General features: G+C 44.9%; 1 protein-coding gene across 3 annotated transcripts; it reads left to right on the forward strand.

The window, feature by feature from the left end:
* The first annotated feature begins 1,905 nt into the window (after positions 1 to 1,905).
* Positions 1,906 to 44,390, forward strand: SFXN1 (sideroflexin 1). 3 transcript variants are annotated; one of them, XM_084838716.1, is made up of 12 exons: positions 1,906 to 2,052; positions 14,527 to 14,705; positions 15,721 to 15,891; positions 20,502 to 20,600; positions 23,178 to 23,253; positions 24,344 to 24,429; positions 28,245 to 28,372; positions 29,393 to 29,442; positions 36,026 to 36,075; positions 37,879 to 37,926; positions 40,023 to 40,093; positions 44,087 to 44,390. In XM_084838716.1, exons 2-12 carry the CDS (start codon positions 14,542 to 14,544, stop codon positions 44,089 to 44,091), a joined length of 948 nt encoding a protein of 315 aa, XP_084694842.1. In that variant the 5' UTR covers positions 1,906 to 2,052; positions 14,527 to 14,541; the 3' UTR covers positions 44,092 to 44,390. The 3 variants fall into 3 exon arrangements, with proteins under 3 accessions (XP_084694842.1, XP_084694841.1, XP_084694839.1); XM_084838715.1 differs by lacking the exon at positions 44,087 to 44,390 and having other exon boundaries at positions 40,023 to 41,497; XM_084838713.1 differs by lacking the exons at positions 40,023 to 40,093; positions 44,087 to 44,390 and having other exon boundaries at positions 37,879 to 38,144.
* The last annotated feature ends 27,699 nt before the right edge of the window (positions 44,391 to 72,089 follow it).

The following is a 72,089-nucleotide window of genomic DNA, read 5'->3' on the forward strand; positions in this document are numbered from 1 at the left end:
GCATCATGGAGAAAGCAAGAGAAGTCCAGAAAAATGTCTATTTCTGCTTCATTGACTACGCTAAAGCCTTTGATTGTGTGGATCACAACGAACTGTGGCAAATCCTTAAAGTGGTAAGGTACCAGACCACCTTATCTGTCTCCTGAGAAACCTGTACAAGGGTCAAGAAGCAACAGTAAGAACCAGACATGGAACAACCGAGTGGTTCAAAATTGGGAAAGGAGTACGACAAGGCTGCATATTGTCACCCTGTTTATTTAACTTATATGCAGAGTACATCATGAGAAATGCCGGGTTGGATGTATCACAGGTCGGAATTAAGATTGCTGGGAGAATTATCAACAACCTCCGATATGCAGACGATACCACCCTAATGGCAGAAAGTGAAGAGGATCTCAAGAGCCTCTTGTTGAGGGTGAAAGAGGAGAGTGCAAAAGCTGGTTTGAAACTCAACATTAAAAAAACGAAGATCATGGCATCTGGCCCTATCACTTCCTGGCATATAGAAGGGGAAGAAATGGAAGCAGTGACAGATTTTACATTCTTGGGCTCCAAGATCACCACAGACGGTGACTGTAGCCATGAAATTAAAAGACGCTTGCTCCTTGGGAGGAAAGCTATGGCAAACCTAGACAGCATAGTAAGAAGCAGAGACATCACCTTGCCAACAAAGGTCCGTCTAATCAAAGCTATGGTTTTCCCAGTAGTAACGTATGGCTGTGAGAGCTGGACTATAAGGAAGGCTGAGCACCGAAGAATTGATGCCTTCGAACTGTGGTGCTGGAGAAGACTCTTACGAGTCCCCTGGACTGCAAGGAGGTCAAATCAGTCAATCCTAAAGGAAATCAACCCTGAGTGCTCATTGGAAGGACAGATAATGAAGCTGAAGCTCCAATATTTTGGCCACCTAATGCGAAGAGAAAACTCACTGGAAAAGACCCTGATGCTGGGAAAGACTGAAGGCAAAAGGAGAAGGGGACGGCAGAGGATAAGATGGCTAGATAGCATCACGGATGCAATGAATATGAACTTGAGCACGCTCCGGGAAAGAGCGCAGGACAGGAAGGCCTGGCGTGCTATGGTCCATGGGGTCACGAAGAGTCGGACACGACTGAACGACTGAACAACAACAACAACTTTTGTAAACCATTGAGAGCGCTTTAGCTATTGGGTGGTGTACAGATGTAAAATAAATAAATCCTACTGGCGGTGATAAGAGAAGCTTCAAAAAGGAACATGAGTGTAAAGCGAGGCAACAGACTTACTGCGCCCATAAGAGCAATAATTCTAGGGTTTATCAACCTATCTTCGGTGTCAGGGCTCAATGCTGAAATAGGTGAAGAGTGACCTTAAGCATGAGCAGAGTATCCTTCCGCCACCCGCCCGCTCAACTAGCTTGCACAGATCAGGAGAGGTTTTCAGGCAGGCTTCAGCTCCCCCCCCCCCCATTATGGTTTCGTGCTTGCGCGCAACCAGCTTGCACGAGCGCGCGATCAGGTTGTTGTCTACTTGTCCCGCTAAGGCTCCTGCGATGAAAGCGCCGAAGGAGACACGAGGCTCTCTCCCCACAAGGCCAGGGAGGGCGCAGAGGGGCCCTGGCTTCCTTCGCTTTAGCGCTGCCCTATCCTCCTCACTGGGTTCTTTAACAAAAGCCGGCGGGGTGGCTCGTGATTCAGCTAACACTGGGGCTAGCCGGGGGCTTTGGGCTTCGTGAAGCCCCCCCCCCCATAATTCCAATACTGCAGCGGTGGGGGAAACTTCACCTGCGGGTGCCATTCGCGCCGCTGCTCAAGGCGCCAGAAGCGCGCTGCAGCCCGCCGCCGCCTTCCGTGCCCTCCTCTTCCTTTCGCTTCCCCTCGGGCGGGGCGATCCAGACGCTTCTGCCCCTCCTCCCGCGTTGCCGCCGCTCGCTGGCTGCTGAATTTCTTCCGGCGGGTGTCTCTCTCTCTCTCTCTCTCTTTTTTTGGCGGGGGCTCCGCGTGATTCGACGAGAGGGTCCGCCAGGGAGCCGGCGCCGTCGTGCGGGAGGCAGACCGTGGAGCGGGGCGCCGCGTGAGTACCCTGCAACCCCAAGCGCCTGGCCTCGCCTCCCGGTTCCCGCTGTGTAGACAGGCTCTGCTTCTACAGGGCGTAAACCGGGCAGCTGTTGAAAGGGCTGGTGGCGTTCCCTCCGCCGCCCCCCGGTCACCCTAAGGGGGTACATTGAAAATGGGGGGGGGGGCTCCAGCAGCAGCTTCTCCTCCGCGCATGATTGAGACTCGCAAAGTCTTCTTTCCCTTCCGTTTATTATATACCCGAGGTAGATGGGGAAGAACGAGGTTGTCTGTAGGGGCATTCGATGCATCCTCTACCCCGAGGCTGCTCAGCAGTTTTCTCTCCCGGAAAAATCCCCAGGTTTGGGGGTGGCAGGAACACAAGTCTCTTGTAGTGCAACACTAAAAGGGTGCAGGTATCTGCAGCGATAGCATGCGATTTGCCCTATTCCGTTGTCCCTCTATATACTGCGCGTGCATTCTTCCGTGGATAGCCCAAACGATACCTTTTTAGTGTCTGTGTGCCCAATAGGCCAATCGACTTCAAGGGGAATGCATGGGGTGCATGGGGAAATCAGGGGAGTTAAAAACCGACCTCTGAAGATGTGGGGTACAGAGGAGGGTGGTCGTTTGGGGACCATTCGTTCTCTTTTCCACCTCTCTGATTTTGTGTTAAATGAAATGTATGAAGATGAAATACTTGGATGAGGATATTCATAGAAGTATGCAGAGTTAAGGCATGTGAGTTAACAAACCCCACAATGGCGACATTATTGGGAAGAAAGAGGGCACAGTCATCCTCCCAGGTTTCCTAATAATTGCGTTAGGAAATGCAATACAGAGCCGTAAAGTGTCTTGCTAGAGAAAATCTCAGGCAGCTGATAAGAGAATGTGGTATTGCAGAGAACAGGTATCCAACTGAAAAGGCTTGAAGCTGCTATGCTGGCAGTATCAGCTGTAAACCTGGAAGTGTCATCTGGAAGTGACTTCAGCATGGAATGATGAAATCTCCCTCCAAGTTACACACCAAAGATGGCTGCTCTGATGAGGAGGCTGCCTCAGCAATAGGCATTATCCACAAGCTGTAGTTTTTGTTGCTAGGTTACATCAGGACTTATTTTCCCCCTACATAAACGCGTCTTGCAATGTTGATGTTTCAGACCCCAGCTATAGGTCTTCCATTGCTGCATATGCTTCTCCTGGTGCATTGTGGGAAAGTCTGTATTGCAGACAACCCTGCTGATGCAGATAAATGCCCGTACAAGCAGGTTTTGCTGAAAATAGAATTAGCGACAATTTCCCCTCTTGTTTGATTGATGTGCTAGCCAATCCTAGCTCCCAACCATCAGCTGTTCTGCTGACTCTCAGACTGGGGCTGCAGGCAGGGACTACACACAGGACAGTTTTGATAAGGAACACAAATTAAGTGTGAAATCCACATCTTCTATGTTCAGAATAGTACCATCTCCAAAACAGTCATACGTTTTCATGAGGGAACTTGCATAGGGAAAAAAAGCGGCGGGGGGGGGGGGGGAGACTTGCATAGAAAAAGGTGGGTTTTGCTACATCTCCCGTGGAAGCTGTTACATGATCTTCATTATTCTTGTGGCAATTCCATGTAACCTTTCCGGTGTCACTTAATCTTTTAGCTATGGCATGGTGGCCAGAACAGACTACAGTAGTAAGTTAATGAGTGCAGTTCATATGTGGCTGAAGTGCATTGCACTGATACTTTTACAGTGGTTATCAAAAATAACTTCCAAGATTTTCACCTTCATTAGCTTACTTGGAACTAGAGATGTTCAGATTTTGTTAAATCCATTCCTTCTGTGTTTTGTGGATTGTCAGGCGTCTTTTGTCCCATTGTCCGCTCATTGATGGAATTGGATTTGGGGGTTTACCAGAATTTCATTTTACTTGTGCTAATTCGCATTAGACCAAATCCCCTACCCCCCATGAAAAACCAATCCGCCAGTCCACAGAATCTGCATGACTCAAAAAAGCCAGTCTGCTGTTGAATCTGCAGGTTGGATTCATTGAAATCTGAACCCATTTTAATCTGTTGAGAATTTCTCTGACATCCCTACTTGGAACAGTTTTATTTATAAGAAATAATAAGCCATCCAATTAGATTTGTTAGAGGGCCATTCTTCCGTGTGGGACAATAGGGTATTGCTGACTGGACAGTGTACCTGGTTAATCTAAAATATATTCAACAGTCTCCATATGTTAACTTTAGTAACAGAATCCCTAATGCTGGCTGTCATATTAGTAATTAAAAAGTTGCATTTTTGGTGCTTTCTATAGAAAATGGCTACTTTACAAAGGCAACGTTGAAGATGGATGGGTTGGCATGTGGATTAAATATACTCATGTGTAAGAATCTATTGATTGTGGTAGACATGATTTACCACAGTCTTGTGGCAGCTATACATGTGAATAGAGGGGAACAGAAAGGAACCGAATAGCCATAAAATCGAAAACTATGATAATTCTATGTAAAGCTTCAGTTACAGTGAATTTATTCTACTGCTAATCAGTTGTGTGATTAGCATAGCACATACTTTTCACATAGTAGAGCAGCCTTTCCCAGCCTAATGGCCCCAGATGTTTTAGACTACAATTCCCAGCATTCCTAACCTCTATCCATACTGGCTGGGGCTGATGGGAATCTGGAAGGCACCAGGTTGATGAAGGCAGTGGTAGAGTGTCCTGAGCTCATTCATAAACCAAAGTTGTGTTTAAATGAGAGTGTTTTAGAAAATAATACCATCTTTCAAGATATACCATGGGCGTTAGTTTTGCTGTTAGTGTCCAAAACGCAATCACACATGGGATTTATTCTCCAGTGGAATTCAGGATTATAAGTACTGCATGGCCTCGATACAGCTTTCTTCAGCAAGAAGAGCTGTCTGGATAGGACCTGCATGAATCTCCCCATGCCAGTTACGCAGGTGTGCCTTTGGCTTGAAACTGAAGCTCGCAAGCCAGGTCATTTCAGTCCATGGCCTCTCCAGTAAAATGGCCTAAAGGGAAGCCAGTGCTGAAGTCTGGGGACAAGACAAAAGAAAATTACTGCTGGTTAGTCATTGTAGCTGAAACTTAATTTCTTACACAGGTGTTATTTTTATTTTAATATTGAGCAATACATCATAGATAATTTTAGCCAGAGCAAGCCCTTTAGCTTTGCTGTTGGAATTGTGAACTATGGAAAATGGCTTTCAAATACATGGACAGGCACTCTTCAGTTTCTAAAGATGGACTTACACAATGTCTTGCTATGGACTTGCTATAGGAGGGGCCGTAGCTCAGTGGTAGAGCACATGCTTGGAATACAGAAGGTCTCTGATTCAGTCCCTGGCTAGAAAAGTCCTGCCTGAAACCCTAGAGAGCCACTGCTGCCAGTCAGTGTTGACAGTACTGGGCTAGATGGACCCAGGGTCTGACTCTGTCTAAGGCAGCTTCCCATCTTCCTGTGCTCCATTCTTGCAGTGCAATATACGCACAAGGTGTCCTCTAGGTTTTAAAATCTCAAGACTTCAAAATATAGGAAGAAGCTTGAATGCTGTTTAATGCACGCGCGCGCGCACACACACACACACACGCGTATGTACTAACCTATGAATCTCATTGCAGCTGAATGCTTCTCGGGACAATATGCTTTTAATGTGTGTCCTCTGCAGACTTGCGTATGATCTTACTCACGTTCGCAGTACATAGGTTAGGGTGGCATTTTGAGCTTGAGGTGCAGAGAGTCACAACTGATTCCTTGGCCCAGCCAACGCACACACTTGCGTACAAGGTTCCAAAATAGTAATATTTATCTGAACAGTAAGTAAAAATAAATACATCACAGGGAGTAGCACCATAGGCAGTCACTCAATCGCAAGCACAAATCGGTAAAAACAAGTGTAAAGGATATTGCCTAGCCTAGGCAATAATAAGGAAAGCAAGGGAGAAAAAGAATGGGGTCAGGTCAGGGGTAGAGGTAGGCAAATGGAGAGTCCAAGGGCTGTAGGGAGTGGGGTACAGAGGAACTAGGGAGAGAATCTAGTAACAGAGGGGCCACTGATATAAGCAGGGATTGGAGCAACACAGTCATAGAACAGTAGGGCTGGGAGAGGCCTACAACACCATCGAGTCCAACCCCCTGGTCAGTGCAGAAATCTCAGTCACAGCATCCCTGACAGATGGCTGTCCAGCTTCATCTTGAATGCCTCCAGTGTGGGAGAGCCCACCACCTCCCTAGGTAATTGGTTCCATTGTCGTATTGCTCTAACAGGAAGTTTTTCCTGATGTTCAGCCAGAATCTGGCTTCCTGTAACTTGAGCCCATTATTCCGTGTCCTGCACTCTGGGATGATCGAGAAGAGATCCTGGCCTTTCTCTCTGTGTGTCAAGGGCTCCTTGGAGGCCTCTCTCAGTCTAATCCAGTAGCCAAGTCCAGACACAAACAGATTCTTTTCAAAGCTTTATTCCTCTTTTACAACTTAACAACTCTACCGTTAGCAACTAGATATGAGCAGCAGAGTACCTATGCCCTAAGTTGGAACAGTTGGTCCCCGTTTGGAAGGGAATTACTGGCAGACCCCTGAACTTAAGGACTAGGGAGAGTCCCTCCCCTTTTCCCTTGGATCCTCTGGGCGCAGCCATTGTTTGCACGCCAACCGGGCACTACGCCTCCTTTCTGCGCCCTCCATTTGGCGCCACTCTCTGCGTCGGCGTCGCACGTCCATCAAGTCTGCTTCCCGCGCTCTGTCACTCCCTGGACTGCTATCTAAGCTAGGAATGCTGGTGGGAGGAATCTCCGTCAGCTGTTGGCCCTGGGAAAGAGGAGCACGCTCCTCTCACAGGAGTGACTGCTCTTCCTCAGAATCAGAACTACTCTGGGATTCTATGGGCTTAGTGTCCATCCTGACACTGTAACAGCCTTTCAAGTACTTGAAGAGTGCTATATCTCCCCTCAGTCTTCCCAAGGCTAAACATGCCCAGTTCTTTCAGTCTCTCTTCATAGGGCTTTGTTTCCAGTCCCCTGATCATCTTTGTTGCCCTCCTCTGAACCCTCTCCAGTTTGTCTGCATCCTTCTTAAAGTGTGGTGCCCAGAACTGGACACAGTACTCCAGATGAGGCCTGATCAGTGCTGAGTAGAGGGGAACTAGTACTTCATGGGATTTGGAAGCAATGCTTCTATTAATGCAGCTCCAAATAGCATTTGCCTTTTTTGCGGCCACATCACATTGTTCATATTCAGCTTGTGATCTACAACAATTCCAAGATCCTTCTCACTTGTAGTATTGTTGAGCCAAGTATGCCCCATCTTGTAACTGTGCTTTTGGTTTCTTTTTCCTAGGTGCAGAATTTGTCCTATTAAATTTCATACTATTGTTTTCTTCCCAGCACTCCAGTCTATCAAGATCACTTTGAATTTTGTTCTGTCTTCCAAGGTATTAGCTATCCCACCCAATTTTGTGTCATCTGCAAATTTGGTAAGCATTCCCTGCACCTCCACATCCAAGTCATTAATAAAAACATTGAAGAGCACTGCTCTCAGGACTGAGCCCTGCAGTACCCCACTCGTTACCTCTCCCCAGTTTGAGAAGATCCCATTGATAAGCACTCTTTGCATCCAGTTCTGTAGCCAACTGTGGATCCACCTGAAAGTTGCTTCATCTAGCCCACTTTGAGCTAGTTTGCTCATCAGGATATCATGGGACACTTTGTCGAAAGCTTTGCTGAAGTCAAGGTATCCACAACGTTCCCACAGTCCACAAGGGAGGTTACCTGATCAAAAAATGAGATCAGATTCATCTGGCAGGATTTGTTCTTGACAAATCCACGTTGGCTTCAAGTAATCACTGCATTGTTTTCAAGGAAATTACAGACTGATGGCTTTATAATCTGTGCCAGAATTTTCCCAGGGATTGATGTCAGACTGACTGGTCTGTAGTTCCCAGGTTCCTCCTTTTTTCCCTTTTTGAAGATAGGGACAACAATAGCCCTCCTCCAGTCATCTGGCACTTCACCTGTCCTCCATGATTTCTCAAAGATAATAGACAGTGATTCTGAGAGTTCTTCTGCCAGTTCCTTTATTACTCTAGGATGCAGTTCATCTGGCCCTGGAGATCTGAACTCATTCAAAGTAATTAGGTGTTCCTTGACCATATGCCTATTGATCTCAAGCTGCAATCCTGCCCCTTCAGCCTGTGGTTCGCCTTTGCCAGGGGGGTCATAGACCCTCTTTTGGGAGAAGACTGAGCTGAATTAGGAATTGAGCAGTTCTGCCTTTTCTTTGTCATCTGTTATCATTTTTCCATCATTATTTAATAGCTGAACAACCATTTCTTTCCTCTGCCTTTTACTATGCACATATCTGAAGAAAGCCTTTTTGTTGCTTTTAGCATCCCTCACTAACCTCAGCTCGTTCTCAGCTTTAGCCTTCCTGACGCCATCCCTGAAATTCTGTGCTACCTGCCTGTACTCTTCCTTTGTAGTTTGGCCTTCTTTCCACTTCCTATATGTGTCCTTTTTTGTTTTCGGATCACCTCTAAGCTTTTTGTGAAGCCACGTTGGCTTCTTCTGTTGTCTTCCGCCTTTTTTTTTTTTTTTTTTCTTGTTGGAATTGTTTGTAATTGTACCTTTAGGATTTCCTTTTTTTAAAACTCCCACCCAATCTTGGACTCCTTTTCTCATTAGAGTCGCTTGCCATGGGACCTTACTTATCATTTTCTGAGTTTATTAAAATTGACTTTCCTAAAATCCAGGGTATGCATTTGCCTACACTCAGCTTTTGCTTTCCTTAAAACCAAGAACTCAAGTATAACATGGTCGCTGTCCCCCAGAGTTCCTGTAACTGCTACTTTATCCACTAAGTCATCTCTGTTGGTTAGGATCAAGTCAAGGATAGCTGGTCCTCTAGTTCCTTCTTCCACTTTCTGTAGAAGGAAGTTATCAGCAACACAATTCAGTCAGGAATTTCTTGGAGGGGCCATGTTTTGCAGAATTTGTCTCCCAACAAATATTGGGGAAATTGAAGTCTCCCCTTACTGCTACATCATTCTTCCTTGAAACCCAGCAATTTGCTTTTCAAAAGTTTCATCCTCGTCTTCTCCTTGGTTGGGTGGCCAGTAGTAGACTCTGACCACCAGGCTTCTTTTATTCTTTGCTCCATTTATTTTAACCCAGATGCTCTTGATGGGACTACCAAGCTCCTCCTCCTGTATTTCTGTGCAGAGATATGTATTTTTAACATATCGTGCAACTCCACCTCCCTTTCTGTTCCTCTTGTTCTTTTTGAACAAGTTATATCCTTCAATTGCTGTAATCCGGTCATAGGAGTCATCCCACCAAGTTTCAGTTACACCTATCACGTCATAATTTCCCTCCCATATTAAGAGTTCCAAATTTGTTCTGTTTGTTTTCCATACTCTGGGCATCGAAGTATACAGACATTGAAGACCATGTGCTTTATAGTCTGGCTTTCTTCCTGCATATTTTTGAAGACTATTATTGGGCACTATTAGAGCTGTTCTCTCCATTGTGGTGCGTGACTTCCTGATGAAGTTCTTCATGCTGTGGCCAAACACATTCTTCCCAGCCTTTGTGAGGTGCAACCCATCCCTTGCCAACAGTCCATCTTCCAGGAAGTATAGCCCATGTTCCCAGAATCCAAATCTCTTGCATCGGCAGCACCTTCATAGCCAGTCATTCGCGCGGAGTATTTTTTTCTTTCCCTTTCTGTCCCTCTTCTAACTACTGGAAGGATGGGTGAGAAAACTATCTGGGCCCCAAAGTTCTTGAGTTCCTTCCCAAAGCTTCAAAATCTGACTTCATAGTGAAATCTCACTTCATCATATGTGATTTCTTCATAGCTCCGCTTGGTGGTATCATTTGTTCCCACATGGATGAGAAGAAAGGGATACCTGTCAGTGGGCTTTATAAGTGTAGGCAACCCTTCAGTCACATCTCTAATCCATCTTCCTGGGAGACAGCAGACCTGGCGAGTCCATGGGTCTTTGCGACATACTTGGGGTTTGATCCCACACAGCAAGGAGTCTCACACAACTACTACCCTTCTTGTTGTAAGCCTTGGTTTCATTGCCTCTGCTTGACTGACCGTCAGCCTCTTGCTCGCTCTTATGCGGGGTCCCCTGTAATTCTTCCTCTGCAGGCTGGCCTCCAGTCTCATCTTCAAGTTCCTGAAAATGGTTCCATAGTTCCACTGCTTCCACTGGTGCAGAGTGGCTTCTAGTTTTCTGCTCCTAACCGTCACCCTTTTCCAAGGTGTATCCTCTACTTCATTTTTCCTTGCCGCAGCATTTTCCTCTTCTGCCTCAGCTTGCTGTTGCTCTTCTAGCTTCTGTTCTTCACTTTGCTATTGTAGTTCCACCATCCTGTCTAAGAACTCTTCATCTTCTCTTATTCCCTGCGGGGTCGACACTCACCCCTCCAGTCCTCTTACTTTTTCTTCCAGCAGCATGATCAACTTGCACTTGTTGCATGTGTAGGCCATGTTGATCTGTGTCCTATTCCCAGAGATGGGAAAATGGTCCCAGTTTGGAGAGTTGACCATTTTTAGCTGGATTTGTGCCTCTGCAGTGGACTTGTTAGGGGTCCTTAAGCAAACCACTAAATCTCAGCCTCAGGCTCACACCATATCTGTAATATGGGATAATACTAGCTTAGTATTATCTCAGTAATCCTGGCAATCCTATAAGGTTTGTGAAGCACTTTGATAGCTATATCAGTGCTAATGTTTATTACTACTAGGTACCAGGCTTTGTGGACCATTTGGCCTGCCCAAGTATGGCAGCAGTTCTTGTGTCCTTAAGAAACGGAAAGACATCCATAAGCAATACTAATTTCAGGCTATCAATGGCATATATATCCTAAACACACTAATTTGATTTTCTTCTAGGATGACACTACAGTCTGAAATTAGCCATTTAAGCTAGCAGGATTTAAATGTTTTCAACCCTAATCATGTAGCGTATTATTGTGGATTTCTTGCTACCAGCTGCATCTTGCAGGTGGCATTTGTAAGCATATGGAAGTTAGCAAACTGCCCAACAGACACACTGTCTCTCTCACAGTCTTTTACTATAAAGATGCAACGATTCAAATTCATTCATGAATAGTCCCTTTGTCCATCATGGAGCTTACCTGTTCCATCTGGGCTGTGAGAGTGTGATTCCCAGGTGATTTGCAGACTTCCAACCTATACATGCAATATGCAGCTGGAAGTGCATAATTTTCTACTTTGAGTGCACTTAGATGCTACACTTTAATCTTATCCTGCATGCAGTTTGTGTGTGTGTGTAAATCCCATTGACATTAATGCATTGTATGCATGTGTAACTGCATACAGGTTTTCATCCTTGTGAGCTGATCCACAATCCCCTATGTACATGGGGGCTCCTATATGTACACAAAGGATTTCTATTGATCACAAGGGCTTCTTCTTTCAATAGATGCAATGTTTCTTCTGCGGTTGCTAGCTAAGAGATATATATGCATGGGACAGCCAGTCCTTTGAAATGAATGGTAATTGTTAATTGGTTTTTGTGAGTAATTCAGCATGTACATATGTTCTACTAAATTATCGTGCAGGAACTACAGTGTGTAGAAGATATACAGAAAATGACAGTTGTTTAACCACAGTGTACAGTACAAACATTTTATTTTAAAAAGAGAAAAGTGTTGCAATCTAAGACTAATTCTTGATTGCTACTGGACTTTCATTGCTGGTACAGCATTAACCTTCAAACAAGGTTTAAAGTCTTCTTTCTTGCCGTTAAGAACTACTGTACTCTTTGTACTAAAAAAAAAAAAAAAAAAAGTTGAACTTTTCTCGAGACTTGAATTTCATTTTCAAAACAGGATTAGATGGTGTGGGTTTTTTACTATATATTGGAGGTAGTAATCCTATGTCACCTAGATAGCAGTGCGGGGGGGGGGGGCATAGGATTGTTCAGTTTACTTGTTCCGAGGTCTGAGATGGGGCTTCAACCTCGGAGCCAGTAACCTGCGCTCCCCACCCCCTCTCCTTCCCTCTTGTAGACAGCACAGAGAGAACCACACCAGCTACTTCTCCGCGTTTGGAAACCTGAGCATGGAGATGGGGAAAGAGGGTGGTCCCAGGGGCAGGGAGGGGAGGAGACTGGGGAAGCTGCCATACACATCTGCCTGTGCTCACCCCAGCTGCCTTCTCTCCTCCTCCGAAGCTCAACCGTGTTTCGGCTGCCCTGCACTAGGATACTCAGCAGCCTCTGAGAGGCTGCTGACTATTAACATAGGATTGCATCCTAAACTTGTGTTAATGTTCTCTTTGTAAGACACTTAACCTTTAAAACAAATATGTAGACTTTCCACCAGCTAAAGGGAGAAAGCAAAGTATGCCGAAGACTTCTATCAAACCTTTTTTAGCATATTAGCAGAGAAACAACGTATTTAATGCATTTTAATTTGATGCCTGCCCATTCCTAAAGGCAAGGGAGAGGTTAGCTATAGCCACTGAGGCTTCTTCACAGCTGCTGCAGTAGCTTAACCATGGCTACAGTGAGATGCATACATTGCAGTGCTTCCCAATAGTGGTCCTCAGAACAGCCACTAAAGGCCTATATGCCCCTTCCTTTTCCAAATGCAGCAGAGTGAGTCTGTGGCTGGGATCCAGAGAACTAGAAAGTTGCTTCCAGAAGTACACCAGGACGACTTAGACTTTCCTCAGCAGCCTGCCAGAAAGCCAAGGATTTGGGCAGTGCTAGCTCCAGGTTTTTTCTCAGGGCCTTGGACAAGGCACCTCAATGGCCCCCTCCCTCAGTGAGTCTGCCTTCTTGCCACCATTGTCACCAGCTGTAATTGCTCCTCATCCTCTTCATTGCTCCCGCTTGCTTGGCAGGCAGAGAACCAGAGAGCAAATAAGCAGTGGCATCTACGGATCATTTTTCTCACCACCTCTGTTGTCTGGGCCAGAGCGTGAGGCAGGTGAACAAGCAGGTTGCAATGGTGCAGAGGAGAAGCCATTCTGGCAGGCTGTTGTCAGTGGGCGCCTGGTGGGGTGTGGTCCTCTGGCCAGTGCCCAAGCATACCTACCCAAGATGCCAGCCCTGCACTGGTGATGGGTGCATTTATTTGTATCCTGCTTTTCCCTCCTAAAAGCAAGCTCAAACTGGCTTACAGCATCATATAAAAACAAATAACATAAAGAATGACAAATGAAATTGCAGTCATTCATGACATGGCTGATTCTGAATCTAGCGTAGTGCTTTTCTGTTTCTTTTTAAAAGAAACTGCATGCGTAAGCATTCTGATTTGTGAAGGTGAAAGTGGCCCAGTTAACATCCAGAAATGTGGGGGGTTTTTTGGTTGTTCCCAATTAATGAGTTGTTAAGGAATGGTTACAGTAAACTAGAGTTGTGTAACTGGTTGGATTACCTTTAGTTTTCCACACGTTTTGGAGCAGTACATAATATGGTAACATTTATTCAAGCGGTTTACAGAATATATTCAGTATATCTGAATGCTTATTAAATCTAGATTATTAAAACAGATCCTAAGCTTTCTTCCCTGTTAATAAATTGCGTTTTATTTCTGATGTTTTGAAGAGCATTGGTCATTCTGACAAGTACTACTCTACATTATTGCTCCAAATGTCCAAGTTTCATTTACAAATTTGAGGACTATTGGACTCAAAACCAATGAGTAGTTCCAGAAAAGTGAAATATTCTTCTATTAACAATTTCCTAAGTTGCCAAGTATACTGAGTTAATCAGGATTTGTTTCATTTAAACTTCAAAGGTCATGGCTACTGGCACAGAGAGAGCAAGAGAGCTTATGTGTGCATTCCAGTATTTCTTTACAATGTCTCTAAAGTTCATTTGCCAACTGCAGTCCTGTCAAGTGGAGTAATGACATCTAGTCCAAGGGCCAAGTAGGCAGAGGGCACGTATGTAGTAATAGGCTCATGAAATTTGTGATTAGAATTTGAATACAGTTGTTAGTGGGAGTCCGTTTCCTTAGCTTCTTGTCTTCCATTTTTCGTTTGCTATCAGCAGTGGAGGCTCCAGATTTTGGAAGACCCTAGGGCAAGACGCTGTCGGTGCTTCCCTCTCTCTCAGTGAGTCTACCTTCTCGTCTACCTTCTCATCAGCATTGGTGCCTGCTGCTGCTGCTCCTTTTCAGCCTGCTCCCCCCCACCTTTGCATAAATATCTCTGCAGATGGATTTCTATAGATACTGCACTTGCATTAATTCCTTGGCAATTCGCCCTTGTTGACAGAAAACCCCATGGAATTCAATGGAGACTGAAGCATGAGTGTCATTTCAGCACTGCACCGTTACGGGGCACCATAGGTGTTACGTTTTCTCTACTTCTGAGTTCTAACAGGAGTTCAGAGATCTGTGACAAGGGTACCAGCAGTTTTAAAGGGATACGAGGAAACTGGGGAGGCCAAGAACTGTGAAACTGAAATCCACTTCTGTCTTGTTTTGTATGCAGGGTTCTTGGGAAAAAATGGCAGGAGATATCCCGTTAAACATCAACATCAAAGAGCCTCGTTGGGATCAAAGCACTTTTATTGGACGAGCAAGCCATTTCTTCACTGTAACTGATCCTAGGAATGTTTTATTATCCAATGAACAATTAGAAAAAGCAAGAAAAATTGTGCATGATTACAGGTATGATTTTGATTTTTAATCCTACTTTTTCCCAAGGGCTCAAGATGGGTGATAACATTCAAAGAATAATGTAAAAAAATAATGTAGTCACAAGAATATAAAATTTTACCAAGGCTGCTCCTCCCCATCCCAGCCCCGCACCCCAAAGGAAGTCTTGTGTTTTGTCAAAAAAAGTGAATTTGGGGGAGCTTGGATTTGGGGGAGTCTGAAGGGGAGAGAATTGCACAGTTGTGCAGCCAGCTAGCCAAAACAAAAAGCTCCTTACATGCCTTCTTGCAGACATGGTGTGGTCAAAGGCTGTTCTTTGTTGATCTCAGAGATGGATATGAACTCAGTGGAAGAAGAAGCCTCTGTACGGAGGTTATAAACCTATAGATAGGTTGACAGACTATTCCAGCATCATGACTGGTGACAACAGATCAGAGCTGTCATATACTGCTCCAATTGTTGCTCGGTTGTTACAGTGCAATCAGAGCCAAAGTTGCCATACACCATGTACTCCTAAGCATGGATGCTTAAGGGGGAAAATCCCTTCCATGGTCAGTGTACATTTAGGATTGAGGAGTTAGGTTTCATTGTCAGCAGTGAAGAAGACAGGAAATTGGGAGGAGAGGAGAGAGATGATGGGGACCCATGAATGCTAATCTTCCTCACTGGAGTACTTTGGAGTAGAAAATGAAGGGCCAGCTATGCAAGCAAGCAGAACATATTTTCTTCAGATGATCATGTGCTTGGGTCCACAACCACATGGAGAAAATTCAGTGTGAACAAACCAATTTTATGGGTGCCCTGCAGCACTTCTGTGCTCATGGTGGCTTGAAAAAGGGCAGCCCCAAGTACTGAAATGGCAGCAGGGTTTCTCATGCAAGCAGGTGGTTTGTCCTAAACTTTCTCCACAACGGTATTGTGCAAATCTGTGCCAGTCTGGTTTGTGAACCGTCCCTTAATTTTGGACCTAAAATACCCCCCAATGTCATATTTATAATTCACTGTATATGTTTCCATTTATCCCAAGACAAGGTGTTGTGGCCTCTGGATTGACAGAAGATGAACTGTGGAGGGCAAAATATATCTATGATTCTGCCTTCCATCCAGATACTGGTGAAAAGATGGTTTTGATTGGCCGCATGTCTGCTCAGGTGCCTATGAACATGACTATTACTGGCTGCATGATGACCTTTTATAGGTAAGCAATGATACATTACCAATAAATAACACTCGAGTGCAATAAATCTGCAGTCATGGAAAACAGTTATAAGTCCGTAGTCTCGCTAAAATCAGTGGGACCAACAAAGGGCTCCTAATGCTACCAATAAGAAGGCTTTGCAGTTATTCCATCTTTTTCTCCCTAATGGATATTTTGTGGTAAGAAAAAAGATAGAAGTAGTGGGAAAACATGGGGAGATTATGAGTGGAAGATAAGGATGTCAGCACTCTGCCATAAAATTCTGGGTATGAAGCAATGTAATGGCATGATCACCGTCACATGTGGAAGCACCTGGAGGGAGCAATCCTATGGCCTCTGGACAGCAGCTAGACGACCATAGGATATCTGGTTTTCCGGGAACTGATTGTCAGGATGCGCCCTAGCTGCCTCTTTAAATCCCTTAGCCAACTCACGACACAGACGAAAGGGATTCTTTCCAAGGCTTTATTCCTTTACAACTTAATGACTCTTTCAGATGTTAATCACCAGCAACTAAGCAAGGAAATGCACTGGGGTAGTAGCCTAAGCTCTGGGTAAGGCAGTTGGTCCCCGTTTGAAGGGGAAGAGCGGGAAAACTCTGAACTTATGGGCGATGGAGAGGTCCTCCCTCTTACCCGGGGATCCACGGGACATGACCATTGTTTTAGTGCCAAGCGGGCAGAGCGCCGCCTCTCGGCGCCCTCCATCAGGCACCGCTCCCTCCATCTCTGCTGAGCATCCAGCAAGATCCCATCCCCCGCTCTCTCACTGCTAGGGTCACTATCTCAGGAATGCAGGCAAGAGGAATCTCTTCCTGCCGCTGTGCCTGTGAGAGATGAGCGAGCTCCTGTCCCACGGGTGGTTCTCAGAATCAGAACTACTCCGGGGTTCTATGGACTCAGTATCCACCCTGACACCGACCTCCCCCCAAGAGGAGCGTGGAGCGGCCGAAAAGGGGCATTCCGGGGCAGGGAGGGTAGAAATGCCTGTGTATTGTACATCAGTCTCCCCTCCCACTCAGCCCTCCCATGGCTAGACGGCTGAAAGCGGCTGTCTAGCCGAAAATGCAGGGCAGGAGAAGCACAGAGGGAATGATCCCTTCCGTGCTTCTCCTGCCCTGCATTGGATCAGCGGTTGCCTCCGAGTTCGGAGGCGGCCGCCTATCTGAATAGGATTGTACCCTTAGTGTACTGTAGAAAGTTTTGGCACTGCAACCCAAGTGAGTGATATTAACTAGTATACTTTTTGAATGTTTATAAAATAATTTAAACAAATATTTTTCCTTTGTTCTTTTCCCTTAGATTTTTCTCACTTGCATTTATTATAAATTTACCCTAGAATTAGCTATGAGGCCTTAGCCCCTTCTTACCATCTTCATCATAACACTGAGGAATGAAATTTCCAAAATTCCATCTTTATAGAAAAAACTATTTATAGAACAAGGCAGAGGAATGCAAACAAAGAACTCCTAATTTTGGAAATCTAGCACGTGGGATGCTGATGGCAAAGTATTGGATCTTCCTCTTAGCCTGTCAGTTGTCTCCTCTGCATTATGCTGTATCATGGTTTTTTCCCTTGAATTATAGACATTGTTTTTTTTTCTCTAAGACTTGGGAAAATCAAAGCCATCTGATACTAAAATCACACTTTAGTAATCTCTGAGCATCTGAAAATCAGAGCTGGAAAAGTGTGTCAAACAACCTAGCCTCCTCCCAGGTGGTGCTAGACAAATCAGAGAAGTAGTTGGAGGTTTCCATTTTTGTAACTGAAAAGCTAAATGTAAAATTATCTTCACTTACTCAGAACAATCCTGTGGCCCCTGGGAGGGTGTTTGAAGGGCCTTAGAACAGGAGTCCCCAACCCCCGGGCCATGGACTGGTACCAGGCCGTGGCCTGTTAGGGACTGGGCTGCAGCAGGGGTGTGGGAACCCCCCTTACCTTGGGTCTGTGGGGGGGAGGCGATCCCCCCCCTCCCGGAATCCTCGCCGGCCCTGGCCGGCTCCGCTCCGAGTCCGTGGCGCTGCCGGCCGGCTCTGGCTGCTGGCGGACTTCTGGCCGCTGGGATGGAAATGGCATCTGCCAGCAGCCGGAGCCGGCCGGCAGCTCTGTGGACTCGGAGCGGAGCTGGCCAGGATTCCGGGGGGGGCGGACTGCCTTCCCCCACTCGGGGACCCAAGGTAAGGGGGGTTCCCACACCCCTGCTGCAGCCCAGTCCCATCCCCCCCCCCCGGTCCGTGGAAAAATTGTTTTCCACGGGACCAGTCCCTGGGCCCAAAAAAGTTGGGGACCACTGCCTTAGAATATTGCTGACCTCCCTCTCCGCAGGCAGAGAAGGTCCACCCTAGAGGCTTCCTTGTTGTGGAAGCAGAAACCTCCACTGCAGTCACTGCTCCGCCATCGGCGCTCTGATGGTGGTAGGAGCAGGAGGGAAGGGGCATGTTGAGGCAGATGAGGGAGGCCTTGGATCCACAGGGGGAAAGGGGCATGTTGAGGCAGATCGAGGGAGGCCTTGGATCCACAGGGGGAAAGGGGCGTGTTGAGGCAGATCCAGGGAGGCCTTGGATCCACAGGGGGAAAGGGGCGTGTTGAGGCAGATCCAGGGAGGCCTTGGATCCACAGGGGGAAAGGGGCGTGTTGAGGCAGATCCAGGGAGGCCTTGGATCCACAGGGGGAAAGGGGCGTGTTGAGGCAGATCCAGGGAGGCCTTGGATCCACAGGGGGAAAGGGGCGTGTTGAGGCAGATCCAGGGAGGCCTTGGATCCACAGGGGGAAAGGGGCGTGTTGAGGCAGATCGAGGGAGGCCTTGGATCCACAGGGGGAAAGGGGCGTGTTGAGGCAGATCGAGGGAGGCCTTGGATCCACAGGGGGAAAGGGGCGTGTTGAGGCAGATCCAGGGAGGCCTTGGATCCACAGGGGGAAAGGGGCGTGTTGAGGCAGATCGAGGGAGGCCTTGGATCCACAGGGGGAAAGGGGCGTGTTGAGGCAGATCCAGGGAGGCCTTGGATCCACAGGGGGAAAGGGGCGTGTTGAGGCAGATCCAGGGAGGCCTTGGATCCACAGGGGGAAAGGGGCGTGTTGAGGCAGATCGAGGGAGGCCTTGGATCCACAGGGGGAAAGGGGCGTGTTGAGACAGATCCAGTGAGGCCTTGGATCCACAGGGGGAAAGGGGCATGTTGAGGCAGATCCAGGGAGGCCTTGGATCCACAGGGGGAAAGGGGCGTGTTGAGGCAGATCCAGGGAGGCCTTGGATCCACAGGGGGAAAGGGGCGTGTTGAGGCAGATCCAGGGAGGCCTTGGATCCACAGGGGGAAAGGGGCGTGTTGCGGCAGATGAGGAGCCCTCCTGTTCCCCTGACATGGCCCCAAAGCACTCCAGAAAGTATGCCAGCCCTAGAGTTCGCATAGGTAATTTCATGCATACATACCATTGAGGTAAATGGGAGGGTATGTGTATTTTTCAGGGCTGCAGCAGTGAAAAGGCCAAAAACAAACAGCCCAATAGCTGAAGTTCTCCGGGAGGTTCACAAAAATTAAAACCACAAGGTACAGCATAAAACAACATAAAATATGCAAGCTTAAAACTGCAGTATAAAAGTACAACCAGAATAAAACCTAGCAGCAATGCAAAAATTCAAAATACAGATTTCAAACATCTAAAAGACTAGAATGCTAAAATGCTGGGAAAATAAAAAGGTCTTCACATAGTGCCAAAAGGAGTCCAACATAGGTGCCAGGTGAGGGAGCCCATTCCACAGTCAGGGTGCTACAGCAGAAAAGGCTCTCTTCCTGGTAGCCACCCGCCTCACTTCCTTAGGCAGGGGCTCCCAGAGAAGGATCCTTGAAGATGATCTTAGGGTCCGGGCAGATACATATGGGACGAGGTGATCTTTCAGATAAACTGGCCACAAGCCATTTAGAGTCTTGAATGTTAATACCAGGATTTTAATCGGGCCTGGACATGGACTGGCAGCCAGTGCAACTGGAAAAGTACCGGCATGATATGATCACATTGGCCAGTCCCTGTTAAAAATCTCGCTACCCTGTTCTGGATCAGCTGAAGTTTCCAGTCCATTTTCAAAGACAGTCCCACATATAACGCACTGCAGTAATCCAGACTAGTGGTTTTCAGAGCATGGATAACTGTAGCTAGGTTATCTCTGTCCAGATAAGGGAGTAAGTGGTATATCAGTTCCCACCTCTATCTCCCATCCTGGCTGCCATGAGGCAGCAGGGCATAGGAAGCGGCAGAAACTACACCATAATTCTCCCCTCTTCCCACCCTGCTGGCTGGGGAATGCTGGGAATTGTAGGACTTCTTCCTGTCTAGACATGCATAGGATTGCACCTTTTGTTATTTCGATATGTTAAAATGAGCTTTCTTGACTCTGACATGCCTTAAATTCTTTAAAGAATTTGGTTCACTCTTGATATAATCCTGATTATATTGCGTGACTGTTTGAAACTGGTGTGTGCACCTCTGCATGTTTCATAAGATTAGAACATTCCAGTTGGCTGATTCATTAGAAAATCATTCATTTTGGGGGAGGATGAAGATTTTATTGTGTTCCTCTCACAATTTTAAAGAAAATCAATTGTACTTCTTGTTTTAAGAACTACTCCAGCGGTGGTCTTCTGGCAATGGATTAACCAGTCATTCAATGCGATTGTAAACTATACCAACAGGAGTGGAGATGCACCAATTACTGTCAGGTAAAGTAATCCAGCTACCTCAGATAGACAATTTAAATACCTTGAGTTAAGATCTGCAATCTAGTTTCGATCTAATTCAGCACTTAGATGTGAGTTCTCAAAGAAAATAGCTGAAATATTTTGTAGATATAATCACTGAGTGATATCATGGAAGCCATGCAGTCTTGATAAAAGCCAGGTCCATTCACTGGACTTGCGGAGTGACCACTCACTCAAGAATTTCCCTCAGAAATGGAAGATTGGGGTGAGGGAGGTAATTGGCTGTGGAACAAGCATGAAGGTTTTGTTTTTGAGCAGGAGCTAAACCGTTGCAGAGATTTAAAACAGTCCTGCACTCTGCCTTCTTCTGAGGAATGCTGGCCCCAGGCAACCGAGGTCTGTGCTTCTCCTGGATGGCTTTCAGCAGCGATAATGGTAATGGATCCCAGATTGCTTTGTCAAGATGATGATGATGATGATGATGATTAATATTATTATTATTATTAAATTTGCAATGTGGTCTTTCATAGAATGGCTTGACGCGACAACATGTAAGCACAAGGTAAAATATAATGAGGAAATAGAAGTGATGCTAATTTAATAACCATAATATGTAACATGCATATAATGCATTTCAAATATGCAAAGCCCTTCATGTACATTTCCTCAGTAATATATGAGATACTACCAGATGCATGACTCCCATGGTCCTTCCGTCTGGTACTAAGAACGTTTTTGTTGCATGTTGATAATCCCGCAACATCATATTTGCATAGTTTAAATGACTAATTAGGCCACTAATGCATTCTAGTCATCTATGTGAATCACAGCTGGTGGGTATTGGAGCACTTCAAACTGGCATGAGTGGTTGGTCTTTCGAGTATGTGATGTGCTTGGGGCTCTGAACTTTAGTGGGAGTCTTCTGCGACATGTGGATTAAGCGAGACAAGTACCTGGAAAATACTGAGGTGAGAGACAAAAGGATGTTGCCTGAAGGTGGCAGAGTAGAGGTTAGGAACTATTCTTGAAATGTAGGGGCAGAATGGCCAGTAGTGTACAGTTGGTTACATCTGAGCCATCCAGAGGTGCTGGTGTTGCATGCTAGCGTTACATGCTCAGGGCCAGGGGGTTTACCTTGACTGCATGCTAGGAAACCCTTGCAGCCTTTTCGTTTTTCCAGCTGCTGTTGATAGAATCCATGTCACACCAGTATCACAGTCTGAAAGCACATGATGAAGCAACCTGGCTGGATCTGGTCAGTGCCTGAATGGCAGAGCGCCTGGGAACCTTATACGTGTGCCCTCGAGCTCCTTGATGGGAATGCAGGATATAAATGTAGTGAATAATATAGACTATTTCCCAAGTGATTCTTATGTGATCTAGCTGCCTCTGGTGAAGATGGCTTGAGATTACTCAGTTTCCCTGGCAGCCAAGACAGTTAAGGGCACAATCCTACACATGTTTAGGCAGAAAAAAGTCCTGCAACTCCCAGCATGCCCCAGCCAGTATAGCTGACTGGGGCATGCTGGGAGTTGTAAGGCTTTTTTCTATCTAAACTTGCCTAGGATTGTATCCTAACGCTCATAACATAGCTCCAGACAATCTAGACATCGTGACTCTAAACTGAAAAGCTTTTTAATGAAGGTGGGGAGAACAAAATGGTTAGAACTCTGTTAAGGGTCCAGCCCCCAGAATAGTGTCTTACGGGTCAGACCTGAACAGCTGCAAATCTTGCCTCCTTCCTGAAAAGGATCAAAAGGCATTTTAGACTATTTCCCAGGCCACGAGGCCAGTCTGTTTATGCACCAGTCGATGCTCTGATAGATGAACTCACCTAATGTAAACAGCTGGTTCACCACATAACTGAGCAAGTAGTCTTAAATTACTTAAGAAAAGAAGCCAAGCCACATCCTGCGGAGCATGTCGGAAATGGTCACGGGGGAGGGGAGGTTAAAATCTGTCTTCTAAATATGGTGAGCGATTGAACATATGAAGCAGCTTTATACTGTCAGACCATTTGTCCAGCCTTCCCCAACTTATTCTGACACCCAGTGCTGGCTGGGGGATGATAGGAGTTGCAGACCAACACATCTGGAGGGCATCAGGTTGGGGAAAGCTGCATTTGTCCATTTGGCCTACAGTTCTGTGCTCTGACTGGGAGTAACTCTCCAAGTGAGATTATTTAAACCGGAGATGCCAGGGATCTGGGACCTTGCGCATACAAAGCCAGCTGCTCTACCACTGAGCTATGGTGTCTCAGCCCAACGGGGTTGGACTCGATGGTCTTATATGCCCCTTCCAACCCTACTATTCTACGATTCTATGAACCCTCCATGTAGGCAGAATGCTTACACTGAGTCTTAAGGAAAACTTTATCAGGGTACAAGCACATCCCACCCCACTGCTGTGTCAGTTCCTGATGCTGCAGGGAAGGGGATCCAGGATCATAAGTGGGGGGAAAAGGAAACTTCCTAATTCTACCAGTAGTCCTAGCTTTATCTCCTGGTGACATTTTGTCTGTCAGCCACAAAAATGTATTTCAGGGATTTAATGCACATGGTTATTGTGCACATGCAAACATTCTTATTTTTGTTTTAGCCAGCTGGGAACAGCCTATGTTTCTGCCACCACAGGTGCTGTTGCAACCGCTCTAGGACTTAATGCACTAACAAAGGTATTTCCACGTTTTCCTCCTCCTTGTTTTGAGAGAGCGAGAGAGTTTCATTGTTGTGAAAACGTTTAGTTAATGATTTATATATAACCAGGACATTTAACAGTGTCTGGTGGCACATTAAGACTTCACTCATTTATTGTGACATGACCTTGAGCGTTCAAGACCCTGCTTAATCCACATGCCTATGGGCTAATTGAGACCTTGTTGGCTTCAATTCAGTAGTGACTCTTGTATATATCTTCACTGTGTACGTTATCTGCACACACAAGGGTTCTAGCCTAGCCTTCTCCCTCAGCTGCTCATTTTCTACATGCAGGGACATCTTCCATGGAGGAGTATTCAATCATGTGAGCCCAGACAGGTCCTCGGGGAGAATATAAACTCAGTTTCTAGGGAAAATGGAAAACATCTCTCTGAGTGATGGCCAGGACATCCAGTTTTATTGATGCTTGCATCTCAAGTTAGGTTCCTCGAAATCCTCTTCCAAATTTCCCTATATACTTGACATATATAATATCTTCACTGTCCGCTTCATGCATCTGATAAAGTAGGACCTTGCCTGCAAAAACGTGTGCCATAGTAAATGTGTTACCCTTTAAAGACCATGAAGTGGATGCTGTCTGTGCTGCAACACACTAACATGGCCATACTTCTAAAAGCTTTCACAGAGTAACTGTAAGGATTCTTGCAGGATGCGGGGAAAGGGAGACTCTTTTAAAATGGTCACATATCTTCCCTAAACAGCATCTGATCAAAAAACTCGGCTGGATGATAACACAGGGCTTCTGTTCTCAGATACTCTTATGCCAATGTAAGTTGCAGTAGAGAAACTCCCCTCATTTTTTTCAAAGGTGCCATCTTTACCGGTGTTATCAAGAGACTTGTGCTGCACTGACACACAACAAAACATCAGAGAATGCATGTTCTTCAGATCAGCTTGTCATAAAATAGTAAAGATAAGATCTTTCAATGTCACCCCTCAAAGTGTCACCTCAGTGTCACCCCTTCCTTTCCCCTAGACAAGAGTCTAGGGGAAAGGAAAATAGAGAACATGTCCATCTTCAGGTAACTGTCCTCTCCTTTTTCACAGCATGTCTCACCCCTTATAGGACGTTTTGTTCCTTTTGCTGCTGTAGCTGCTGCTAACTGCATTAATATCCCATTAATGAGGCAAAGGTAAGATAAACATCACTCATGTGACTCATTTATAGAGCTTCTTGGCAATGGGCATCACCTTGTACATTTAGTACAGATGCTGGCAAACTTCTCCTGGGCCATGCTTCAAAAAGAAATTCAGGAGCTCATTAAAGCCCGCATCAAAGCAGAGGCCATTTTAAAAGTGCCTGAATTCTTCTCCAGCTCGGTTTAAACCTGAACTGCTGAAGAATTCCTGGCTTTGCTGTTGCAGACATTCCACCCAACTCTGAAAACTAACAGAGAGGCATTGCCCCCTTAGTATGCATGGGAAGTGGCGGTTCTGCAGGGGCAGAATCTGGGAGTGTGGGGAGGGCATCCCTTCTGACCAGAGGTGTCCCTCCCCTGACCTCTGATTTCATCCTTGCGAAGTCCCCACCACCACCACCACATGTAAGCTAATAGAACTGAGGAGCTCCATTAGCCTGCATGGTGGTGGTGGGGAGGCAAAATAGGAGAGGGGCGCCTTAGCCAGCCTCCAGTTTTACCCTTGCGTGGCCTATGCTCCCTTATCTTACTGGGGGGACCCTATGGGGGCCAAATACAAAAGTGGTGGGCAAATGCCTCTCCCTACCCCCCAGCCTCATATTTGGCCTCTGCAGTGTCTTTTTCCTGCCCCCATTAGTGAAGCCATTAGTGAAGGATGGGATAATGGCTCAGAAAAACTAGCCGAGTTCTTCCTATTTTCTTTGAGAAAGGGGGAACTTTGAGAAGCTCGCCCATTTCGAATGCTTAGCCTCACCTCTTGTAAGAGACTCACCGCATCCCTGGATTGTTTGTTCGGCCTTTTCTGAACTTTTCAAATGGGGGGAGGGGTTCTCAAGTATTCCCTCTTCCCACCAACCCTACCCACCGTCGTTCATCTCTTCTGCAGCTGAAGGTGCAGAGATGTGTGTGTGCAGCCTGCTGCTGCACGTGAGGAGCTGTGGATGGGGTATTACTACTAGTGCTGTGCCGACTCCTGCCCCCTATTTTCGGGAACCTTTCTCTTCCCACAAAAGAGGCATTGTTTTTTCTGCCTCTTTCACAGGGAGGGGGAGAATTTCAGAGAGTTTTCTCCTTGGGGAGGGGGACAGGGTTTCCACATACCTTTTAAAGTGTAGGCAATTCTTGAGAGGTCTCCTTTCTGTATATTAAACACCCCCTGCACTTGCAGGAGCCCAGGACTCTTCTCCAGCCCGGCTGTTCTTTCTGAATGCTCAGGTGACCATGTGACCTTGCCCTCTCCAATTGGCATTCAGGAAGAACTCCTGGCTGGAAAAGAGTCCTGGGCTGCTGCAAGTGCAAAGGGTGTTTTATTGTTTTTAAAAACACATAAAATAGAAAGAAGTAGGGGTGTACGAAACCCCACTTACCCGGCTCCACCGGGTTTCACTGGGGCGGGGGAGGCGCTCCATCCCTCCTCCCGGAATCCTGGCCGGCCGGCTCCACTCCGTGAGGATTCCGCGGAGCCACCACCCGGCTCCGCCAGCAGCTGGACATCCGGCTGCTGGCTAGCAGGGACGCAAATGGCGGCGGCCATAGCCGCCGCCATTTGCGTCCCTGAATTCAGCCGTGATAGGCGTAGCCTATCACATCTGGGTTTAAAAAAAAACAAAGTGTATGCAAATGGCGGCGGCTATGGCCGCCGCCCTTTGCGTTCCTTATTTTTGGCCGTCTTAGTCTACGTAAATATTTACGTAAACTAAGACGAAGACAAGAAAGGGGAACGCAAATAGCGTAGCGGACGCTATTTGCATTCCCCTTTATTTTCACCGTCTTACTCTACGTAAATATTTACCAAAAATAAGTAGCGCAAATGGCGGCGTACACATGTTGTTGTTGTTTTTAACCCAGACGTGATAGGCTACGTAAGTCTTTACAGACTGCAAATGGTGGCTGCGGCGGCCGGTCGGAAGACCAGCCGCCGCCGAAGCTGCCACTGGAGCCGCCACCGAAGCTGCCGCTGGAGCCGCCACCATCCAGAACATCCGCCCCAGGTAAGTCTCGTCCCGGGGGGGATCCGCAGGGAGACGAGGGGGTGGCAGGCCGTTCTGCCACGGAGTTCGGGGGGCCAAATGCACTGGCATTCGGCCTCACCGAGATCCGTGGCAGAATTCTCTGACATCCCTAGAAAGAAGACCCCTAGAGAATCACCTACACTTAAAAAGGTATGTGGAAAACCTGTTCCTCTCCCCAAGGAGAGCATTCTCCAAAAATCTCACCTCTCCCAGCCTCTTTTGCCAGAGTCTCCATTTCACACACACACACACACTATGTTGAAAATGGAAGCATCGAAATTTTCGGCACAGCACTAATTGCTGCAGCATCGAAGAATAATAAGAGCAGAGCATGCCCTCCCAAAACCGTGCAGAAGCAAACATCTTTAGGACAAAGCAGCAGCTCTCTCCAGGGGTAGGAAGGTTTTATCTGTCATAGGATATTCTCCCCTCTTGAACTCTGTGCTGCCTTCTAAGTGCCCCTGGGGTAAGGACGAGTCTGCCCCACACTTTGAAAATCCTAGCAAGTTAGGGATCGTTTTGAATCCTGGAACAGCTCTCGCATTGATTTTAATGTTTGTGCCCTTGGAACTTTTGCAATGATGGTCTGATATTCTAGCTGTGACTACAACAGGTAACAACATTACATTTCTATCAAAGAAAAGGTAATCCTGCCTTTGTGGAGTACTTCCAGTGGTAACTCAAACCATGAAGTGCTTGTGGAAACATGCCTATTTCAAAGAATTTTTATCCCATCCTTCAGCTATAAAGGTGTCCAGAGTGGCTTAGAAGGATATGAAATAAGACAGTCCCTGCCCCCAGGCTTACAACCTAAAAGACATAACATAAAAGGAAAGGGGATTGGGAGGGAGGAGGAAAAAAGCAAATCCAGGCACTAGATCCCTAGTCGCAGTATTCAGCAGTTCGTGGTGCTGGATCAAAACACAATGGAACGGTTGCTGCTTCCTCTTCCTCTGGTGGCAGCTGGTGGGCGCTCTCTGTTGGGGCCGTATCCAGGCATGATGGAGGGGGGCCTGACTGCAATTTCACCAATTATCCCTTACTCTGTAGGTTTTCAAACAGTAGGACAGAAGGCAGCACAAAGTTCCAAAGAAGGAAAGAATCCTATGAAAGATTAAAGCCTTCCTCCCCCACGGAAGAGCTGCTGTTTTATCCTAATGGTGGTTAATGCTGCTTGACTTTAAATCCAACCCGAGAGCTATCCCATAAATCAAAATTATGAAATAGTCACATTTCTCATTCTCTAGTGCTACATACCTGCTGTGTAACGATTGAAGGCATGTTTTGAATAGCTGCACATTAAGACTGACCCTTTAAACCTGGAGTAAAGGACTGCAATGGGGGTTGCTTGTTGCAAAGTGCACATGAATGTGCTTACCCCTTCGCCTGAACCTCTGATTGGTGTGACTGGCGACCTGTGCAGATCAATTTTTACACCAGGGCAGCTGTAGCAGGAGACGGTCTGCAATGCCCGAGGAGTAGAAAATGAGCTATAGTCCCTAGTCTTAGAAAAACCCTGCCGGTCCTTATGCAAGCCCTGTGCACTGGCCTGCACACGCACACCCAAGAGGGAGATGTGATATAAGCCTTTCTCCAATTCCCTGTACAAAAGGCTAATTCAGACGTGCATCAGCCTGCCTGAAGAACAAGACTATTAACGTAACACAAAATAAAGTAGGGTTTGAACATAATTTTTAGAAAAGAGAGACATGAGTGATTTTAGCTTATATGTTCCTCTGAGAATAAAACTCGGCAATTGTTCAGCTTTTTCCCTTTTCTTTTTTTTAAACCCAACAGGGAACTAAAGTATGGTATTCCCATCGCAGACAAAAATGGAAACCGGTTGGGTGAGTCGGCCAAAGCTGCTCAGCAGGCCATTGTGCAGGTGGTTATCTCAAGGATCCTTATGGCTGCTCCAGGCATGGGTTAGTTCAACTTCGGTTAAGCATCGTGCTTGAGCAGTAGTGATGAAGTAGTTATGAAGTGGCAAAGAACGTCTTAAGGCTGCAGTTCTGCACCCTGCTTGGAGAGCTTGCAGAACAGCCAAGGGTTGGCCCACCACAGTGTCCCTGAGTTCTTTACAAGTCTTGCCCCCCTAAAAAGCCATAGAGCAGCCTTATAATAGCCCTCCAGGTGTGTTGGAATGCAACTCCCATATGCCAGTGGCCATGCTGGGGATGATGGGAGTTGCAGTACAACACATCTGAAGGGCGCCAGGTCGGGGAAGGCTGCTCTAGAGAAATACTGTAGCTCTTTTTTTATAATAATAATCCAGAGTGAATGCACTGGTAATTTCCTTGTAGCCAAAGCTCTATCTCGGCCTTCCCCAATGTGGTGCCCTCCAGATCTTTTGGACTACAACTATCAGCATTCCTGGCTATTGGACATGCTAGCTGGGACTGATGGGAGTTGAAGTCCAAAATATCTGGAGGGCACCTGGTTGGGGAAGGCTGAGCTAGCTGGTAGTATAATATTTACAATCTCTTTTTTAATTTCAAAGATTTTAATAATAAAAGATTCTCCTGTGAAACTATAGCATTTGCATTTCATATAGGCACCACCACGTCCTCCCTATATAATCCTCTCTCATCTGTATTCACACCTGATTTGTCTATCGATTCTAATGCTAGCAGTAAGTTATTGAGGCAAAAGCTGCTGTAAGCTGCTATGTACATATAATTCACCAATGGTGCAATCTTATGCATGTTTAGACAGAAAAGTGTCCTACAACTCCCAGCATCCTCCAGCCAACCATGCTGGCTGGGAGATGCTGGGAGTTACCATACTTTTTTCCTGTTTAAACATGCATAGGATTGTGCCCTAAGTGTTTGTTTTTCTTAAGAGACTTCTAAGCTGCCTTTCAAAATATAAATGTTTTTCCAAGGCAGCACAACAAAATATATCAATATCATTAAGCATGTGGCTTTTATTTGTTGTCATTATAGCCATTCCCCCCTTCATAATGAATTCTTTGGAAAAGAAGGCATTTTTAAAGGTAAGCCTAAGATCCTGACAGATATATTCATTTCCTTAATACAGTCAGTGCATCTGTTTTAGGGAACCAGCCTCAAATGTGCACAGAGTAAAATCCATAATTATTCCCTGTCATGTTGTACCAGAACATTTTATTTGTGAACACAACTAGAATTTGAAAACTTTAGTCATTCAGTTGTGCATATTAGATCTACAGCATTGTTTTCATGTTGGTTACACTACTTACACTATAATCTGAAGGGTTTTTCCCGCCAGATGTAAGACTTGTCTTGCAGGCACTTAATTCAAGGTTGATGGGCATGAAACACCTGCCACGTGGAAGTCACTGTAAGTTTAAATGACAACTGTCTCTGTGCAGGAATGGCCTTGCCACACAGTCAGATGACTTCCTCCACACTGCTGCAAACATCTTCGCTTGTCATGGGGGGAGAGGTGTGTGGTGGCTTGGAGAAAGCTGCCTGAAATGCATGGTTTACTGCCACATACAAGTGGCCTGAAGTTGCCACATGGAGCAGTCATTAAAGTGGCCCCTGTGTGGCTCCTGTTTTGTACACACCAGCTCTCATTCTACACTTCCCAGCAGGTTAAATGGCAGGAGTTCCATCAGGACCACACACTGTGGCCAGCCTGTTGAGTTTCATGAGTAGTCGTCATCGTCATCTAGGGCCGTCAGAGAAATGAGCAACAGATTCAAATGAATTTGGATTTCTATGACTCCAACCTGCTGATTCTGCCACGGACTGGCTTTTTCTGAGTCATGGGGGTCCCATGGATTTCTGGACTGTTTTTTTTTACTGGGGCGGGGGGGATTTTGCAGAAGTACACATTTGCAAACAGGAATGAAATTCTTTATACATCCCTTAAAAAAAAATCTAGTTCCCTCAATGAATGGACAACGGAACAAAAGATGCCCGACAATCCGCGAAACACAGAACAGATTTAACCATGTCTGTCCATCCCTATCATCATCTAACCCTCTGTATAGTTCTTGTGAGCTCTTGTGATGATCTTGTTATGATTGTGAGCTCTTAAATTGACCCAGAGCAAGAGAGTCTATTTCACCTCCAATGAGAGGACCTAGGAAGTACTTAACATTCACAGAATATTCCATAAGAACAATTCTTTTTACCCTTGCTTTCTGCTGCCTGTAAAAATGCAAAGGGTGCTGTGTAGACAGTTTCTGATATTATGTTTTTCAGGGGTGTGGAACCTTTTTCAGCCCAAGCAACCCACTCACTTTCTGGAAACACTTCAGGGGCTGTATGGCGGAGGTGCCCCCCCTGCGTGTGTGCACACACAAAAAGTGGGTGGGGTTAACTAACATTGGCAGGGTCACCCCATACACTCTTTCACACACACGTTCATTCTCACACATAACATGCACACATTTTCTCACACACTCCCCACACCCTAAAAATGCTCTCCACATGGCAATTTGTTAAAGCTTTGATTGCAGCGGGGGTGATTTTTGAGGAGGGTTACAGATCTTGGGATGGGGTAGTCCTCCCCACCAACACCACCACCACCAACACCCCTCCAAATAATGCCCCCTACCACCTATGGTCCCAGGGCATAGTCTAAAGGCACATAAGGCAGCCACCTTGCTGAAGCTAAAGCAGGTTTGGGTCTGGTCAGTGCTTGGAGGGGAGGCTATCTGAGAACCACATGTAGCCACCTTGAGTTCCATGGTGGAAGAAATGTGGGATATAAATGTAGTAAATAATAAATGAATGAATGTGGCAATCAGACTTTTTAAAAACCTCCATTGGCACCAATTGAGACTTTTAAAAAGCCTAATGTGGGGGAAGAGGGGAGGCTGTAGCCTGGGTGGGGAGGCCCTGTGGGCCACTTTCAGCCCACGGAGTAGATGTTCCCCACCCTTGATTTACACAAACCATACTGTCTGGGCCAGTTTAGAACAATACCGTGTGTGACAATTTCAGGTCAGGTTCACTCCCCAAGCAGGACTTTGGCCAGCCACTCAAGGGAGCAATCCTGTGGCCCCTAGACAGACGCTGGGGGACCATGCGATAGTTTGGATTCCTGGATCCCAGCTGCCCTGCCCCTCTCATTCACAGCTGGTGCAGAGAGAACCACACTGGCTGCCTCTCCAGGGCGGCAAAGGAAGCATTCTGAGGGGAGGAGAGGGTACTGGGGAGGCTGGCTTACAGTATATCCTTGGGCCACCCAGCCTCCTTTCCTCCCACTCCGCAGTGCCCCAGTTAGATGGGCAGAAAAGCCTGTCGAGCCAAAAGGCAGAGCAGGAGGAGCATGGAGGTGACGGTCGCCTCCACCGTCCGTTCCTCCCGTTCTGCATCAAATGGCTATAAGCTTCCGAGCTCAGAGGCTTCCAGCCATCCCCACAGGATTGCCCCCTAAATTGCTGATTGAGCTGAACTTATAAAATCGCCTTGACCCAACTCTGAAGTGTGGGAATCAGCCCTAAGGGTTCACATACTGCATTGTAAATATTACTAAGTGTTTTAAAAATTCTGATAAGTATCTGTAAGATATGGAAGGGGTGATTCACCATAGTCAATGTGCAGTTAAATATTCCATTGAATTCCCCAATAGATGCGGTTAACATGTTTTCACACTGGAACAACTACTTGGGATGCAACCCTATGGCCGCAAGTCAGCGCAGATTGGCCCCATGCTCTACACTCGTAAGAGCAGCGTGGAGCAGCGAAAACAGAGCATTCCAGGGGGTGGGGCAGGAGGGACCTTTCTGACGCTTCCTATGCATTGTCCAGCGTCTGCACCCCCCATCTGACTTCCAAAAGCGGCTGTCTAGCCACAAATGAAGGGCAGCTGAAGCATGGAGGGGAAGATCCCCTCCATGCTGTTCCTGTCCTGCATTGGATAGGCAGTCACCTCTGAGTTCAGAGGCGGCTGCCTGTCTTTATAGGATTATGCCCTTATTCTTGCTGGTTTAAATTGAGTAAATCAAGGTTTCAGGCAGGAAGCAAGAACAAAACTCTTCTCCAAAATGAACTTTGGAAATGTTTTGTTCAAGAGCCAGATACAATGATATATAATTTGAGCATGTCCATGGCCATAACTTATTAAATATCTGTTTTGTGATGCAGGCCATCACTATTTCCACTTCATAAATGGAGGGATGCTAACTTTTTAAGGCCACCTATCAGGTTTCATGGCATACTTAGTAAGAGTTTGAGGCATCTCCTTTAGACTGATCTGAAGTGTAATTGAAAGAAGTTCTGTGGAATTCAACATTTCACACTAAAAGGAGGAAGCATGTTTGCATAAGTATATCGTACAATTTGGAGGAAAGACTGTCTCTCAATGTAGTGATATTTATTGCAAGAAGCAAAGTCTCCATTGATTATTATGCAGTTTAATCAACGTGAAGATGTTGTAAATTTTGCAGATCAGCACACCCGAAAGCACCCTTCAGTGACTGCTCAGTGTCCTTTGACACCATCAGGACTCTCTTAGGTTTTCCTGCTCCTCCCTGCCCCCTCTCTGCCTCATGGACTGTGAGTTCAGGTGAATCATTGCTCTACAGTTAGTTAATTATAAGACTTGGTATCGATTAGCTCTTAATCTATTGAGCAATGAACTGCACTTTTTTTTAACAAGCAGCTTGTGCATGTCATCTTGAAGCTCATCACTTACAATACTGTGACACCATCTACAGTCTGCTTTATTAATGCATACCCACATTGTTTAGTACTTTCCCACCATCCATCAATTTGTTCCACTGAATACTTGTTCACTTAACCTGAGAAAACTCTTTTTGAAGGCTGAGAGCCAGTGTGGTGTAGTGGTTAGAGTGTTACTCCGGGACTTGGAAGATCCAAATTCTAGTCCTCACTCAGCCATGAAGCTTACTGGGCCACTCACTGACTTTTAGCCTGACCTACTTCACAGGCTTGTTGTGAGGATAAAAAACGGACAGGAGGGGACTATGTAAGCCACCCTGGGTTCCTTGCAAGAGGGGAAAAATGTGGAATATAAATCTAATAATAAATAAAATAAGATCAGGGTGATGAAGGCTAAGAAGTGACTGATGAGCATGCATCAAGTTCTCATTTCTTTGAATCCTGCCACAGAAATATCATCTTCCTTTGCATACAAGGAGGAGGCTATCCTTCTAGCGCTTCTTTACTACATGACTTTTTTAAACATAATCATAGTCTTACCCAAGGGCTTTCAGAAACCTGGAGCCGGCAGCATCCATGATTTTTAAGTCTACAGTTTGTTCCGACTACCAGATTCACTGGCAGCTCTCTCAGGACTTTGGCTTTCAGTGATGGCGATGATGTAAAACAGAAGTGTTGTTAAAGATTCCTCTACGGGTGTAATCCATGAACTGAAAAACTGTTCGGTATATTCCCATTCTAAGGCTGGAATCCTGTACGCAGTTACTGGGAACATTGAATACAGTGTGTTTTTATTTTTGAGTAAATGTGCATGGGATTGCACTGTAAGCATGGTGTGTATCTGACCATCATCAGTACTTCTTATTGTGCCCTCTGCCACACCATCCCTGACTTGAAAGGCACAGTTTATATTATCTAATGTCACAGAAGTCTTTGAAGTACTTCAGCGTGTGGAATTTAAGCCCTCTCTGCTATTATTATCCACATACTAGTAAAAACCCTTTTCACTGTACTCTTCCCCCAAGTGTAGGCTCGCTGTTCCATACTTCATTGTCCCTACTGATACATAAATGACATGTGATCACCCCTCAGTCCTGAATTCATCAGGATTATTCTTACTTTCTTTTAATTAAGAATAATGTTCCTTATAACATTCTTCTCCTATATAAAGCAATTCTCTGATGCTACTATGTTTTTTGTTTCGTTTTTCTTCCATTGTCTACTCAGGCGGATAATCGAGATTTTTCTTATGCTGCCATTTCTGGACCTTTAGACCACTGTAGAACAAAGAGGGAAAATATTTGCTTTCTTTCCTCTCCAGAGATTTCTGGGAAAATAACAGTATTTTTTCCTGCCTCCTTGTCCCGTCTCTGACCTCTTAAGCACAAAATCTATAGTTCCATGCTTGTTGCTTATTTCCATTTTTCCCTAATGCATATTTAACCCTCCATTTTGCTCCCAACAACAGTAGCGGTATATGGAATGCTTTTTGCTGGAAAACCATAATTGCACATATCCACTATAATTCTAATAAACTAACTATTTTACTTTTAAGCTTCATTCAGTATGTGGTACCATATCTGTTTCATGTTTTGGAAAGAACACTTGTTTGTAGTAACAAAGAAAATACAGTGTAGATGAAGCTCACTATAGTTTGGTTTCATTAACATTTCCTTTCAACTGGAAGGTTTATCACAGCATCTTTTAAATGTCCCTTTAATATTAGCGTTTTTGTACGATTGATTTTGCAAGCTTCCTTGATGTGACAATGCACTGTGAATAGGATTTGTACAAGGTGAAACAATGCATCATTTTTCAGATTTAAAAAATTTCCAAAGATGAATAGCCATTCTTCCAAGTTGCTGATGGCAAGAAATAAGAAGTGTTTGTGTGTCAGAGTTTTTCTGAAGTTTAAAATGTAATTTTGCTGGGGGAGGGGAATTGAATGGCAATGGCAAACCACCCTGCTGCAGTCTGCCATGAAAACGCCAGCGAAAGCGGTGTCCCTCTAGGAGTCAGTAATGAGTCAGTGCTTGCACAGGAGGAACCTTTCTTTTCCTTTCCTTTCCTATGTAAAGAGAGATTGCACCAGAATGTGATCAAAATATTTCTTCATTTCTCCTAAAGTGGCAGTTGTGTCAAATGTCCCAATTCTTTGTAAGTTTAAAATGCACCTTGTAACATGGGCCCCTTCATTATTTAACCAATGCACCACAGGGTCACATGATATAGGAAGTCCTAGCATTGTTTGAATTATCTCCATGTTGATGTCCCAATACTTCATGACTTGTGTGCATTTTACCATGGATCCAGAAAGATATCTCAGGTACTTACTTTTCTTTGTACCTATCCCATGACTACAATTATAACAATAATAGCATCTTCAAATCTGTTATACCCAAGACTTTTTTCTTGTAGTGCTTTCAATGGAATTTTACAGAAGTATTGTTCTAACAGCAGGAAAGGTGGTCATCCCTTAACTACTATATCAGAGGAATCTGATAGAGCAATCTTGCCTGATGTTATAGGCCTAGTTCACATGTCACAACATCCCACTTTTTAATGTTGTGAATCTCACGGTGTGCTGCCCAGTTGCTCCTGGTGCAAGCAAGAGAGGCTAAACAGCCCAGGGACACACTGGGTTATTGTGACATGTGAACTGAGCCATTAAGTCTATCCTAGGTATTAGAGACTCCTCCCATCGCTAAGAACACATAGGCAAATCAACAAACAATGGGGTCTTTTTATTGACTTGGGAAGCTGTTTCAGCTGACTCTCAGGTTACAGACGTTTACAGTACCCAAAGCTGTAAGGCATATACTCAAGCAGGCCTTCACTGTTCGTACACTTTCAGTGTCCATGTGCTTTCCAAACATTTTGTACCCAAGAACTCGAGTAGTTTATATGTGTTCAGAGGGAACATATCATTTCACCATTTAACATTTCTTTTTAACACAGAGGTTCCCGTGGATGAGTGCCCCCATTCAAGTGGGTTTAGTTGGATTCTGGTGAGTAAAGAACTCCAAAGATGCATTGTTTGCATTTGTCATATGAAAGTTCACTTTTGTGACAAATGTCCAGTTTTAGCCGTAAACTTTGCCATAGCAAAGCAGTCCAAGCCTCTCTAAGACGAAGGCAAATAACACAGAGAAAGTGATGCGATAAGCTTTTACTACACCAGCTATTGGGAGCAAAGCAAACAAAAGCAAAGCTTGAGCTTCTGGAATAAGGCAGTTCAAATATATGGTTGACCTTGGCTTAGTTGGGGACAAACTGATCAAACCAAAATGAAGGAACAGCACCGTGTAGGTCTACAGCAGAGCCAGCTGTCAAGGGCTCCTTGGAGGCCTCTCTCAGTCTAATCCAGTAGTCAAGTCCAGACACAGACAAAGGGATTCTTTTCAAAGCTTTATTCCTATTTTACAACTTAACAACTCTACTGTTAGCAACTAGATATGAGCAGCAGAGTCCCTATGCCCTAAGTTGGAACAGTTGGTCCCCGTTTGAAAGGGAATCACTGGCAGACCCTGAACTTATGGGCTAGAGAGAGTCCCTCCCCTTTTCCCTTGGGTCCTCTGGGCGCAACCGTTGTTTGCGTACCAACCGGGCACTACGCTTCCTTTCCGCGCCCTCCATTTGGCGCCATTCCCTGCGTCGGCGTCGTGCGTCCAGCAAGTCTGCTTCCCACGCTCTGTCACTCCCAGGACTGCTATCTAAGCTAGGAATGCCGGTGGGAGGAATCTCTGTCAGCTGTTGGCCCTGGGAAAGAGGAGCGCACTCCTCTCCCAGGAGCGACCCCTCTTCCTCAGAATCAGAACTACTCTGGGATTCTATGGGCTCAGTGTCCACCCTGACACCAGCATGGTATAGTCGGTTCAAATCCCCACTCACCCACAAAGCTCACTGGGTGACCTTGCACCACTCACTGTCCTTCAGCCTAACCTACCTCACAGGGTTGTTGTGAGGATAAAAATAGAGGGGAATTATGTACACTGTCTTGAGCTCCTTGCAGGAGTGAGTAAATAAATAAAAAGAGGAAGGGGGCAAACGAGAGAAACTGTAGGGAACAACAAATAATTCATGCATCTGATGAAGTGGACTCTAGTCCATGAATGTTTTTGCTGCAATAAATCTGTTAGGGTGCAATCCTATGCATATTTATACAAAAAAAAAAAAAGTCCCACAACTCCCAGCATTCCCCTGCCAGCCATACTAAGCATACATAGGATTGTACTCATCATCCTTAAGATTCCACGAGACAATCTGTTGTTGTTGTTTTTGGTTGTGATAGACTAACATGGCTACCCCTATAGAAGTTGTTACCAGAACGCAGGGCTGGGCAACTTGTGGCCCTCTGGATGTTTTGGCCTACCAACTCCCAGCATCCCTCACCATTAGTTATGCTGGCTAGGGCTGATGGGAGTTGTAGGCCAAAACAGCTGAAGGGCCACAATTTGCTCACCCAGCCATAAAGAATAAAAAATAGAGAATTGCCTCACTAAGCTCCAACCCAGCCCCACCCTTCAACACTGGCAATTACTGCAAGGGTTTTTATGATTCTGTAGGGATGCTGTAGTAGTGGTGTTCCTGCACTGGCAGAGAATTAAAGTAGGTGATCATAGGGGTCCCTTCCAAGTCTTATCATTCTATGGTTGTGGCATTTGTACTGCACTGATGAGGTGGTACAGGGGTGGGATACTACAGCCACCAAAGCCAAATAGCTCACTTAAAATTGCCCACATTTATTTTAAAAGGTCCAGCACACACTTTGAGAACAATTGCCCCAAATAACTTCATGTTTGTCTTTGCAGTTTGGTATTTGCAACACCTCTGTGCTGTGCGTTATTTCCACAGAAAAGGTACTGCTTGATTCTGATATTACTGTGTGTATGGCAGGGGTCCCCAACCTTTTTTGGGTTGGTGGGCACATCTGGAATTTTGAAAGAGTGTTATGGGTGCTCTCACAAAATGACTACCATGGGGTTTGCTTCTCCATGAAACTGCAAAAGGAGCGGCATAAACAAAGTGTTACTCCTATCTTCTGGCCCGAATAAATACAGTGATTTTATGGAATAATCCAGGTTGTCTAATGGAGCCACAAGTCTTCTGCTGCTTCTCTGGAAGTACACTCTCACTGATTTAATGCAAAAAAGTTTTCAACCTTATTCACACTGCTGGTTTAGAAAAGGCCTATGAGCTGTAAAAGCAAAAGCAGTTCTAGGTGATGCTGAAATGGATCAGCATTCATCACACCTGGGTGGATATTCTGTAGTTCTGACACATAGTTCTGCAGCACTGTTTCTGATTTTAACCGCACTTTGCTTTTACACATGCTAAACGGATTTTTATTATTAGGAGTGAATACAATTAAAATGTTAACAATACATTTTGAAGACCTGTTGGTGATGCATGATCTGTTAGCTCACTTTTAATTGATGAGTCAAAGCTTAATGGTTCATATAAAGTGCCTTTTCCTGGCTGATACATTAAGATATCACTCTAGTCACACAAAATAGTGTTTGAAAAATCTCTTCTATGAGTCATTTGTCAATCATAATATTGAACAGAGACTACTTGGAATACAAGAAAATACTAAGGCATGTTAATAAAGCAGGGGTATTGAACTGCTTTCAGGCTGAGGGCCAAATTAATTTCTGAGAAGTTCTCAGGGGCCGCATTCCAGTGGTGGGTGGGGCCAGAGGCAAAAGGGGCAGGGCCAAAAACATAAACATATCTTAGCTTAAAGCTCTTCCTGCTACTAGGATGCCTTAGGAGAGGCATTTCTACGTTTTAGAATGGGGAAAAAACTGCACAGATGCTGGAAAACCACAAAATGATTGGTGGAAGGGAATGATTGGTGGTCAAGGGGAAGGGCATGGGAAGAGCACAGAAGAGGGAGGAAGGAGACAAAAGCAATGCATAGAAAAAACCTCTTAAGGAATTTAACTCACTGTTCTTGTGTCTCACCACTCATCCCATTTGCCTCCCGGATGAGTTCACAACACAAAATCATTTTGTAGAGGGGTCTGAGTTTCCATTGGCTCTCTCTCTTTCTCCCATTCTTCTGGCAAGGGATTCATCAGAATTGTTTTGTGGGAAACCACCAAATGATTAATGGGGAAGGGGCCATGGCCCTCCAGAGAACCCGAGAGGGCCAGATTTGGGGCCTGGGCCTGCGGTTTGGCACCCCTGTTATAAAGAATTGTAGAATGCATCATTAATTTCCCCTAGTATAAATCATATCACATGGGGTAGTATCCAATACTGCCACTGCTCTCCTGCTCAGTCTGTTGCATGAGTGATGGTTCCTACTTGCACAACAGAAAGCTAGCAGTTCACAAAGCAACCCTAAAAATCAGCAGAAATGCTTGTTTACAGATTGAGATACACCAGCGGAGGTTCCTTCTGCCAGCTCTGCTGTCCTGCCCCATTCTGGAAAAGAGCATTTCTACTCATTTCAAGTTGCTTTTTTAACCTGAAATGGCTCCCCATTGCACTAGTGGTGGCTCCTGCTGGTATGCGAGCAAACTTGGATGCTGCCGCTTTCAGCTGTCTAGCCATGGGAGGGCAGAGCAGGGGAGGAGGCTGCCATACGACACATTGGATGTGCCATACGGGCATTTCCGCCCTCCCTGGAACGCCCCAGAATGCCCCATTTTGGCCGCTCCGCACTCCTCTTGTGAGCACGGACCACGGGGCTGTTCCGCACTGCCTCCGAGGCAATGCGGAGGGGGAAGGTCGGTTCTCCAGGAACCGACCTCAGAGCATGGGCTCCGAGGTTGGTTCCTGGAAAACCAGATATCCTGTGGTTGTCTATCTGCTGACTAGCGGCCATAGGATTGCTCCCTTAATGATTCAAACTTGTTTTTAAAAAATCATAAAGCTTCACCACATGTACATATCAAACCTGATCATGGGTTATATGTGACGTCTTTACTATTTTTCTTCTGCTCAGTTCCATGTCTGTAACGCGTCTGGAGCCAGAATTACAAGCCAAGATCCAGGAGATCAACCCTGAACTGGAACGTGTGTATTTTAACAAAGGATTATAAATTTGTAGAAGACCAAATATCCCTCAATGACAATTGGGTGAACTTATTTTTGATTGAGAAAACTTTGGTGAAAACAATGCGGACTGGATGAGTTCTTTCAATTTTACGCAATTTTGAACACAGAAGTTATTTAGGTATCACAAGAGAACTTTCATAATTATGGTTTCAAACCACTGTCAATGCCATTAACCTAACCACACCACCCACTCTGTAGGTATCAGATTTTTCAGCAACAAATATTTAAAACAGTTTACATTAACTTTCAAGAAGATAAATATTTAATTCTTTTGAATAATGTTGCAGCCAGAAGGAAATCATGAAATGCTTTGACTTTCTGCCTATCTTAAATTTTTCCCCTACAAGAGAGTCAAATTCATATTTGCTGTATTTGTTATCTACAGTGCAGATGATAATTCTCCATCGGATTGCTTTCTGAGAGGCCCAAAGTGTGGTTTTGTGGTACTGGGTTCATATATTGCCTTATCTCACTTATGAAATGAGGATTGTAGTATCCCATGAAAGTTATCTGAATTTGGTAATCATAAATCAAATACCCTAGATAAAGCTCTCTTCTACTGTGCAGAGCCCCCACAAAGGGACAAGCCAACCAACTGGTAAAGTGATCATTCGGAACTATTCCTGTAACTGACATTGTAAATTGGACCTTGAAGCCTATCCAGATGTTGAGCAAGGTACATGATACAGTCCTCTCAGGACTATACTACCTCATCATGTATGCTGCACCTGAGGGGTTATGTGTTTGAGTGTTTTCCCATCTTAACATTTCCTAGCATGTGTAAAGCTAGCACACCACGTTAAGTCTGCAAGTGCAGGAAAATGTTGCCCTCTTCAACATTTGCGTTGGCTCTCAGTCGTGGTGCTTGACATTCTACAGCTGTGGGCAGGATCCTACAGGGATTATCTAATGGCTGCCAAACCTGGTTTGTGTTGCCAAATCGTAGGGATGTGTGAATCAGCAAAATGCGAGCTCAGTGAAGTTCTCTGAATTCCATCTCAAAGCTTGTTCTGACTCGAGTCTGTATCAGACTGCGAGGCTTGTTTTCTTCTTTTCGCATGAAAATCCATGTCTGTTTTTGTGCATATTTTTCCAAATGTATGCATCAGTTGTGCACATCTTTGAAATGTATGCATTCTTCTCCCATTGATTACAGCATCTTTTTGCACATTTTTCAAAAGTATGCATTTTTTGTGCTCGTTGTTCAAACGTATGCATGCTGTTCAACACAATTTTCAGGGTCTGCAAATCACATTGCAAGCTTGGAAATGTACAGACTTCGACCGCAGATTGCGTATGAGTCCATGTTCAGTCTGGAAGGTGCAAACTGTATAAATCCTGATTAAAAAATGCACTGAAATCAATTTTTCATACATCCCTACCTAATTGGTGGCAGTGGCCAAATTCTTCAAAAATTGAGGGTATACTGAGTTTATGTATTTCATTAATGAGTTTCAGTTGCCTTGCCTGTCATGTTTTCCCAGAAATGGGAACATACTAGTTTATATTCTGGCCTTCTTTTCTCATATCTAACAATCATCAAACTTCATATGACATTCTTGAAACAGTTGTTTAAATCCAATTGCATGAAAACACGATGCTGTAAATGCTATTATAAGAGTGCCCTGTTTTGGTCCCTTCTGAGTGAGATTCTATATAAATATCAAATATGTTGATATTTCATTCTGAAGAAACACAGACAAATCATATGTTTGTGGCACTTTTAATCAATTGCTTTATTTAAGACAGCCTTCCTCAAGCTGGTGCCTTCCAGATGTTTTGGACTTCAATTCCCATCAGCCCCAGCCAGCATGAACAGTGGTCAGGGGTGCTGGTAGTTGTCATCCAAAACATTTGGAGGTTGGGGGAGGCTGATTTAAGACATCTTGGTATGCTTTACTATACAATGATCCACTGGAGTAAGGTGCTATTATTTCCCATCATACAGATGTAAGAAACCAGGCCATGAAATAGTCCTTTGCTCAAAAAAGCCACCTGGTAAGTCTGTGGCTGATTTAGGAATTGAACCCAAGTTCCAGTACATTGTCTGATGAATCATGCTGGTTCATTTTGCACAGGTCATTGGGAAACTATTTCTATGAACATTCCACTCTAATTTCATTATAGCTGACATATGTGCAGCCTCCCTTTCCATGTACAATATCCCAAATGTAATATCACAGTGTGCTATTATTTCCCATTATACAGGTGTAGGAAGCCCTTTGCACATAGATCTAGCTATGTACTCATTGAAGTTGTTACCCAGCATAAACCTTGAACATTACTACATGTTCAAAATAATATACACAATCAGTGAGTGTTGTCCTACCAGTGTGGCGGTAACTTTATAGCACAGCTAATGTCCCGATGTGTTAGACACAATATAGACGTCCAAAGTTCTTTGTGATTATAACACCAGAGTGAAATGTGCCATACACAGCAGAGGCTTGTTTAGTGGCAGGCAATACTGAACTATTAACTGAAAGGAAAAGTAGATCTCATGCTTGAACTGAACATTTGCTATGAAAGACTCTCAGACAGTGGGATTTGCAGAGCAAGTCAGTGGTTCTCGAATTGTGTTCCAGGGAGTCCCAGGGTTGCTCGGGAGCGTTTCATGAGTTCCTCAGTGATAAGATAAATTATAGCAGATGAGCTTTGCTGGGATGTGGCCCGCCAAACACTACCTGTCTCCCCAATGTGCAGCCAGAGGAGAGTACTGAGTGCATTGTAAGTTCCAGGGGACAATGATGAGGGCCAACACCCCACATGAACTGAGTGTCTGTCCTAGAACAGTCTTCCCCAACCTGTTGCCCTCCAAATATGCTAGACTATAACTGTCATCATCCAGACTATAACTGTCATCATCCCCAGCCAGCATGGATGGGAGTTGTAATCCAATGGATCTAGAGGGCATTTGGCTGGAGAAGTCCACACTAGAATATGTCCCCAAATCTTCTACATTATGTTGATTGTTTCTCACCAGACTATTAGCTCTGGAAAGGAGTCCCTGAATGCAGAGAAATTGAAATCACTGGGGGAAAGCGCAAGCTGAAAGCTTGGTGGTTGTTTTTAAAGAGCCTTTTCTCCTTCATTTCTTCCAGTATTGCCCAGCCTCATGCTGCTTCCTTAGGCTATATGTGTCTAGGTTGTCCTGCACTTTTTCCCTTCACTTTCTTGCATTCTTTGGCAATAGCGGGAAAAAGCGATAGCATGACCAATCATTTGCCTTTAAACAGGAGTGATGTGGTAAGAGACCAACTGCTCCTGTGACACTGTGGACAGGGTGAACTACATCTGCACCTATCTCAGTGCTGTTGGGGGCAGGGGCAATTCTGCAGTAGAATCAAAAGGACTGTGCAGGTTGGATGTGCCTTGGGCCTACAGATTTGTGCTAGTGCAAAAACATGGCCTTTTAAAAGTTTTCTAAAAACTTGATGGTGTCATGTTAACTCAGAAGTAAATCTCCACTGAGTTAACTGGGGACATGCCTTCTAGTCAAGAGGCTTAAGACTTTGACTCGGGTTGCACTGACCTGGCTTCCCTGGTGAATTCCGGCAAAGTGATGGCAATAAATATTTCTGGAAGAGAAGAAATGATAGGAAATGCGCACTTCAATTAACTGAAAGCAAGCATATTTCACAACTACAGAGACTGAAGGGAGGGGCATAATTTCAATCTCCTGTTTAAAGGGCTTGATTTTAAAACAAAAACGTACACCTTTTCAAATTGTTCTTGTTTTTAGTTGATGTAAGTTGAATCCATTTTATGTGACCTCAGGACGTTTGGAAAAATGGGTATTTGCGAGTGGTGTGCTTGGAATAAATAGCCTAGAGCACAACAGTTTTTATTGATAGGCTTTACCAGGATAAGAAGATTTTTTTGGCCCATGGAAATACGTGCGTGGTGTTTGTTTTGAATATCTGTCTATTAATGCTTTTTTTTTTTTTACAGGATGAATAATTGTACATTTTTCTTGGTGGTATTAAGCAGAACAAAATAGTGCTAAGAGCAGCTAATTTATACTGATCTGATAGAAATAAAATGTTTAAAAATATTTCCAATAAAGCGCAATAAACTTACATAGAAAGTAAAATTGAATAGTTATTACTATTTCCACTTTTGGAAAATAATTCTGGATTATATTGTGACTTAAGTACATTTTTAATGCAAGTATTAGCACAATGTCTTGCCAGAGTTGCTGTCATTTAATGTACTTTTTAAAGTGAATTGGATGAAATATTAAAATTGGTGACTGAAATAAATGTGGTACTCTCTTCATGAAACAAACTTTACAGGACAGAGTGTATGTTCACAGGGACATTTGTGTGAAACATGGCGCCTCCAGGAAATTCCTGACTTGTGTGGCGGATAACTTCCTCCTACAGAAAGTAGAGGAAGAAACTAGAGGATCGGCTTATCCTTAACTTGATCCTAACCAACAGAGATGACTTAGTGGATAAAGTAGCAGTTACAGGAACTCTGGGGGAAAGCGACCATGTTGTACTTCAGTTCTTGGTTCTAAGGGAAGCAAAAGCCGAGTGTAGCCAGACGCGTACCCTGGATTTTAGGAAAGCTGATTTTAATAAACTCAGAACAATGATCAGTAAGGTCCCATGGCAAGCAACGCTAACGAGAAAAGGAGTCCAAGATGGGTGGGAGCTTTTAAAAAAGGAAATTCTCAAGGCACAATTACAAACAATTCCAACAAGAAGAAAAAGCGGAAGACAACAGAAGAAGCCAATGTGGCTTCACAAAAAGCTTAGGGATGACCTGAAAACAAAAAAGGACACATATAGGAAGTGGAAAGAAGGCCAAGTAACAAAGGAAGAGTACAGGCAGGTAGCACAGAATTGCAGGGATGGCGTCAGGAAGGCTAAAGCTGAGAACGAGCTGAGGTTAGCAAGGGATGCTAAAAACAACAAAAAGGCTTTCTTCAGATATGTGCATAGTAAAAGGCAGAGGAAAGAAATGGTTGTTCAGCTATTAAATAATGATGGCAAAACGATAACAGATGACAAAGAAAAGGCAGAGGTGCTCAATTCCTACTGCAGCTCAGTCTTCTCCCAAAAGGGAGAAGAGTCTATGACCCCCCTGGCAAAGGCGAAGTACAGGCTGAAGGGGTAGGATTGCAGCTTGAGATCAATAGGCATATGGTCAAGGAACACCTAATTACTTTGAATGAGTTCAGATCTCCAGGGCCAGATAAACTGCACCCTAGAGTAATAAAGGAACTGGCAGAAGAACTCTCAGAACCGCTGTCTATTCTCTTTGAGAAATCATGGAGGACGCGTTAAGTGCCAGATGACTGGAGGAGGGCTAATGTCCCTATCTTCAAAAAGGGGCAAAAAGGAGGAACCTGGGAACTACAGACCAGTCAGTCTGACATCAATCCCTGGGAAAATTCTGGAGCAGATGATAAAGCAATTCATCTGTAAGCACCTTGAAAACAATGCAGTGATTACTCGAAGCCAACATGGATTTGTCAAGAACAAGTCCTGCCAGACAAATCTGATCTCATTTTTTGATCAAGTAACCTCCCTTGTGGACTGTGGGAATGCTGTAGACATAATATACCTGGACTTCAGCAAAGCTTTCGACAAAGTACCCCATGATATCCTGATGAGCAAACTAGCTCAAAGTGGGCTAGATGAAAAACGATCAGGTGGATCCACATTTGGCTACAGAATCGGACTCAAAGAGTGCTTATCAATGGGACCTTCTCAAACTGGGGAGAGGTAACGAGTGGGGTACGGCAGGGTTCAGTCCTGGGCCCAGTGCTCTTCAGCATTTTTATTAATGACTTGGATGAGGAGGTGCAGGGAATGCTGATCAAATTTGCAGATGACACAAAATTGGGTGGGATAGCTAATACTTTGGAAGACAGAAACAACATTCAAAGTGATCTTGATAGACTGGAGTGCTGGGCAGAAAACAACAATGACATTTAAACAGGATAAATGCTAAGTTCTGCACCTAGGAAAAAGAAACCAAATGCACAGTTACAAGATGGGGGATATGTGGCTCAACAACACTACAAGCGAGAAGGATCTTGGAATTGTTGTTGATCACAAACTGAATATGAGCCAACAATGTGATGTGGCTGCAAAAAAGGCAAATGCTATTTTGGGCTGCATTCATAGAAGCATAGTTTCCAAATCCCCGGAAGTACTAGTTCCCCTGTACTCAGCACTGGTTAGGCCTCATCTGGAGTACTGTGTCCAGTTCTGGGCACTGCACTTTAAGAAGGATGCAGACAAACTGGAGAGGGTTCAGAGGAGGGCAACAAAGATGATCAGGGGACTAGAAACAAAGCCCTATGAAGAGAGACTGAAAGAACTGAGCCTGGTTAGCCTCGAGAAGAGAAGAGAAGACTGAGGGGAGATATGATAGCGCTCTTCAAGTACTTAAAAGGTTGTCATAGAGAGGAAGGCCAGGATCTCTTCTCGATCATCCCAGAGTTGTGCAGGACACGGAATAATGGGCTCAAGTTACAGGAAGCCAGATTCCGGCTGAACATCAGGAAAAACTTCCTGACTGTTAGAGCAATATGACAATGGAACCAATGACCTAGGGAGGTAGTGGGCTCTCCCACACTGGAGGCGTTCAAGACGAGGCTGGACAGCCATCTGTCAGGGATGACTTGGATTCCTGCATTGAGCAGGGGGTTGGACTCGATGGCCTTGTAGGCCCCTTCCAACCCTACTATTCTATGATTCTGTGACTGTGGAGAGTAGTACATGCCACTTCATATTAGACATTTTGTATTTGGATACAGATAACCAAGTGCAAAAACATATATATTGCATGGGTGATGGGAAGTGATGAGAATAAATTGCCATTCCCCCTTACTTGGGTGAGCAGAGAAGGATCCAACATCTTCTTGGGTGAAAGTTCAAATGGAAATAAAAAAAAATTTATGCATCCTGCACACTTGATAACTGGTATATAATACATATACACATGTATAATGGATATGTTGGTACATATCTCCCCCACCCTTAATTAGAGATGGGAATTTGTTTCCAACCTCCTTTCCCACAGCTCCAGTTCTAAGATTCCAGTGTTTACAATAGGAGCTTCAAAATGGGAGAATGCCCTTTCTCCTGTGTGTCTTTTTCCATTTTTCTGGTGGTACGCTCCACTGACCACCTTCATGGATCACTGCCTTGTTGTGGCGAAGGGCCTTCCGTAACTCAGTGAAGCCATAAGCGTCTTTTAATTTCATGGCTACAGTCACCGTCTGTGGTGATCTTGGAGCCCAAGAAAGTAAAATCTGTCACTGCTTCCATTTCTTCCCCTTCTATATGCCAGGAAGTGATAGGGCCAGATGCCATGATCTTAGTTTTTTTAATGTTGAGTTTCAAACCAGCTTTTGCACTCTCCACTTTCACCCTCAATAAGAGGCTCTTTAGATCCTCTTCACTTTCTGCCATTAGGGTGGTATCGTCTGCGTATCTGAGGTTGTTGATAATTCTCCCAGCAATCTTAATTCCGACCTGTGATTCATCCAATCCGGCGTTTCTCATGGTGTACTCATGGTGCATATAAATTAAATAAGCAAGGCGACAATATACAGCCTTGTCGTACTCCTTTCCCAATTTTGAACCTATGGCAAACCTAGACAGCATAGTAAGAAGCAGAGACATCACCTTGCCAACAGAGATTCGTATAATCAAAGCTATGGTTTTCCCAGTAGCAATGTATGGCTGTGAGAGCTGGACTATAAGGAAGGCTGAGCACCGAAGAATTGATGCCTTCGAACTGTGGTTCTGGAGAAGACTCTTACGAGTCCCCTGGACTGCAAGGAGGTCATATCAGTCCATCCTAAAGGAAATCAACCCTGAGTGCTCATTGGAAGGATAGATGCTGAAGCTCAAATATTTTGGCCACTTAATGTGAAAAGAAAGCTCACTGGAAAAGACCCTGATGCTGGGAAAGATTGAAGGCAAAAGGAGAAGGGGACGGCAGAGGATGAGATGGATAGATAGCATCACCGATGCAACAAATATGAATTTGAGCACACTCCGGGAGAGAGCGGAGGACAGGAAGGCCTGGCGTGCTATGGTCCATGGGGTCATGAAGAGTCGGACATGACTTAACGACTGAACAACAACAACAACAACACTTTACTGAATATCACAAACACATATGTTTACACAAAAGAAAGCAAATTAAGATAATGGGTCTTGGTACTGGTTATCACTTTGCCAGCATTACCATGGAGCAGTGGAATCTCTAGCCAATCAATCGCTTTCTCCCTGTGTTACCCCGTGATGTGGGGGAGGGAAGAACACGCAGTTGAAGAGATCACACACCATTTTAGCATGTGTGAACGCAATTTGTAAAGCCATTCTGCACCAGGGACATCAGCAAAAACCTCATGTTAAACTGATTTTTTCCTAACCACCAATGAGGGGGAAGAAAGGAAGGAAGAAGAATTTTAACATTCTATCTGTTGTGCTCATAATTTGAAGGGGAAGTGCATGCAGCATCTGGGAAGAGAAGGAATTGGGTTAGAAGAAAGCATGGTATGATACTCATGAACAATAGCAATTCTGTTTCCACATATAAGTTATAGCTGCCCTGAGGGGGTAGTGGGGGAAGTTACAGTCAGGAGTAGTCTATCCTGCAGCTTTTCCCCAATGAACAGACAGTGTGACTTTTCAATGTATGTCTCACATTTTCTGCGAAACTTTGCAGTCGCCACCTTTTCCTGTAATGTCGCAATGTATCCCTTTGGAGTACACTTCTGACATGTTGCACCTATTTGGGTAGGACACTAGATGGCAGCATCTCCCAAAGCACTAAGATCCTCTAATAATCTACCATGGTGTTTGTTTTTGCTGCTTTTCCCAGACATTAAGGGAAATAATTCTGAATGTTTGTTAGCGCTATCTTTGAAGGGCCAATACACCAACCCAGCAAGTGAATTCAAGATGTACCCTGGGAGGCTGGGCACATATCTTCTCCCCCACTCCCTCTCAAAGGTAGTATGTGATTCATGCTCATACACACAGGGAGAGAGAGAAGCCCAACTCATGCCGTTTTATACCCAGTTACTGGAAACAGTGGGATCGTATGGGTTAGTATCGCCGTATATTAGTGCTGTGATTAACCTACAACTGTGACTAGTGCTACTACCACTTCTTATTTTAGTTTTTCAATCTTATAATTTAGCACTTCAGTTTCAGAATTTAACGCTGCAGTCCATGTAAATAGGCTCATGTTCAACAGGCCATTGCGATCAGTTTGCTTAGCAGTGTCTAAACAGCATCTTTAAAGAAAATGTAAAGAATGTGGGCATTTCTAAGCTTGAACTAAACAGTAAGTTTGCTTATTTATTGCCACTGCTGCTACCAAAATGATTTATCCTAAGTTAATAACAACTAGAGAATGCCATTCTCTGCCAGTCCATGTCGATAACCAAATTCTCTCCTTTCTAAAAAATTGTTTTTTATTTTATTTTCTTCTATTTTCTCCCCACCCACCCCCATTACATGCGTTAGTCCAGGCACATCAAAAATTATAGTAGATCAAGGCTGAAAAATACAGAACGCATTGTTCACATGAACCAGAGAGATCGAAGTGCTACAGGCAGAGTGTTAGGAAGGTGAATATTACCAACATACATAATACACTGATACCAATCCATAGAAAATGTATCTCTTTAATATTTCATCCAATTCCTACTTCCTTTCAGCAGCCGTAATTTAGATGTTAATTTTTCTGCCAAGGCAATCTTTCAAACGAGTCCACCAGCCGTGACCACGCTATCTTTAGGCTGTATTTTGTTAACTGAATCGTCCTGCCAAGTTGCAAAAACAACTTTACCACATCCACTCTAGCTCAAGGCTGGGCAACGGGGGGGGGTTCCCCCAGGGGCCATTTTTGCCCCCCCCCGATCCACCCTCCCTCCTGGCCCATGCTCTTGCCTACATCCTGCAGTGACCACACACAAAAAAGTTGGGGCTGTCGCCAAAATTCAATGGCAAACAGTTAGAGAGCAGTAACTGGGTCATGTTTAGCTTGTTGGGGTTTGCTGCCACAGCATGTCAATAGGGGCCACAGCAGGGAGGGACAGGTCTCATGTTGCCCATCCCTGCTTGGTCTGTCATAGATGGCATGCTGAGGAAGCAGGTGGCAACCTAAGTCCAGATACTTCTTTGAAAATCAGTTTCCTCTGAAGCAGCCTCCCCCAGTCTGGTGCCTGCCAGCTGTTTTGGACTTCAGCTCCCATCTGCCCCAGCCAGCATCACCAATGATCAAGAATGCTGGGGATTGTAGTCCAGAAAATCCAGAGGGCACCAGATTGGAGAAGGCTGCTCTGAAGGATCGGGTGAGGGGAAAGATTTACAGCCTGCTCTGCTGTGCTGTTTAGAGCTACCGCACCTGACGGAACCTGTGGCTGCGTGTAACCAAGCATGCATGTCCTGCTGGCTCGTATGCTGTTTAGCCCACTTGAACATCAGGGAAACATGAGTCTGACAACATTTTGCAGCACCATCTGGTCTTTTGTTGAATGTAGATGACACCTGGAGGAATAATTTAGATTCTCATGCAGAGCATATCATCAGGCTTGGAGATCCCAGCACCAGCCCTCTTCTCCCTCTACTCTGGTGCAAGGAGCTTTTCTGCCTGCATGTCAGAGCAGCAGTGGTCATCTGGACAAGAGCCTCTATGTGGCACTGAAACTTTGAAGTGGAGTCACACAGTTAAACTATGGAATTTGCAACCACAAAGATGTCATGATGGCCACTGACCTGGACAGCTTCAAAGGGGGATTAGAGACATTCATGGAGGAGGATGTTACCAATGGCTATTAGCCACAATAGCTATATATATTACCTCTAGCTAAGGATGTCTGAGAAATCTGCAACAGACTCAAATGAATTCAGATTTCTATGAATTCACCCTGTGGATTCCTCAGCAGAATGGCTTTTTCTGAGTCATGCACGTTCTGCGCACTTGCCGACTGGTTTTTTACTTTCCGGAGTTGTACAAAAATGTAGCAGTGCGATAATATGAAGAAATAGACAAAAAATAAAAACCCTTGACTGAAAATGTGCATTTCCCCCCATAGGCTAAAGCATGAAAATGCAGAGTGTGGGGCGGGGGAGAGAGATTTGCACATTTGCGGAAGCACACTTCCCAACACAAACACAAGTTCAGGAAACTGAGAAAGATCTGATTCCATCAGTGAGTGGATGACAGAGCAAAAGACACCCGAGAATCTGTGAAACACAGATGGAACAGATTTAACAAAATCCATATATCCTTACCTCACATGTTGGAGGCAGTATGCTCCTGTATACCAGTTCTGGGAACATGATTGGGAGTGTGCTGTTGCACTCATGTCCTGCATGTGTGGGCTTCTCGTGTGTGTGTGGCTGGCTGATCTCTGTGCTGGACTAGATGCTGGAGTAGGTAGACCTTTAGTCTGATCCAGCACAGCTCTTATTATGTTCTTAAAAGAAAGGGGTTATGCTGTGGCTCTTTGTAGAGCCTCTTAAGGATGGCACACCTACTGCAGTTTCCAGCTTGCACCAGCAAAAACGTCTAGCAAGGGAGATGGGTGTGAGGTTTAAAGAACTGCTTGCCATACCTAGGATGCTGCTATAGTATTACAGCATTTGCAATATCCCCAGAAGTGGCTAACATCAGGCAACCAGCTGGCCCCTGTTCTTCCTTTTAACATAGTCTAGAGCACATAGTGATGAAAAAGTTTTCCTGGGCAGTCTGGTCCAGTTTCCTGAATCATAAGTTTGATTTTCTATTGCTTCATAATTTCCCTGATAAATATTCATATATACTAGCCATATATAAAATGATCATATATACTAGCCATTCATTTCTTCAAAGGGCATGTCTTTTAATCTAATACTGTAACAGAAACATTTCCAACACAGCAGTTACAAATGCAATAATTAGTATGAGTCTATGTTTGATGTTCACCAGATGGAGAGATAGCTTATTTGACTGAATGTATGGGATCCAGCTATTCAGCAACTGCATTTCTTAACTCAATCAAGATGCTATTTTCAATCAATACTGCTAAAAAAAAAAAATGATGGAGTGTGCCAGAGGTGACACATATGTTCTATAATGTAGAATCTAGATCCATGCAGTCTCATCTCTGACTTGATGAAGGGCAAGTTAACAATTAGCTGCAAGTGTTGCAGCTCATGAAGAGAACCAAATCACTGCCTGATGTATTGGTGCCTCTGAAACCAAGGCAAATAAGGAGTCCACATCCATAAAGTCTGTTTGGTTAGGATGGAGAAGTCAGTGGGTGGAAAGATTAATAGATGAATCTGTCATAATGAAAGAAGCAGAGGAAAGAAACATAGAAGATCAATAATTTTTAAAAACCATAGCTTACATTTATTTAATGAAACGAAAGGCATAAACCTAAATGATTAGTTGTAGCATCATTTTATTAGCCTACTTTGTTTTAATAAAATGCCTTTTAAGGGTGTGTTGAGTTTGTAGCCTGTACTCAAGCTTTCTTTGTCTGTGATTCCTTGTGAAACCAGTAAAAGCTCAGGCTCGCAAATACAGATGGGTTTAAAGGACAAGTTCTTAAAACTCAGGGGCTACATTAGTGTTTCTGGGAGGTGGTTTGTCTGTTGTTAGTAAAGGCTTAAGTGCTTTTTCATGAATTCTTTGCATCTAAGACCTTAAAATAGTCCACCATGGTAAATTATCATTCATGATTCAAGGCAGGTCTGTTTTATCCCAACTGGGGGATAATACTGAAGTTTATTCAATTAGCTGGAGGCATTTGATTATGTACTTTTATTTTTAATTTGCACTGTATTTGAAAAGGTAGGCCTGCGTGTTAGACCTATATGTTCCAAGTATATAATAGGCAGGCACGTTAGACCATAGGAAGCTGCCTTACTCTGAGTCAGATGGTACCATTGATCCACCCAGACAAAATAAAAGATAAACTAACACTACAAAAGTAATCATATGCCTGTTTTAAAAGCACACACACACAATCCAAACTCAGAACATAAGAACCATGCTGGATCAGACCATGGGCCCATCTAGTCCAGCATTCTGTTCACACAGTGGCCAACCAGCTGCTTGTGGGAAACCTACAAACAGGACAAGAGTGCAACAGCACCCTCCCGCCCATGTTCTCCAGCAACTAGGGTGCAGAGCCATACCTCTGATACTAGAGGCAGCATATAGCCATCAGGACAAGCAGCCATCGATAGCCTTCTTCTCCAGGAATTATCTAATCCCCCTTTAAAGCCATTCAAAGTGGTGGCCATCACTACATCTTGTGGTAGTGAATTCCATAGTTTAACTATGCGCTCTGTGAAAAAAAACACTTCCTTTTATCTATCCAGAATCTCCCACCAATCAGCTTCATAGGATTACCCCGGATTTTAGTATTATGAGTTAGGAAGAAAAATGTCTCCCTATCAACTTTCTCCACATCATGCATAATTTTGTACATCTCTATTGTGTCTCCCCTTCTTTATCTTTTTTTCCAAGCTAAACAGTCCCAGATGTTGTGACCTTTCTCATAAGGGAGTTGCTCCAGCCCTTTGATCATTTCACTTGCCCTTTTCTGCACTTTTTCCGACACTACAATATCTTTTTTTTTGGTACAGTGACCAGAACTGTATACAGTATTCCAAGTGTGGTCGCACCATAGGTTTGTACCAGGGGAGTATGATCTCGGCAGTTTTATTCCCGATTCTTTTCCTAGTTATGCACAACATGGAATTCGCCTTTTTCACAACAGCTGATGATGTTAAAGCATTAACCATGCATTAAAGCATATATATGTTTTATCATGATATATTTATGGTTGTGATTGTTGTGAACCATCCAGAGAGCTTCAGCTATTGGCTGGTATAGTAACATAATGAATGAATGAGGGGGCAATCCCGTAGGGATAGTCAGCCACCTCTGAAGTCAGAGGCGACTGACTATCCAATGCAAGGCAGGCAGAGCACAGAGGGGATCTTCTCCTCCGTGCTCCGGCCACCCTGCATTTGCGGATAGATGGCTGGTTTCGGCTGTCTAGCCAGGGCGCGTCAGAGCAGGAGGCCAGACAGCGACTAGAAAGCGTCATAACAGTGCTTCCACTGTCCCCTCCCTTCACCGCCCCCAGGAACGCCCTCTTTTCAGCCACTCCACGCTGCCTCTCTCTCTCACGTGTTCCATGGACCGATGGATTTAAAGGCATTTGTGACTGCCGTGCAATGTGTTCTGGCTATAACTGGTTCAAGCAGAGTAGCCAGCTGTATTATAGCATATAGCAGCTGCTTTAATTTATACCTCTGGGGAGAGGTAACGAGTGGGGTACCGCAGGGCTCCGTCCTGGGCCCAGTGCTCTTCAACATTTTTATGAATGACTTGGAGGAGGAGGTGCAGGGAATGCTGATCAAATTTGCAGATGACACAAAATTGGGAGGGATAGCTAATACTTTGGAAGACAGAAACAAAATTCAAAGTGATCTGGATAGACTGGAGTGCTGGGCAGAAAACAACAGAATGGCATTTAATAGGGACAAATGCCAAGTTCTGCACCTAGGAAAAAGAAACCAAATGCACAGTTACAAGATGGGGGATACGTGGCTCAACCACACTACGAGCAAGAAGGATCTTGGAATTGTTGTCGATCACAAGCTGAATATGAGCCAACAATGTGATGTGGCTGCAAAAAAGGCAAATGCTATTTTGGGCTGCATTCATAGAAGCATCGCTTCCAAATCCCAGGAAGTACTAGTTCCCCTCTACTCAGCACTGGTTAGGCCTCATCTGGAGTACTGTGTCCAGTTCTGGGCACCACACTTTAAGAAGGATGCAGACAAACTGGAGAGGGTTCAAAGGAGGGCAACAAAGATGATCAGGGGACTGGAAACAAAGCCCTATGAAGAGAGACTGAAAGAACTGGGCATGTTTAGCCTTGAGAAGAGAAGACTGAGGGGAGATATGATAGCACTCTTCAAGTACTTGAAAGGTTGTCACAGAGAAGAAGGCCAGGATCTCTTCTTGATCATCCCAGAGTGCAGGACACGGAATAATGGGCTCAAGTTACAGGAAGCCAGATTCCGGCTGAACATCAGGAAAAACTTCCTGAGTGTCAGAGCAATACGACAATGGAACCAATTACCTGGGGAGGTGGTGGGCTCCTCCACACTGGAGGCCTTCAAGACGAGGTTGGACAGCCATCTGTCAGGGATGCTCTGACTTGGATTCCTGCATTGAGCAGGGGGTTGGACTCGATGGCCTTGTAGGCCCCTTCCAACCCTACTATTCTATGATTCTATGATTCTATACCAGGCAATGTTGTAGGCATCTAAATTCCCTGCACATAGCCCAGCTGCATTGAGGTAGTTCCGAGGCAGCTAAGGGTCTAGGCTACGACAGCATGTGAAAGTACACAAGAGAGAGAAAATTTAATTAGGTATCTCCAACCAGCCATTTTTCCAGCTTTCCAAGGCATCTGAGCTCTTGAATTATTCATTGCAAGTATACACTTCAGATAAAAACAATTTGGCTTTGCACTTAATTTATAGTGCCATCTTGTGCACAGTACAATTTGATGGGAGAAACTAGTTTGAAGGAGACAGAATGGAATGGAGTGTCTGGAACCCCAAGCAACAGCAGCACTGCACAAGGCAATATTTTCCTTCAGATACGGCTTGCCACTCTCCGGTTTACCCACTGAAGTTCACCACTCTGCTCTTGAAAGAAGGCAATGAAATGCTACAGTGATTTCTTTACGTCCGCATCTTGATTTGCGACTTTCACCCAAGTGCTTGGCAATGATAGACTGATCTTCCTTGTTGACCAGCATTATTAAGAAGGTCATACTCTCTGGGAAGACATCTTGACTTAAATGGCCTGAGTACCTGAAGGCTTGGTATCATCAGGGGCCAAAACAGACATTACTTTAAACTTGTAGCTAGCAGCTATGTCTTTTTTGTTTTGTTTTTACTCTAGAGTAGGCCCAATCCAGATCCAGCAGGCCAAATCCAGATCTTAAAAGCCCCCTACCCACCATGTTAGTGGCCCAATATGGATTGCCCCCCCGTGCCTACTCAAGAGTAAAAATGGGGGCAGTAGCTGCTAGATACAGCTTTAATGTCTGCTTTGGCCCTGTGCCCCTCATTAAAATGATTTTTACAAAAAGAATTTAATGGGCAACCACAGAATGGTGCACTCAAATGGCTTCTCACAAATGGCTTCTCTTAAAAAATTCCCATTCAAGAGGCAGGCATCTCCCCCACGCATAACAAAGGTCAGTGTTACCTTGTAGTTGGGAGATGCTGCTGAAACTCTTATTGATGGCAGAAATGAAATTATGTAATATTTCCCCTTGGTTAAATTGTTCCCAGTGGTATAGAAGGGGATGAGCCTTTATACAGAACCAGAACCATGGACAGGAGTGAAACATAGGAAGCTGCTTTATACCGAGTCAAACCATTGGCCCATTCTGGCCCAGTGTTGTCAACACTGATTGGCAGCAGCTTTGCAGGGTTTTTCCAGCCCTAGCTGGAGATGCCAGGGATTGAATCTGGGACCTTCTGCACGTAAAGCAGCGGCTCTACCACTGAGCCACAGCTGTGGCATCCAACAATATAGCAATGAAGCATTAGAAACCATCTTCTGCATCCCTGGCTGAGTTGCAACTTTAATCCAAACCCTAAAGGTTTGTTCATTTGTTTGTTTGTTTGGGGGTGGGAGAAAATTATACCATGCCTTCATCCCAAAAGAGATGTCAGGGTGGTATACATAAATCCATCTAAAAACAACACAACACAACACTCTAAAATCCTAACATCAAAATATAATATCGGAAGGCATAAAACTCTTTCAACCAGCTAAAAAGTTACAAACTTGAATAAAAAAATATAATTTTTTGAAACATTGTTTTAGAATGCCTGTGCAAATAAAAAGGTTTTCACCTAGTGCTGAAAAGACTACTGTGTTGACACCTAGTGGATCTCACATGGAAAATTTAGGGGGCCATCACAGAGAAGGCCCTCTGTTTTATAAATGTTAAATTACTTCTCTTATGGAAGGACTACAGAGAAGGGCCTCCACTGATGATCTTAATGCTCAGGCAGGTTAATATGTGCATTTAGAAAATCTGTGCATTGAGGGGAAAAACACATGTTGTACCCCTCTCAGGACTGTGCTATTACAGGATGCAGGTGTGGTGGCACTGTTGGAATGCTGCTCTTCAGCAAAGTCCCCCTACCTATGGAATGCTCCAGCGGGAAGGTTTCCTAGATAGCAAGGATGGGTGAGACATGAAATGCTTTACAAGGACGTGTTAGATCTTATTTATAGAAGTTAGTGGGTCTATGTGGTTTCCCCACTATGGATCAAATAGACTTATTTTAAATAAATCTTGTTGCCTTAAAAGGGGATTAGACAAATGCATGGAAGATGAGACTATCAATGGCTCCTAGTCATGTTGGCTATATATTACCTCCAGTATCAGAGGCAGTATGCCTCTCGATACCAGTTGCTGGGGAACACAAGTGGGAGGGTGCTGTTTCCCTGCATCCAGGAGGTAGACTTCCACAGGCATCTGGTTGTCCACAGAATGCTAGACTAGATAGGCCTTTGGTCTGATCCAGCACAGCTGTTCTTATGTTCATAATGGGCTTTTCTACATAAGGCATTTATTGTGCATTCATCATACCTTCTCATGGTTGTTTACAGGTTCTTTAGATGATGTCATGACCCTCCAGTTTCACTTCTATTTGTAAACAGCATTTTGGGCAAGATTTTTTAGAGCAGGGAAAATGGGGTATTATGTCTGACAGCAAAAGAAAGTGCTGTTTCCGTGTGTGTATTTGAGCTATTCTGTTATACCACAGTGCCACCTAGGGGTTATGTAGTAGAAAAGCAGAAAAGGAAATTCTCCTCGTGCAGTGCTCGTATCTCAATTCTGCAACAAAATTGAAAGTAGATGCAGCGGATTAATAGCCTCATGTAGAAAAGCTCACTGTTCCTGCAATAACAGATCTGGGCAATTGATCATGGCCCAGCTTAGATGTATCATAGCCCTCATATGATGGTCCAAATAATCAGATAGGCCCCTGGATGTCTTGCAACTTCAGTAGGATCATGTGAACCAGTGCCTCCAAGAGCCTGCTTGATTTGTTCAGTTGTACTAGCTGGAAAGTGCACTGTTATAACTATGCTAATCACATTAGTATGGGTCCATTCTTCATGTGCTCATGCTGAGAGGAGTAATTACCCCCTTCTCACCACAACACATGGGCAATCACATGGCACTAAAGGAAGCCTGAACTGGGTGCATGGTAAGATGACTATCTGTGTCACCTTCCCAAGTGTTTACAAGAGGTTTGGTTTTGTGGGCTTTTCTTCTATTTCCTCAGATTTCTGGCCAGTTACAAAGCTTGGCAGAGCAATATAGATGACCAACTTATCAAGTGATTACCTACACATGATGGTAAGTTACTATTTTTCAATGGTTATCTGTACAATTTCTCTAATATCATCTCATGATTGAAATGCAGAAAAGAAACACTGGAGACAAAAAGGCCCAGGAACTAGGCAACTAGGGCTGGTACTTGGGGCCAAAGTCCAGGACCCTGCATCCTAGCCCCCCCCCCACACACACACACACACACACAAATGACCACCCAGAGAGGGGCAGGTGATGAGGGCATCAACAGCAAATGCCATTTTATACCTGTCGTGATAATGGAGCTATGATTTAAGTGAATTTAAAATGTAAAACTGCACAAGCTCATAGTTTTGTTTCTTTCTTTCCTTTTTAAATCAGGATTGGCAAAACAATGTTGTTGTTCTAACATATCGGGTATGTAGAAGCAGTTGTAAAGTGATAAATGGCGGTTTTGGAATTTGCTGCCACAACATGTAGTAATGACCACCAATTTGGATGGCTTTAAAAGGAGGTTAGACAAATTCCTGGAGACAAAGGCCATCAATGGCTACTAGGCTTGATGGCTATGTACTACCTTCAGTACCAGGGGCAGTATGCCTATGTACACCAGTTTCTGGGAACATGGGCAGGAGGGTGCTGTTGCACTCATGTCCTACTTCTGGGTTCCTGGTCCACAGCTGGTTGGCCACTGTGTGAACAGAATGCTGGACTAAATGGACCCTCGGTCTGATCCAGCAGGGCTCTTCTTATGTTCTTACGGGAGTTGTGTGCTTCACAACTGAAGTAATACACATGGCTGTCTAAATACTCATCGCTGTCCCCCCACATAAGATCATTCAGTTCAAGGTCTAAATTACCTAGTACCACTGCTCTGAAAGCCTTCTCATCCATTCCCCCTCCACCACCACCACCACCAGTTCGGTCTTCCTAGGAATGATATGTAGGACTTTAGCTAGCACTGTTACACATAATTTCTGTTGCACTACTTTTATGGGGAGTGGGTTTCTGCATTCTCTTTCACCAAGGTAGGATAATTAACTTCACTGAGTCTGCCTCAAGTTCACACTATAAAGGCTTTCATGCACGTGGAGATGAGGTTGAGGGCAGTTTGAAGAACTGTTGGGGTTAAATGCTGTTTACATCCTCTGAGAAGTGACAGAAAATCTGGAGTGTCCAAGCAGTGCCAGTTTTTTTTAGGGCCCTTGGGCAAGACACCCTCAATGGGCCCCTCCCTCAGTGAGCCCGCCTTCTCACCACCATTGTCACCTCCTGCTCCTCATCTTCTTCCACATCATTGCTACCACTTGCTTGATTGACAGGCAGAGAGCCAGCGAGCAAGGGTGTGTTTCCACCCTATTGGCTTCACTTTTTTGCAACTTTGTTGTGATGTTTCCTCAGTCCCATCATCTCCTTTTCCAGTTTCTACAGTGCTTAAAGTCCCGGCTTATCGTCGCTGTAGCATGGGGCTCTGTGCTGTTTCCACTGAACTCTAATTGACTTATTTTCTAGATGGCAGGGTGGAGTCTGGGTTGGGTCTGATGACCTCATCAGAGTTCCCGCCTCCTTGGCCATGTTTCCAGGACAACAGAAAGAGAAGCTAATGGAGGAGTACAGGATTTTTAAAAAGGAATCAGCTTTGCTGTGAAGAGAGGCAATTGTGGAAGCAGGTCAGTAATGGAGCCGCAGTAAGCTGGAAAAGCCGGACTATAAGCAGCCTCAGCATAGGGTTGGCGGAGAATTTCTCCCCGAAACTTCGGGGGGCCGACCGCCAATGTGTTCGGCCCCCCGAACAAGTTTCGGGGAGAAATCCTCCGACCCCCCCCGACCCCCGCACCCCCCCCGGGACGGGACTTACCTTCACCGAATGTCCCTCCCGGTGGCTGGTCCGGCCGGCGGTTCGGCAGGTGTTCGAGCGAGGCGGGAGCGGCAGCCGGTCTTTCGACCGGCTGCCGCCGCCGCCATTGCAATCAAAGAAAAAAAAAAATCGCCCCCTGATAGGCTACGTGACGATTCACGTAGCCTATCACGGCTAGATTTGCAAAGTCAGCCGTGATAGGCTACGTCAATCGTCACGTAGCCTATCACGGGTGACTTTAAAAAAAAAAAAAGTGTGTACGGATAATGGCGGCCCCCATAGGGAGCCGCCATTCCCGTTCCTTATTTGGTTGCTGTAGTCTACGTAAAGATTTACGTAGACTATGGCGAAAATAAGGGCAACGCTATTTGCGTTGCCCTTATTTTCGCCATAGTCTACGTAAATCTTTACGTAGACTACAGCGACCAAATAAGGAACTCGAATGGCGGCTCCCTATGGGGGCCGCCATTAGCATACGCGCTTTTCTTTTCTTTTTTTAAAGTCACCTGTGATAGGCTACGTGACGATTGACATAGCCTATCATGGCTGACTTTGCAGATCTAGCCGTGATAGGCTACGTGAATCGTCACGTAGCCTATCTGGGGGCGTTTTTTTGGTTTTTTTTTAACTTCCGCGTTCGCGGCCGGGCGAGGCGGGAAGCCTCCTCCCCGGCCTGAATTTCGGCCGGGCCGAAGCGGGAAGCCTCCCCCCCGGCCTGAATTTCGGCCGGGCCGAGGCGGGAAGCCTCCTCCCCGGCCTGAACTTCGCGGGGGGACCAGCGAAGCGCCTCCCCCCCACCGCGAACGTCCTTCGAGGACAGGTAAGTGACTTTCGTCCACCCCTACCTCAGCAGAAGCGGTTTTTCAGCGATAAAATGTGGGGCTAGTGCTGAATGGCCACAATGTCATGGAAACAGAGAGACCTCACCACGCAGCCAGGTTGGAGTAAATCGCTGGTAGAAACACAGCCCAAGTAAGCAGTGGCATCTACTGCTCCTCCTTTTCACCACCTCTGTGTTGTCTGGGCCAGAGTGAGAGGCAGGTGAACAAGCAGGATGCAATGGTGAACAGGAGAAGTAATTCCAGGCGGCTCCTGTCAGTGGGCCCCTGCTGGGGTGTGGGCCCTCTGCAAGGGCCCAACAATGCCTACCCTTGATGCAGGCCCTGTGTCCTAGTAAAGTATTTAAAGTGAAAGTAGAACATGAATAACAAGGTTGCCAAAAGCCACAGATTCCTTTTTATGGCACAGAGGAGTTTCTCTGTTGGGAAAGAGTATGCATTTTGCCAAATTTCAGTAGTACCAAGGGTGTATTTGCTGTAGATGTCAGCTGCACAACCTGTTTATCCATAGTAGACTCCCACCACCACCAATGTTGCAAGTAAAATATTACAAATGTTGTAATGCATGCACTTTTTTCGGAAATATCAATGCCCATGTTGGAAAATACAGTATTGTGAATTGACCCTAAGGGAACAATCCAAAGCTCCTGGGAAGGGTGGCTGACGGGCTCTTGGCTGTTGTGGACCTTTCTGTAGGCAGAGAGGGAGGTCCACTGGTGGAGAAGGAGGTCTAATCCCAGAGGCCTCCTCATTGAAGCAGTGGAAAGCTATTGCTGCTGTGCTGTCACTATTCCAACAGCAATAGGAGCTAAAAAAGAAAAGTGTTGGGGCAGATTGGGGAGGCTTTGGATCCATTAGATTGGCAGTTCCCTTGTTCCCTGGATATGCTCCTGGTAAGGGGCAGTGGGGCGGGGGCAACTACACCAGCCCTGGAACAGGCATAGTTAATTTCCCTCCCACTGAAACAAATGAGAAGGGAACATCTTTTAAAAGGTAAGACTGATGCCAGAAAAAAACAAGGTAAGGGGGAGGAAAAGTCACTTTCCCACCCTATGTCCTGGTCAGTGTGAGCCTGGCAGGGCTTTGAAAGTGGTGGGTCCTCTGCAATGGATTCTACCTTCCCCACTCCAGTTGGATCACTCTACTAAAGACTGATGGAGAGCTGACTGAAGGGCTGCAGCTCAAGGAAGGGCTATACCTCAGTGGCTCAGCCCCTGCTTTGCATGCAGAAGGTCCCAGGTTCAATCCCCGGCATCTCCAGGTAGGGCTAGGAAGGAATCCTGCCTGAAACCCTGGACAGCTGCTTCCAGTCAGTGCCAACAGTACTGGACTAGATGGATCAATCATCTGCTTCAGTATAAGACCGCTTCCCATGTTCCTATGTGCACCTTGGTATAAGGCCAAAGATGGGATTACTTGATCCGCTCACATCTTGTTAGGGCCCCTTTGCATATTATGTTTTGATGTGCACACCCAAGACTTTCTAAAGTACGAATGCAACAAATCCATGTTTATAAATGGGTATACTATAGCTGCACTGGACTTGCTTCTGCAGATGTGTGAAATGGCATTTCTACTTTTCACTCTTAAACCGATCGACTCTTCTTGGTGGTCTCTGAGTTGGTTGAAAGCGTCACCACTTTTTCCACAAGGGCTGCTTCCTTAGAACACAAGTCTCACCCTGTAACAAAGTACCAGTTGGTACTATTGTCTGTGGTCTGATCAACAAGTAAACATTCAGATGAATGGCAAAGGCTGTTTACATAGATCACACAGTTGTGACCAGACTGTGAATAAGCAACACTAACGTTTAGGGGCCAGGAGAGGGGCAGGGTGCTGTCCGGATGTGTTTTGCCAAGCCACAGACCCATTTGGTCTTGATTGTTCACCTAAAAGCTCAAGGATGCAATCAGACTCTGAGGAACACCAGGGCTGGATCATGGTCATGCTGGCAGTGGGGAGATGGGAGTTGTAGTCCAACACATCTGGAGAGCACCAGGTTGGGGAGAGCTGTCCAACATCTCATCGCTTCCTGGCCCTGCTCCCAATGTCCACACTTTGAGTGTGAACTTCTGAATAGACGAAGCTTCCATGCATCAGATTCTCCTGTGAAGATACCCACACTCAACCTGTGGATAGTAAGGGAAGCCATGCAGCATTAGGAGTACTGTAGTAGCACAGACCCCTTGCATGTGCGTGGTGCCATTCAGGTAATTGGTGCCAAGCAGAGGGTCATTTCTGCTCTTCTTGAGGCAACTGTTGTTGATCTTTACTCTGTCAAGTGGAGCTCAATTACCAGGAAGGCCAGGGGCAGGGGCAGGCCCTCCTCTTTTTTCTCTATTCCCTCAGCTGCTGTTTTAGAAAGGCACAGGAAGGGGATGATTTACCTTAAACTAGGAAGAGTCAGGGGGCTTGTTGATTTCATTAACCCGCCCCTCCCTTTCTCATAATCCGAGCACTGTTGGCACAAGATGAACAAAGAGTTACCTGAACTCCAGGTGAAACCTGAAACCATCACATCACCTGCTAGACCCTTATTAGAGTGTGTGCAGATCAATCTCCTCTATTCCATCTCAAGACTGTGATGCATGCAGACACCATTACTTCAGTGTCAAATCAGTGTTTATTTTCTCCCTTCCCCACTCCACCCCCTGCTTTGTGCAAGCTCTTGCCTGATAAAAAGATCTGGAGATCTTGAAAGCTTGCATGTTTTTTATTTTTTTGTGGTTAGCCAAATAAAGGTATAACACTAATATGAATTTTGAATCCTTTGCTTTTTGAATCGACACTGTTCATTCAATCGGACAATTTGAAAACACCCTAAGTAGAAATATACCAGGGGTTCCCAACCTCTTTGCGTTGGTGGGCAAATTTGGAATACATCTCACCATAGCGGAGAAGATTGAGCAGGTGACTTGTGTGTCTGCTCAGTCTGTTGTCCAGGTGCTGTGTGTTGATGGACAGCTTCAAGGCCGCTGCCTGCTCTCCCTCCTTATGGTTCTTTGACCATAAACCAGACATGGACTGGACAGCCCATCAAATAGAGGACACCTTCTAACAGAGGACTGTCCTCTGCCAGCTCTCCAAATTAGAGGATTGTCCTCCTCTATAAAGTAGGATACCTGGCCACCTATGATGCAAACCACACCAATATCTTGGGCTGGCCTTACTGCTTCACATTCCATCACCAACAAAAGTATGGTTTGTGGCTACTCCAAAGTATATAAAGGAATAGCTCCTCCCATATGCACCTGCTTGGTCTCTTAGGACATCTTTGGAGATCCTCCTCGGGGTGCCCCCACTGAAGAAAGCTAGGCAGGTTGGTACTAGAGAGAGAGGGCCTTCTCAGTTGTGGCACCCTGCTTATGGAATGCCCTCCCCAAAGAGGTTTGCTGAGCCACCTACATTGTTATCTTTTCAGCACCAAGCAAAGACCTTTGTTTTCTCCCAGGCATTTTAGAAATTTGGTTCTTATATATCCTGTGCTGTTTTTTTATTTTGCTTTGTATTGTATGGTATTCTGTTCTTTTAACTGTTAGCATTGTATTTTATTTCCATTGTGCAGCCCAGATTCTGGAACTCCCTGCCTCAAGGAGAGGCTCATATGGACTCCTTGATGATGACATCATTGGACATTTGGAATTTGATTGAACTGATTCCTTCCTAGTAATATTGAAGTTGTGCTGTGTTACTTGTGCCTTTTAATCTTTGTACTGAATTATCATTGTTTTAATGGCGATGTTTTAAGTCACCTTGATCATTCCTTAAATGGAACAGAACGTACAAGGTATAGATATTTTTTAAAGTACATATTTTCTTAGGGGACTGGGGTTGTTTTTTAGAGATGATATATGGAAGTGGACATAGGCTATGCCTGCAGCCATGGTTACAATGCATTATAAAGTTAAACATGGCTATAAGCAACATATTGATATCTAGATCCTCTGTCACTTCCTGAACCCAGCCAGCTCATGCCAGTCAGGACAGGAATTACACGGAGGGCACCTTCACCAAGATTTTTCAGCCTGGTGAATCTTCTTAATTTCAGGGTGGGGATATTAGCCACATCATCTCCAGGCTAGCATAGCCAAGGGCCCTGATCCTGGAGCCTCCTGGAGGATCCAAAGCTGCCTCCATCCCACTGCAGAACCCCCTCTTTGGGGTCTAATACCAGTGGGAGAACTGCTGGCAGTAAAAGTATACCCATGGAACTGTCCATGGATGTCCTAGGAGCTACTAGGGCAGATGTGCTCTCCTTGCCTCACCCCATGCTAACCCCCTTGGATGGCTACCCAAGGGGGGGATTGCACTGTTAGACTCTGAAAATTATTACACATCTTTTCACATTTTAGAAACAAAATATTATTAACTAAAATGATGGTGCCTTTGTAAGAAGCATATAGAAATAATACTCCAATATTTGGATGTAATGATTTTAATTTGCAGAGTAAACGCCTTCAAGTGTGGTATTATAGTTTAATTGCTGTGATGTTGCAGGCTGCAGGCGCTGCAAACATTAAAGACAGCCAAAGACTTGTGGCTGCAAAACACCTGGACAGTGAGGTTCGGGTAAAGGAAAATGTCATTTATATTGATTCGAACTGGCAAAGAGCAGTGCCAGCTCCAGGTTTTGGAAGGCCCTTGGGCAAGACGCCTTCAATGGGCTCCCTCCCTCAGTGAGTCTGCCTTTTCACCACCATTATCACCACATGCTATTCCTCCTCCTCATCTTCATCATCATTGCCACCATTTGCTTGCTTGAAGGCAGAGAACCAGTGAGCAAGAAGGCAACGGCATTTGCTGCTGCTCCTTCTCACCACCACCATTATCTGAGCCAGAGTGAGAGGCAGGTAAACAAGCAGGTTGCATTGGATGATCAAATCCAGGGACTCTTGTCAGTAGCCCCTGCTGGGGTGTGGGCCCTTAGCAAGTGCCCAACCATGCCTACCCTTTATCCTGGCCCTGGCATCTCTCAATCATGCCAATACCCAACACTCATTTGGTAGGATTTGAGAGACAGCCTTTTTCATGGCCACACCCAGGCTCTTCCAAGGGAGGCCCGCCTAGACCCTTCTCTCACGACCTTCTATCATCACATAAAGAACGTTGTATGTAGACATGTTTTGGCCTCTCATTTAATCTGATTTTGTTGTTGCTTGTTTTGAATAATTTTTATTTGGATGCTGTTTATATGGACTGCTTTTATCTGCTTTGTTTTGTTGTTTTATATTGTTACTTATTTTCATGAGATTGTTTTATTATTGTCCTTAGCTGCCTTGGGCATCATGTGGGAAGACAGGATTGAACCCTAACAATAAATAAAAGAGGCCAAGACACAACATCCATGTTATAGCAGTTATAGGTATGCAGTTATATGGTATGTTGTGCCATACAGACAAAAGCTGTATATTTATTCCACATTTATTGATGGATTGGGGGAGGGTAGGAGTGTTGTGTAATGCTACCTACCAGTGTTGAGAGAGAGGCTTTATTTTTGCCTTATTTTTGGCAATAAGCGTTCACAGCATTTTGCTCACACCCACATTTACATATTGTTTATCATACATTTTCAGCAGCAAGGAAAATTAACACTGGATTGCCATAGCTTAACAAGCTATTAAAGCTCCATAATTATTATGTCCTTCAGGTTGACTTTTCTAGAGTTGATTTTAACCCCTTTTTCTCATTGCAAAAAGGGCTGCTTATCTAAGTGCTCAGATACTGGAGTGTGTGTTTGGGAGGGGGGCGGGCAGCAATTTCCTGTTAATAGGAATGTGGATTATGTAGGAAGGCCTCCTCTGACCTCCTTCCGTGAAAAATTCACACTCCCCCCCCCCCGTCCCCCATCAATAATCGCAGCCTCTAAAGTGATTTGCTTGCCTGTCAGAGAAGCAGCTTTTCCTTGCTGGAAAGAGCCTGAATCTCTCTTTTCCCCTACTCCCCCTCCCCATCTCCTTGCTTCCCCTCCATCTTTTAAGGCCGTTGCCATGGCGCCCAGGGAGAGCTAAGCACCGCAGCAGGGGAGGGGGAGGAGGCGGTCCATGCTGCAATTTCCAGGCTCTCTGCGTCCTCAGTGAGCTCATCAACCTTCTCCTCCTCCTTCAAGGAGGGAGGTGGCTGAGGTTCTGTCTATTGCTGGTGGGTGGGTGGTTTGGTTTCCATCCTCAGCATCATCAGCCAGAGGGAGGGAGGGAGGAGCAGTAGCTGATGTTGTGCTCTGAAGCAGCCTCAGTAGAAGGGGAAATGGATCCAGTTTGCCCATCCCTCGCCTTTCGACATCTTCCCTTGGTTTCAGCATGGTGAGCATAAGCGATAAAGAACCTCTGGCCCCGTGGCTGTTTTTTTGCTGTTGCCTTTAAACCGGATGGCAATGGATATTTGCCGTGTTCGCATCTTAACCGTGTAACAATGACTTTCATCTGAGCCGCTAGAAAGGGTGGGGGAGGCAGGAGGGGAGGGGTGTTGTGAGAGAGTGAGGGGAAAGGAAGATGGAGAGGGATGAAGGCTGATTAGAAGCCCTGGGGGGAAATGCGGCTCAGTGATTAGATGTAACTCTCCTCTTGCCCTTTGACTACAGGAGTGGGGATGCTTCGATATATATCCTTTCCACTGAAAAATGAGAATGCACTGTCAGTCTTGTTATTTCTGGTGGGTTTTAATTCCTCCATGTAATTCCACCGAATATTGGGCTTGGCCTTAATGAAGTCCTGTTTGCAGTAACTAGCTGTAGCAGAGCCAGATACAGGCAACATCAGATTCCGTCCATGATTGATTTGTGGACATATTTATTGGAAGAAGATTACACATATTGTCTTGTGTCTTTTCCAGTGTATCACCTAAAGATTTGGGTTTGATGCAGTTTTTGAGTTGGTGTGTGTGTGTGTGTGTATTCGACACACATCTGTATCTCTTTGTATCTCTTCCTCTGTGCCACATTGCCAGTGATGGATTGACAGCGCATTCCACTGGTGCTGGAGTGAGTGATGCGTGGTCCCTTGGTTTCATTTCAACCACTTAGGACAGATCTATATTGTTCGTATGGTATGTTGTATGGAACTAATTCACAGCATCTCTTGGTTATCTGTCATGGCTATTCTGTTGCGCTCACGTCCTCCTTATGGGCTTCTCAGAGGCATCTGGTTGGCCACTGGGGAACAGGATTCTGGGCTAGATAGGCCTTTGGTCTGATTCAGCAGGGCTCTTATTCTCTTCTTAGAGAAATACTAAGATACTAAATGTACACTTCAGAGAATGCGGTTTTAAGGGGGTGGGGGAAGAGTAGTGGCAACTGATATTTAACAACCCTCCATTTTGATACTTCAGAACCAGAAGGAACATATCAACATTTCTACAGATTCTCCTCCCCCATTCTGTGGCTCAGATTTTTACCTGAATGTGTATTTCATCCTCTTGAACTTTAGAAAGTAGGTTATTATAAGAATCATCCATTTAATCCAGCAATGCTGAATTTGGTCATAGTTCTAAATGATTACTTCTTCTATTGTGTATGTTCATGTCAGTATAAAACTGACATGATATATGTTCAAGGGCAATTTCTCATTCTACCAGCAAAAATAAATCCAAATGTCAAGACTTAGAAGATACCATGTATTATTATTATGTATTACGGTTGCAGTGATTTAAGAGGAAGATTCAAAACACTGCTGTATGCTTTATAGATCTGATGCCCTGTGGAGGCCACTATCATTCCTCACAAAGAACGGTACCAGAAGTCAATGCTGGTTGCATCTCTCCAGTTCATAGGGAGCAAATATGTGCTATCTATATCCACAGAAACTTGTAGGGCTTTTTAAAGTGAACACTTTTCTTGAGGTCACAAAGCCATTTTCCTCACTTGGATCTGTTTACTTAATCTGAGGTACAAACGTTTTGTTTGTTTTGTTCAATGGGGAAAAAGAGTCCTAAAATCATAAGGTGCTTTTCCTTGTTGCTTTCACCTCACAAGAACTAACTCTACAATCTCACAGTCAATATGTCGAGTTAAAGGAGGCTAGAGTTCAATAAAGGAACTGGGAAGTGATTTGAGATAATGATTTGTTAAATTTAATATTTCTTTAGTGCCAACGAGGACACACAAATTTAATATTTCTTTAGTGCTGTAGAGGATACACAAATGATATGGTTCTTGTCCACTGGACTTACAACAGACATGAATGTCCAGATAATTTATAGTACAATAAATGCATATTGGTTTCTCATTCATAGTGCATAGTCTCTATATCTTCTCTCAAGGTAGTACATTTTCCCACAAATACAGTGGGTTGGATCTAGACTTAGCTATACTTAGAGTAGACCCAGTGAAATCAGTGGAATTCTATGTCTAACTTAAATCTCATTGATTTCAATGGTCTACTCTTAAGTATGGCTAAGTCTGGATCCAACCCATTATGTTTCTAGGAGTATGTTTGAGAGTACACTTGGCTTTTAAGAGCCAGTGTGGTGTAGTGGTTAGACAGTGCTGGACTGGGTTTGGGAGACCCAAGTTTAGTTCCCACTCTGGGCCAGTCACTCAGCCTAACCTACCTGACAGGGTTCTTGTGAGGATAAAATGGAGAGGAGGAGGATTATGTACACCACCTTGGGCTCCTTGGAGGAAGAGGCGGGATATAAATGTAACATAAATAAATACTTTTAAAAGTGGGAAGTGTGAATGCGGCAATCAAGCGTTAGAGTACATGTGTATATCATGCAGGTATACTTGACAGAGAACCAGGATTGGCTATAGCTGGTGAAAGAACTAGAGCCGTTGCCAGAGTCTTTCTAAATGAATTTTGACTGGGGGAGAGGGTATAGGGGGTCTCATTCATCATAAACCATTGGGGCCCAGCCATAAATCTGAACTTCAGCTTAACTGAAAACACTGAACAGGCACAGGAAGTATGAACAGTGCAGGCAGTTAACTTTATGCGAGAGTAAAAATAGAAAAGTGATTGATAAGTCAACTGTATTTATTTCACTTTTCTCACTTTTCATTTTGTTCTTTATTTATGGCATTTGGGGAAACCAAAGGCGTTCATGAGAAGGGGCACTTAGTGTAGCACTTGCTGTGTTCTACATGAAATAGCCCAGAAACCCTAGTACAGTATCACTTGCAAAATGCTACTCTTCTCCCAGCTGCTGCCTACATCGCTACTAGGATTGCTCTGGGGACTCTGAACCCATGTATGCATCTAGCAGCTATGCGTCGTGCTGTGAGTGGCAGTGCCAAGTGATGGAGGGGCTATACCAGGTCTTGCTCCAGGTTTGAGGCACCTGGGCAAGCTGCCCCCAATGGGCCTTCCCCTGGAGTGATACTGCTGCAACCACCAGCCTCCCGCTCCCCCTGAGCAAGTGGGTGGGCAGACAGGCTTACCTGGCAGTGGTGCTGTAATGGTATGGAAACCAAGCAGTTGCTCAGCTCTGATTAGCCCCTGGAGGCCGCCATATTTTACCTCCCACAGCACTGTGGGAGAAGATCAAATATGGCAGCTATTGGGCACTCAGTGTTATACTGCCAATGCTGCCACTAACAGAGGATAAGGGCACAACCCTATGCATGTTTAGATGGAAGAAAGTCCTACAACTCCCAGCATTCCCCAGCCAGCAATGCTGGCTGGGGAATGCTGGCAGCTATAGGACTTTCCCCATCTAAACATGCATAGGATTGTGCCCTAAGCCTACTTGGGAAGTGGGGGAGCGGCTGCAGCACTGCCCAGGCCAGAAGCACCCATGCCTGTGCTTCTGGAGAGCCCAAGCGATGGACAAAGCTGGTTGCAGAGGCCCAAGCAAAGTATCAAGCCTGGTGGGCCCTGCTGGGGCACATGAGGCCCGAGCAGATGCCCAGTATACCGGGTGCTGACACAAACCTTGGCTATGCAGCACAGTGTTCTTTCTGCCACTGTGGATTAGCTGAATCCTTTGCAAGGACTTAATCATGTCCTTGACATCAGGTTGTGCGAAAGCAGCTTTATCTTGAAACTTCAGGCAGCAAGGACATCTCTATACAAAGTTTTCCCTCTTTCCCCGGCCCCCAGATAGAGGCGCCAACATTAATAGGAGTTCCAAAATGGCAGCAAATAGCAATAGAAGCACTTCCTTCTATAGTCCGTGTCACTCAGATCAGTGTCCGCTACCAGATCAATGGAGGGTGACAGGGGTTGGAGGAAAGGATGGCTTTGCCACCCTGTGCAGCATCCCTAACCTACTTCACCCAGATTGATCCTTGTTCCAGACTAGCAAACCAATGAACTTAGTAGACCAAAGGGACAACTCACTCATGATGGTAGTAGTTTAGGGTGGCTAGGTGTCCTACTTTACAGATGACAGTTCTCTGTTTGAAGGTGTCCTCTATTTGATGGGCTGTCCGTACCAAATCCAGTTTAAAGTCAAAGAACCATCAGGAGGGAGTGAGCCCAGGGGCCTGGTTGTTGCCCCCATCATCACTAGTCAGCACCTGGACAGCAGACAGGTCACCTGGTCAATCTTCCCTACTATGGCAAGATGTACTGTGTTTCTATTTAAATAATAGATATTATTCCTAAATTTGCACCTATACGTGTACATTAGTATATGCAAATTGGTGAGCTGTTTTGTCCTCTGTTTTGGTGATGCATTTACTCTTTGGGGGCAATGCATATGTGGCCACTGGTAGTTTTTGTTGTAATCATCATACAAATGTTTAAGAACAGATATATGGCCAGTATAGGGATTTCATGGAATTAGAAATAGTTTTGTAAATAGTTTTGCTTTTTATTCCCTCTGTTATCTGCCAAATCACACATCTGATTTGTTTATATCTTCAAAAGTGTGGGGGTGAGGTGGGGGGAGTAAACAGCAGCTTGTCTG

This window comes from Heloderma suspectum, chromosome 2, assembly GCF_057233095.1.
Source record: "Heloderma suspectum isolate Gila_16-S chromosome 2, 16-S_ref, whole genome shotgun sequence".
In the NCBI taxonomy this organism is placed as follows: domain Eukaryota; kingdom Metazoa; phylum Chordata; class Lepidosauria; order Squamata; family Helodermatidae; genus Heloderma; species Heloderma suspectum.

Excerpts from the sequence above, each read along its gene's own strand:
- SFXN1 (XM_084838713.1), top strand. The coding sequence starts at position 14,542 with ATGGCAGGAGATATCCCGTTAAACATCAACATCAAAGAGCCTCGTTGG. Across the intron at positions 14,706-15,720 it reads AAAATTGTGCATGATTACAG|ACAAGGTGTTGTGGCCTCTG; the intron begins GTATGATTTTGA and ends ATTTATCCCAAG. Across the intron at positions 29,443-36,025 it reads AAAAGAAGGCATTTTTAAAG|AGGTTCCCGTGGATGAGTGC; the intron begins GTAAGCCTAAGA and ends TTTTTAACACAG.